This window comes from Xenopus tropicalis, chromosome 2, assembly GCF_000004195.4.
Source record: "Xenopus tropicalis strain Nigerian chromosome 2, UCB_Xtro_10.0, whole genome shotgun sequence".
Taxonomy (NCBI): Eukaryota; Metazoa; Chordata; class Amphibia; order Anura; family Pipidae; genus Xenopus; species Xenopus tropicalis.
In genome coordinates, this window is record NC_030678.2 from 129,463,077 (window position 1) to 129,535,165 (window position 72,089).

The 72,089-nt window shown below is 38.2% G+C and overlaps 1 protein-coding gene across 5 annotated transcripts; it reads right to left on the bottom strand.

Moving 5' to 3' along the window:
- Positions 1 to 13,497: 13,497 nt before the first annotated feature.
- mettl18 (methyltransferase like 18) lies at positions 13,498 to 26,319 on the bottom strand. Of its 5 annotated transcripts, XM_012956591.3 has the most exons (4): positions 25,237 to 25,365; positions 22,285 to 22,355; positions 17,152 to 17,196; positions 13,498 to 17,058 (listed from the first exon to the last, which is right to left on the bottom strand). In XM_012956591.3, the coding sequence occupies exon 4, from the start codon at positions 16,892 to 16,894 to the stop codon at positions 15,977 to 15,979; it is 918 nt and encodes a 305-aa protein (XP_012812045.1). In that variant the 5' UTR covers positions 16,895 to 17,058; positions 17,152 to 17,196; positions 22,285 to 22,355; positions 25,237 to 25,365; the 3' UTR covers positions 13,498 to 15,976. The 5 variants fall into 5 exon arrangements, with proteins under 5 accessions (XP_012812045.1, XP_012812043.1, XP_012812042.1 ...); XM_012956589.3 differs by lacking the exon at positions 25,237 to 25,365 and adding an exon at positions 26,148 to 26,319 and having other exon boundaries at positions 15,872 to 17,196; XM_012956588.3 differs by having other exon boundaries at positions 15,872 to 17,196.
- Between the last annotated feature and the right edge of the window lie 45,770 nt (positions 26,320 to 72,089).

The window sequence follows — 72,089 nt, forward strand, 5'->3', positions numbered from 1 at the left end:
CCTTTTAAATCCTTTCCCTTGAGCCGCCATTTAGTGATGGGCTGTGTGCTCCCTCAGAGATCTGCTGACAGGAAGTGATGCAGCTTTAACTGTAACAGGAAGTAGTGTGGGAGCAAAAGACAGAACTCTGTCCATTAATTGGCTGATGGGGCCTAGCATGCATGTGTGCCTTGGCTTGTTTGTGTGCACTGTGAATCCTATGATCCCAAGAGGTGACCCTTAATTCTTATAATGGCAATTGTCTCATTAGGATTACCCAATAGCACATACGACTAAATAGTATATTTTTATGAAAATGGTTTATTTAGATGAAGCAGGGTTTTACATATGAGCTTGTTTATGCAATATATTTTTATAGAGACCTACACTGTTTGGGGGTTTAGTTTGCCTTTAAAGGTGAACCACCCTTTTAAACTGACCATAACCTCAGAACATGTGGTGGCCTTGTCTGCACAACAAGAACATAGTGCAAGTACCAATCAGAACTACATTTTATCAGGAGGTTTATTCATTTAACCAATTATGCTTGTTTGTAGTACAAAATGAAGTCAACTATTCTATAACATATCAGAACTTTCTAGCTTCATCACAGCATAGTCAGAGAGACAGCTAGTGCATACAACTCAGAGCACTAAATGTAAGGGGCTTCTCTAATCTGGAGCTTTGCACAACATACATTGACGAAGATTTTTAAAGCCACTGACATTTTTCTTAATATAACTTAATAGAGTTTTTAGATGGTTATGAAAACTAACACAGTAATATCAGCTAAAGCCCCTTACTACAGTACTATGTATTTTTTAAAGACCTTATTATACTGATGATAAAGCTCACCTGAGTGTAGAGAGTCAGCATAGCCTTTCTTACAAAAGATCAACGCGTTTCAGCCATGTCAATCATATACAAGCAAGAAAACCCTGTTATTATTTTTCCTTTCTAAATTATTACTTTCTTTTCACTTGGAATGGCTAGGAAAATTGAAAACCTATTTTACATTTTAATATTCTTTATTTGAAATCTTTGAATAATTTATTATAGAACAAATTGACATGTATCATCTTTGTCAATCACAGCTAGTATATTACAGTAAAATATTCTATCTGTATGTAAATGAGATTAGTTTGCACATGCATTTTTCTGAAATAAAGGACCACCAGAATTGTGTTTTGTAATGTCTCATTCTGGATGTTTTATTCAATGTGTATTTGTTCACAGGGAGGTGAGCGGAGCAGCAACATGCGGAGAGACAGACAAAAGTAGGGCCAGGAGTGAATAACCATGCACAGATGGACACTTGGGTTCATTTTAAAAGAGTGTTTTATCTTTGTTTTTTCCTGTTATGCGATCAGCAAATAAAGCCAAAGATGCCATTTTACCTATATTTATTTCAAAATTATATTTACAGACACCCCTCAGCAAACTTGAGAACACTTTTTTTTGTTTTAGAAGACAGTGTAAGTCAGTAAAACTGGTATGGGAGCTGGTAACAAGAATGCTTGGGTCCTGGGGTTTTCCAGATAAGGGGTCTTTCCATAATTTAGATCAACATAATTTAACTCTAACATTTCTCATATTTTTAAAAATTTGACTAAACTCATTTCCACGAATGTCTGACATTTACTAAAAATTCCTAAGGGCTGTGGCACACGGGGAGACTAATCTCCCCGAAATGCCATCCCATCGGCAAGAATGTGTATCACCGGTGGAATGGCATACGAGGCGCCGCGATTTCCCTGAAAACGCGAAAGTTTCCCCTCAAGGCAACTTCCGCGATTTCGGGGAAATCACAGCGCCGCGTATGCCATCCCACCAGCGATTTACTTCCTCACCGGTGGGATGGCATTTCGGGGAAATTAGTCGCGGGCGACTAATGTCCCTGTGTGCCACAGCCCTAACTGGAAAAATCCACATGGGAAAAAGTTGCAGAAACTGTGACTTTTTCAAATTGTTGCATAAAAACCAGCATCAAAAATCCGAAAGCTCTAAAGTTTTGAGGCTAAAGAAGCATCTTCCAGGGAAGGGACATCTGCCATTGCCTTCTACATGATCTTGACAAATTTTAGCTGGTGAATTGTTGGTTTTGGATTTTTAGCCGTTTGGACACATAGTAAATCTTGAAAAAGTTGCAACTATTTTTTCTGCGACTTTTAGTGCTAAAAATCCAAATCGGGAGAAAAAACGGTTAGTAAATGGCCCCCTAAGTCTACTACCAAATCATTTAAACTATTTTATCATTATAGAGAAAAGGGGGAATCATTTTTAAAAATGTTAATTATTTGATTAAATGGAGTCTATGGGAGATGGCCTTCCAGTAATCTGGAGCTTGTATGTATTAATAATTTTTGATATTTTACCTGTTAATCTTAATCATTTGTTATATAAAGCCAGAAGAAAAGGGGGGACATTTGATCAATATGCTTATAAAGTTAGAACAGCAGTATATTCTTGAGTTCCATTCAATGAAACCTCATGGCTTGAATGAAAATATAGAGTTGGTGCCATTTTTAAAATTAATATTTTTAGTCCCATTTATATTGGAAGTGTTGGGTTACTTTCCCTTTAACAAAATATAGGGGAAGTAGAAGGTACTTAAGAATCTGTGTAACAGTGAGTAGTTTGCCTGATGAAGCTTTTATAAGTCAAACAGATAGCAAACAACAATCTGAAGACCACATTTATAGCAACAATAACGGTTACATTGTTTAATAACCTTTGGAACCATTTTGCCATTTTTACACAAAGGGCAAAATGCAAAACACAAACACACAGGTGGAACACAGCACCACCTTTGTAACCTCACAGGACAAGCAGAGGTGATCTTGACCAGTACGGAACATTGGGCAGCACAGCCAGACACAACACTTATGTGGATGCAGCGATAAGGGGTGAAGAGTGTGAGCGGTTGGTTCAGTAAAATCTTTCCACACTTACCTTTAAGGTAAGTATTTTTTTAGCTTTGAGGATGCCCCTAAGTAGCCTTGTAGTATACTTTATATTCATTTGGAAAATTCTCTCATATACAAATTGCATGCACTAAATCCTCTTTGAAACTGTGATAAATTGACAGAGTGCACATTTTTATCAATATTTTCTCACCTCTATAAATTGTTGCAACTATTATGTTATCACAAGTTGTGAGAAGTTGACTGCATTGGCACAAACTGTGGCTGTTGTTTGCATTGATTGTGACTGGCACTTTGAACAACACAGTGTGGAACTGTAGTAAATTGATAGAGTTTTTACTTTCCATCAGATTTTCTTTAATTATTGCCGCAATTAAGATTCCATGCAAGTAATGAAAGGTTGTGAACTGTAAATCACAGTTAGTGACAAATGGATCTGTTCCATTTCGCTTAACGGATTTGCGAAACTTCGGCAAAGCGAAAAGCGAAAAATATGCAAAACGTTTGACTTTTTTTATGCGACTGCAACATTTTTGAGACATCTGCAACTTTTTTTTTATGTGACCGCAACTTTTCTGAGGCAAAATTTTGCAGCTGTTTCACAAAAACATTAGCCAATGGCAAAATGCGGCATTTTTCTGCCAATACATACCTGGCGAAAAAATTCACTTATCACTACGCAAAGCTGCTTCAGTGTACTGGCATTTTTAAAAAAAAAGGCTGCTGTTTTCCCTGGTATTATAAATAATTGTGGCTGCTGACTGCACTAGAACTAACAACTGTGGCTGCTTATTGATATTCAGGAATTGTTTGAAGGCTTCATTTCTTGCTGAGGAATTCAGAAATTAATTTTAGTCGATATTTTTAAATTTTGAGTGGTCTTATGAATTATATCTTATATTTTTATAATGTGTATGAATTGGTAGACTGACCAGTTACCTATTAATTGTAATTTTTTGTTATATTGAATAAACAGTATTATTATTCCATTCAATCTATTTATATTTTATAATGTCTTGTTGAAATTGTGGTTGGTTGGAGCCACCAACTTGTGGAATTAAAACTATTTAACATTGGGTGTTGGTATCTAGAAACTGTTATGTAGGGGATATAAGCACATTTGCTGAGCAGCTGTGCTCCCCTGTTTCAGCCTGTGCAACAGAGGCACTGATCTGCTCATAGGGTTTATTGGGACTTAATTTTGATTGAAAACAAACTCCCTCTTTCAATGTACAAAATACAAATACAAAGGTACAGTATTTTAAAATACTGAGTATGTGCATTAGCATTTATTAACGGACTGTCATAGCATTTGATTGACTAGTTTTGCCTATAAAGGTACATAGAATTTATAACATAGAACTGCAATTCTGTGCTTATGATAAATTGTTGATAGGTCTGTTTTTTATAGTATTTTGGTACTTTTGTTTACTGTTAATTGGCAGTTATACTGTGCTATTTATGCTATGATTGATTACTTTATAATTACGATAACAAGGTTGGCTATAATTTAGCAAAAGTAAGATATGATGCTAGGGTTTAATGTTTGCTTAAGCTATGTAATAAACAAGAACATGCCTAAAAAATGTATTTTATATACATAATGTACAAGGTCATTTTTTTGCAAACCAGTGGCTCAGCACAGGTTCATTGTTTTCTGACCTGTTGCTAACAGCAGCACTGAGCATGGGCAGGGAATCAGCAGAAAAGAAGATGGGGAGCTACTGGGGCATCTTCAGAGACAGAGATCTTCCCTGCTTAAGGGCTGTGGTGGTCACTGGCTGGTACAGAAGCTAAAAACATTAATAATTCAAATTTGTTGAGCTTTAGCTAATTAAATTTCCCTTTAATTTATTTCAAACTATCCTAGTTTATACACAATGCATATTGATGGTATAACAATTTCCTTGGCTTTATTTATGCTTAAATGATTATTAAGGTATGGTGATCCAAACTATGGATCCCTTATCCGAAAAAGGTCAGGTCCCAAGCATTCCAGATATGATCATATATTTGTATATGGATCTTTAAAAGATGTGCTGCCAACCTTAAAATGGTATTTGTACTGCACCCAACCTTATTTGTGAGGAAATTTGAAGGTCGCAATGTGATTTTCACTAAATATCCTCATAATCCCTCTTTATTATGTTATTGTTCATGTGTGGTCTTAGCTTTTTCCTTTCAGCCAGTTGCTTAACTGGTAAACTTCTAGAGTTATAGCATCCTTTTAATTACTGCAGAGTTGCGGGCACCTCCAATCTTCTTGTACTCCGGCAATATTATGTTTTTATACAAAGGCTTCACAATCTTTTAAAATTCTGACAGCTTCAAACCCTGTAGCAAAGAGCAGGGGCAGCTACCAATATTATTAACGACAAAGAGTTGCAGTCAAAGTGTCCTTGTAATTAGTATTTCTTCCTTTTTTGGTATGCTGCACTCATGGTTATTTGTTAGGCTGGTTATTAAAACTCTGTCCTGTCTGTGAGTCAGTCCAAACTGAAATAAACTGGCATATTTTCTGCCAATTCTCCTTTTTGGGTAAATGGTCAATGAATGGAAAAGGCTTCAGATTGTAGGCAAAAAGATGCATTCACTATAAAACTTAACTTATATTCATGTGAGAAATAAAATAAATAGAATCAGAATAAGGAAAAAAAAACAAAAAAAAACCTTGCCTATAATCTGGAGTATTAATTAGAGACAAGATTGAGCCATGATGCATCAGCTACAGAAGTTATAAGATTGATGCTTCATTTAAACTAAAAAAGGTTCCTTTTCACTTCCACTCATTCAGGTCATTAGACTGAGCAAACAGGTCTATAGTATAAGTATAGTATAGTTCTCTGGTTCAGGGAATATAGCAGTAAAAATGCCAGGCGGAGAGCATGCCATTTGGAGAAAATGCTGTGTAATTAGAAGACCCAACTAAGTGAAAGAATAATATTTCTACTAAAGGACAGGTTTTGACAGTTTACAAAAATAAATAAATAAAAGTTATAAAAATAATAACCATTTTTTTTTTTTACATTTCAAAATGCCTTGTCCTGGAATCAGGAGGTTTCATTGCTTCTATAATGACATTTGCTGGGAATTACAAAGGAGTAATAATTTAGCTTGAAGTGTAGTCTGAATCAGCAATGATCTTCCTGGCTGTCAATGACCTATATGTGGCATTTTATATCTAATAAATTAGATGTCTTTCTTTTGAAAGAAATGGCGCCTCGTGCATAATAAGAAGGGCATGAAAGGTAGAGTCATTGGCTCATTAATCTAATGATGCTAGCCCATGGTACAAAACCATTTATATTCCTTGGAATGTTTGTATTGTTTTATGTGCAATTAACACTTTGCTTAACACTTGTCCTTTTTATAGTTCTCCTTCAGCTGCATAGGGAATTTCTAAAGGCTGTGACAAGGCAAAGTCAAAAGTAAAGCATTAAATAACCTGCAACTGAACAAACTAGTGGAAAGGGTGAGGTGAATGGTTACTTAACTCTCTAAAATATGTATTGAATATCATATTTATCCTATAAAATATGTTACAGGTCAATAAATCCTTGTTTAGGGTTGTATGAAGTCACCAGCCTGTTGACAGTCTAGTTGTCAGTTCATAATTTAGTTTATTCACTGGTGATAAAGATGTACTTATGGGTGGGAATGTATGCTGAAAATTGACCTCAAGCTGTGTTTTTTAGATGTGCAAATAAAGGTTGATCGATTTTAATACCAACTGTTGCGGCTGTTTATGCTAACCTGGAGTGCACTGCCAATGTGTGAAATTTTGTGACAAGATTTGTCCCCTGGCTACAGACTTGGGGTGGGAGCACCCGGGTCAACAGGACTGTCTGGTAAGCATAATGCTTTCTTGTTTGGAAGTGGGTTTTCCCTGGCCGTGAATTTTTTCACCTGAGTGCAGGGTCCGGGGCAGGTTGCACCTGGACCAGAGGATTTAAGCGGTGAGCAGTTTTTGTCTGGGGGAACCTGTATTGCTTTTTCCAGACAGGCACCTGTATTTTTTAAACTAGCCCTTAAACTGTGTGCTGTGGATATATAATTTTTTCGTGTTAATATTAGTATCTTATTATATAACCCTAATAAGGTTCAATTAGAACATACAATTCTGCATCTATTGGTGGAAGCTCACCAGCCATAGGTGGCCCCTATACAGATACAGTACAGCACATGTAAGTCTGCAAGTAAAGAATTAAAAAATCTTACTAAACTGGAATATATATATATATATACTAAAAAGGGAAGTTTGAGAACAAACTTCACGTTGGGTTAAAAAAGGTGAAGTCACTGAATGAAATCTGACCCTTGTTGGCTCTGCCCACTTTTTCTAACCTTGGACAACAGTTATATAGTAAAAATCACTGTGCAAAGTTTGGGGACCCTGGTTTTAATAGTATCTAAATGGCAGCAATTTAGTGATATATGATTGGTGGTTGATGGCTCCACCCACTTTTTCTAACCTGGAATTGCAGTTACCCAGTGACTATCTATGCAAAAGTTTAGGATTAATAGTTAAAGAATGCCAGCAGTTTAAATTTAAACCAATAAAAGTCAATAGGTAAATTGTGATTAGTGGTTGGTGGGTGTGCCCACTTTTTCTAACCTTGAGTCGAAGTCAGCCAGTGACAAACAGTGGGCACCCTGGCATAAATAGTGTGAGAATGGCAGCATTTTAAATTTAAATTTTAAATAAAATTCAATGGATGAAATCTGATTGGCTGTTAGTGGCCCAACCCACATTTCCTATTTTTGAACTGAAGTCCCCCAGTGCAAACTTTGCAAAGTTTGGGGACTCAGAGACTGACAGCATTTTACACTTCACCATTGAAAGTAATTAGGTGAAATGTGATTAGCTATTGGTGGCTCCACCCACTTTTTTTAACTTTGAACGGCAAATACCTAGTATCTAACTCTGGAAAGTTTAACAACGCTGGAATTAATATTTAAATAATGGCACTGGCTTAAATATAAACCAATGAAATTTAATAGGTGAAATGGATTGACTGTTGGTGGCTCTGCTTTGCAAAGTTTGGGGACCTTAGTATTAATATTTAAAGAATGGCAACAGTTTAAATTTAAACATATGAAGTCTATAGGTAAAATCTGATTGGCTGTTGTTGTCCCTGACGACTTTTCTAAACTTGAACATAGTCACCCAGTAACAAACTGTGCAAAGTTTGGGGATACTGACATTAAACATGTAAAAATGGCAGCAGTTAAAATTTCCCCACTGAAAACAATGAAAGAAATGTGACTGGCTCTTGGTGGCCCTGCCCACTTTTTCTAACCTTGTAGCCTCAAAGCTGTAAGATTGGCAGCAGTTTCAATTTCCCCATAAAAGTCAATTGGTGAAATTTGATTGCCTGTTGTTGGTCCCTCCCACTTTGGGGTTATCCAACAAATGTCGTTGTTTCATTCGGGGTGACCCCATTATTATGTTATTCAAGTTTGGGGGGTGCAGCTTCAAAGCTGTAAGTCTGGCAGCAGTTTGAAAACCTTCCCTGTCAAAGTCAATGGAAAAATTGGGGTGTTGAGAGTGGTGCCACAAAAAGACGGGGGGCGGGATCGCACAAGTAACCTGCTCCCTTATAGAGCAAAGAAGTGTGGAGGGTTTGGGAGTTGTACCCATAAAACTGTAGAAGGAGTAGCGTTTAAAAAATGGGGCTAAGAAGAAGAAGAAGAAAAAGCGGAAGAAAAAGCAGAAGAATAAGCCGAAGTCGAAGAACAGTAGGTCGGGTTTTTTAACCCAACATAATAAGTTAATATTGCCATTTTATCTTTTACCATGAGCCACCATTTAGTGATGGTCTGTGTGCTCCCTCAGAGATCATCTGACAGGAAATAATGCAGCTCATAATACAAAAAGGAATTCCTGAGGGATACTGCTGTATCAAAGTATAAGCAAAGGAGTGCAAACAAAGCCTTTTTCAAGCTTTCAAAAATATGTAGCACTCCAAATGCTTTATTAAACGAGCATTCCTAATCGTAACAGGAAGAAGTGTGGAGACAAAAAGCTTGGAGGCAAGTTTTGGAAGCACAAAGACACAGCTTTACTCCAAGCAGAGCCTCCTGCAGGCCAGAGGTCCACATGGGGCTACCAAATAGCCAATCATAGCCCTTATTTGACATCCCCAATGAACTTTTGTGTGTGGCTCATGAGTAAAAAAAAGTTGGGGGTCCCTGCAATAAATCCTTAAGACAATGAACCATTTAAGAGATATTGCTGTCAGAATTAACAGTTACTTTACCTAAAAAACTCTGTAGGGGTCAGTTAAGATCCCGGGGGGTACAACTACAAAAGCTCCCCCTTGACGCTGTGCTCTGCACTGAGCAACAGATTAACTTTGCACGCTACGTTTATGTTTGCAAATAAGCCCTTGTGTAGTACTTTGTAAGGCTAAACCTATTTTTTTACGCTTGCACTGAACAATGCCCAAGTCCAGTCACACCTTGGTTCCTAGATATGCACTCAGAACCAGTTTTCCACAAGAGAAAGCAATATGATTCACTCATTATTAAAAATGCTTATTACAGTAAATCCAAGTGAACTTTTTGTAGCCCTTTGTAGACTGCCAATTTATGTTTTTGGGTGAGCTTTACTGACACGCAGTCTGCATATAAATAAGGCATCATATAAAATCCCCACACGGTATAATAAGTTTCAATACGTGTAATATGCATTACTGGAAACTAGTTTCCTGTATATTTAATAATTCCTAATTACCCCTTTAACATGTGTGTTTTAATGAGGATAATATATTAAAGGGATGAGAATTAAACCTTAAACTTATAGCTAACAATAATCCTAATAAATAACCCTGCTAAGGTGTGCTGGAATCTATAGGGCTCATTTATTCATGCAATTTCCCTGCAGTCAGTTGTGCGTAACACCACTTTTATCAGGTACTGTATTTGCTGCAAAGTCTGCTTCTGACTTTTGTTTTGAATTGAGCACTGCTGCACTTATTGACTGAGGGTATCCCTGGATCTACCGCCACCTCCTGGGTTCCCTTCGCACACAGTGTTAATAAACACAGCACAAGTTAGACTAAAGAATCAGGCACAGACGTAATGCACATGGCAGACACTGGAAATGACGCCAGTAACTGGATCGCCCTCTTGCAACCAGAATGCCACTTGAAATCTTGGAAAAAATGTTGCTTTGTAGGAAAAAAACTTTAAAGTGAACTTTGCTCACTTTCGGACTTACATGTGCCGTTCTGTATCTGTATAGGGGCCACCTGTGGCAGGTGAGCTTCCACTACTAGATAGATGCAGAATTGCATGTTCTAATTGAACTTTATTAGGGTTATATAATAAGATACTAATAGAGTTAGTAATCAAAGGCACTAAGTTTGCCCAGGAGCAGGACCCACAGCAACCGATCAGCAGGAAAGTATTTTCTGAAACTTTAAATAGTCCGGATTTATAAAAAAAACACAATAACAAGCCTGAGAGTCAATAGGATGTTTCTCTAACTCCAATGATATGCCCGGTAGCACTGGATATTCCTTTTTGCTATTTCAGAGCTCAGGCTGGGCTGCTGTCAGTTACCTCTGCTTAAATGCAGGGCTCATTTATAAAATCTAGGCAAATCTGCATATTGGCAAGTAACCCATATCAACAAATCAGCAAATTTACAAAAATAGAATAATTACAGCAATCTTACTATTTTTTGTAAATTCACTGATTTGTTGCTATGGGTTACTTGCCAAGGTGCAAATTTGCCTAGTTTTAGTAAATGAGCTCCGCATTTAAGCTGAGGTAACTGACAGCAGCCCAGCCTGAGCTTTAAATTAGCAAAAAGGAAGATGAGGAGCTACTGGGCATATCATTGGAGGAACAGATCTTCCCTGTTGTAGAATGGTGGTGGCCTTGAGCTGCTAAAGAAATTCAGAACACAAGGCAAATGATTTCAAGCCTAATTATTTTTCGAGTTTTAAGTCTTCTTTTAGCGTACTGCCACACAAAGATGGGCAGTAATTCATATGCAATGGTCTATCCTTAGAGCTGAAGATACAGCTTGGTCTCTATATGTATAAGACAGACAGGCAGGCAGATTGGTCTATAAAGTATTTCAGCTATTCGTGAAATACTAACTAAAAAGCTTACAAAATACATTTTTAGGGGATAATGTTCAATAGTTTGAGATTCTCAAAAATGGAGAACTATATAATCTAAGAAATACCCATAGTGTAGCAGTGTTGTATGCAGCCAGAACAGATTGTATGCCTTTTCCAGATAAACATATTCACCTATTATTCATCATTCCCTATTTATATCTTATTATGATGTACTAGACCGCAGATACATTGAGTTCACTGATAAACAGTATTGTATTTGTGCAGCTATGTTTAATAATACTCAGCATAAACATGCACAAACACCCACAGGAAGATATACCATGTCTGCTTAGGTCATTATATAATGGGCCAGATTCATCAAAGTCCGAATTTCGGATCATTAAAAGTACGAGTGCAAAAAATTCAGATTAAATACAAAAATTTCCGACGTGCTTTAACACAGGCCAAGAATCAGCCCCTCCACTGGCATCAGCCTTCTTCCTTGCCTGCCCCTGAAAGCATTGTGTTGGGCTGGGTGCAGGAACATGCAGCAGATGTTTGTGCGGAAATGCATACTACCATGATTCCATGACACCCGTATTCCGCTACATGTGTCTGTACCCAGGCCAATGCAGGGGTTTTGGATACAGGCAAGGAAGAAGGCTAATGCCAGTGTAGGGGCTGATTATCTGTCTGCATTTTACTGCAGGCCGAAAATCAGCTCTATGTGGCACTGACCTAAAGGTTGCAAGAATGTTTTAATATTTGTATCTAATCCAACAGTAATATTAGCAAAAGCAGATATTTACCTTAAAAACTAAAAATAATTCTAAATGGTTGTATGTGACATGATGGTTTCACTCCCCACCGTGTTTCACAGTAAAGATGAGAACCAGCCCAGGGTCTGAAATAGCGATCTCTTGGTAGTGCCACCCAAACCCCACCCCAATTTAGTAATTATCCCTTTTTTCTTCTTAAAGAAGAATGCAAGTCAAAATTTAAAAAGCATACTGCCCAATAGTCCTCCTATTGTTTAGTAAAAACGCCACACTTTTGGCTCATCTAATCAAATATTTACTCTTCACACTTACTTCGCATTTTCTAGAACAGGCAGCCATCTCTAAAAAGGTATTCTCCCCTCCTTGCTCCATACTGCACATGTGTTTCATTCCCTCCCCCCACTCCCAGATCCGCTTCTGATTGGCTGGTGGGCATGTGTTGCTCAGAACAGGAGACAGGATCAAGTTACACACATGCTCAGAGAACAGGAAGGCTGTTGGCAGCCTGCAGGAAGGGGAGAGAGATTTCAGTGATGTCACTGTAGGCTTCACACTGCTGTAGGCTGCCAGCACCATATCTCAGAGAGGCAAGCAGGGATCTGGGAATTTAGATATGCAGTAATTACTTAAAAAGAATGCCTTTAGACTTACTTTTAATTTATATTAAAGTGGACCTGTCACCCAGACATAAAAAGCTGAATAATAAAAGCCCTTTTTAAGTTAAACATGAAACCCAAATTCCTTTTTTTAAATAACACATCCATACCCTTTATAAGGACATTTAAAAATCCCAGCTGTCAATCATATATTGCCTGCCCCGCCTCTATGCCTTAGGCATAGAGGTGGGGCAGACAAAAGCTTTAGCTTTCCATTCAGCACTTCCTAGATGTCACTGCACTTCACACTTTTCCCCTCCCTCCCCATCACCTAATTATGTAGCCAGTGCATGGGTATGGGCATCTGGTCCTTTAACAAGATTTTGGTGTGATGCAAAGCTTGCCTTACTAACAGTGCCCACAAAATGGCAGCTGCCTGCTTGCTGTGATTGAATAGTTCCAAGACTGAAGGCAACAAGATTTATACTATCTGTATAGTGTAAATAAGGTTTACTTTGCTCGACTAGCATGATAGAAAAGAATTTGGAGTTTTTTCTCAGGGTGACAGGTCCCCTTTAACCTTTCATTGTCCTTTAAAGATAGGACTGCTTGAGCCCTTTTTATACAATAAGATATTTCTGATGTATAAATAGCTATTAAAATGGAGGCATAAAATGAACACCGGGTTCGGGGGGAAAAAAACACTGATTTGATTTACTGGGAGGTGCCTAACAATTGACATCAGCAGAAAATTGAGGTTTCCTTGCCCTTTACTTAGAAATTAATATGGCATGCATTGATGACACATACAGCTTGAAAAGGATGCAATTCTCAAATATAGTGTAATTCATGTGCCCTACTCGAACAGCCAACAGCATTCCACCTGTATATCATACTAGTAACATTGCACAAACAATGCATTTAATGAAGTTTCATTTACCCATTTAGCAAACTTCAGATACGCATAACTTTTTCCTTGCTGCAGCCATTTGAACTTCTGAATCTTTTATGAGCACCATAATACATGTGCTAAAGCATTTAATGTAAAGGAAGCCCTTACAGTAACCAGAGAATAAGTGTGCAGCATGATCTAAATTAATTTTGCAAAAATAGTAACAAAAAAATAAGAGATGATAGACATGAGTAAAGCTGTCTTATTTTGTTTTATTAAACATATCATAACAAAATATTAACAAAGATAACACCATAATACACCAGCACCACCCTGTGGCTTACGGACTCATTTGTGTGATTTGGATTTTAAAATTCATGAATATACGGGTTTCCTTCAGAATGAAATTGATAACAACTCAGAACAGCGGCTGCTCGCTTATATTCTCTTTCTGCTTTATCCCAGTTCGTCTCATGTCAGTTTAAACAATAATCTTTTGTTTAAAAACAATAGTTCAGTAAGAGTCAATTTCCTTGCAGACGTCTGAAGCCAGAGATATACAATACCGAAAACTATATTTATCAACGAATGTAAGGAATGATAAGGTTCCAGTTAGACAACTGGGTTCTTGACTGTCTCTGAGATGCTTTAGCTATCACTTACTTGCTAATACTTTGCAAAATTGGTCAACTAAGTAAACACTATGGGGGTTCCGTCATTTTGTGGGCGAGTGCTAGAAATGACACCATGATGGCAATTTTCAGCACAACTGAATCAGATTTGTGTTTATATACAAGCGCAACTGCACAAAAAGACATTAGCACATTATTCTTTAGGTGTACATGTTGGCTGCATGTATTGATGCAGCCTATAGTGGGGCACACCCTGAGATCAGCACCACCTTTGGAAAGGAGAATATTGTGTCAAGCACAGGCAAGTTCATGCAGTTCATCTAAATAGACAGGGAGGGCTCAATGGCTTTGGCTGCCAATATGTGTAATGCAGGGATTGTGTTTAGGGGAAAGTACCTTTAATGAATAGCATCAATACTTGCAACAACTGTGTCCATTTTTGAGAAACTGTATGAATATGTGGAACAATTCCATCGTAAACTGACATCTGCTATGGATTGTTCATGTTTTGTTTGCTTGCCATCATGCCATACATACTGAATCTACCAAACTAAATACAAATAACATGTTGGGATTGCTATATAGTTACGATGCCTGCTGTAAACAGGATCTCTTAGTACCAGAGAAAGTAGCACTCCTTCAACTTTTGCCCAAAGCTGTTGAGGTGAGGTACCGTACAGATTACAAGCTGGCATCTTGAAGTTTTTCAGTAGTACTGCCCTTTTTATGGCTTAAGTGGAGACAGACAAATAAGATAAAGAAGGGCAAAGGGGGTCATAAACCACTGCAGCAGATCAAACCAGTATGTCATGGTCCGGATGACAAGTACTTTGGGAGCTGAGTATCTTGATGCAAATGAATTATAGATGAAATGTTTCTATGGAAAATAAAGAGCTGACTTGCAAGAACTTGTATACCAAATAAAGTACAGGTATAGGACCTGTTATCCAGAATGCTCGGGACCTTGGGCTTTTCTGATAAGGGATCTTTCCGTAATTTGGATAAGAGATCCTATACCTGTATGTTGTTTTCACTAAACTCCAAAGTTATTTGAGAACTGTAAAGGTAGATGCATGATGAAACTAAAGGGACACAAACCTGCAATTCTGAAGACACCCTCCTATGTTGCATCTAAGCTCTACACTCATGTCACATACATGAGTGAGACCAGATTTTTTTTTTAAAGTGCACACGTGATTTTTTTAAGTGCACACCAATTAAATTTTTTACACCCAAAACCAAGAAGAAAATAGAGGGAACATTGCCTCTTCCCTTATTTGACATATTTTAAGAAAAAACGTTGTCACCTCACCCCTTTTTATCTGCATGGAGCATGCACATCGGTCTTCAGTTACAAATAGTGGGCAAATTTGTCCTAGCGCAGTAACTCATGGCAACCAATAACATTTTATTCCATTCTTGATGAAGTTGGCTAAGCATAACTAATCACAAGCTCTTGCTACGGGTTACTACCCAGGTGCAGATTTCCCTTTGTTAGTAAATTCGTTTGTTTACTTGGCTGAAGTGCCAAAAAGTATGTTAGTGATAAAGAGACTGGCGTAATTTTAAAATGATACTGACACATTCCCACAATTAATAGGAACATAGTATCAAATGCCACTTCCAGATACGGCCAAACTCCATCATCACTGTGCAGAGGGAGAACATTTTGTCAGTCATGTTGGGCTGGAGTGATACATTTTTATAGGCTGGAGTTCAAATGTAAAAGATATGCCAGGCTACTACAAAGATCATGGGGGCTGGCGGGGGCATACTTGGCCTTCCTTTACTTGTGATACTGACAAAGCTCTACATTATAGGAATATGTTAGTAACCCCTTAAAGAAGCCTGATGTAAGTCAAGGTATTACTTGCCCTTCTCCTACTGACTTCTCCAGATTTCTTCTGTACTTAAACGACGTATAGGGATAGTTATACCGCCACCCCAGCCCTATCTACATTTCACCATCAAACAAACACTACTGATAACGCTCATATGCTGCCACATATGTTTAATATTAGATATAACAAGTAAAAAGCACACTGACAGCAAGATATCAGACTTCGTTCTTTGAAAGCTAAAATGCATTTTCTTAATGCTTAAGAAGCGTTCTTGAATGACAGACGAATAAGCATTCTCTGAAGTCCCTCCTCACACACTTGAAGAGTTTTAGTACAGAACACGTTCCTCTCTGTGATAAATGTCTCAAACAGATGCACACCCCCACCGACACCGAAATAATGGGACTTGGAAGCCAGATATACAATCCCATTTTTTGCCAATAAATGTTGAAATATATCATGCAATGCACCATAATAGGCAGGATTATATACGGTCTCCGACGTAAGTATAGTGTCATATTTCACTGGAGACATTTTATTTTGCATTAACTTACTAAACTGTGACCATTCCCCTGAGAAGAACCGGCATTTGGATAAGAGCCCAGGTTTGATTTCTGACTTTTTATGTCTTTTTCGACCAGGTTCTTCCATAATGTATTCATTGGAATCATCTCTCTCACAGTTCACAAGTGCATTGGGCATGGTTATTTCTTCTATCACAGTACTGTTGTAGTCTTGGAAATGCACTTCTTTGGCTTTTCGTTTGAGAGCTAATATTCCCAATAAACCAGCTCCACAGCCAAGATCTAAAACCCTCTTTCCTTGAAAATCCACATCCTCATCTTCAAGGTATCTTACTAAATCAAAAGTACATTCCCAAATCTTCATTCCACCTTCATAAACGCCAGAGATGAGATCAGAGTTAGACTCAACAGTTTTACTAATTATGTTTTCTCTGTTAGATTCTTCTCCGGATAATGTCATTTCTACCATGGATACATTAACAAACTGCAGCCCTGAAATGCTTTCAACTATTTTATTTTCTAGTACTCTACTGACATCTTCTGGAATTTTGTGCTCAATGGCAAATGTACTGCCTGCTGCTTTTTGTCCAGCTAAGCCGTCACAATTTGTGTTGCTACAGCTAAATGTATTGTTTTCACCAGCCAATGTCATTAGTCCCGTTTCCTTAACTTCATCTGTTGTCTCTGGATGTGCTTCACTGTCGCCTAATAGCAATTTATTATTCTCAGGATTTTCTACTGTTCTTACACGCTCTGATGAACCAAGGTGAGTTCCTGTACTTAATTCACATTCAGTGAGGCTGCCTTCTGTCTCATCTATGGTGAAATTAAATTGAAATGACATGTTCAATGTGAAAAACGGAAATTCAGAATATATGAATATATGAAATAGATTTTTCAAAATGTAACTCGATTATTTTGTCTCGTCGTTCCCCAAAGTCAATTGCAGATGTCCTAGAAAGGAGAAATAAAATAAAAGGATAGTTTACAATCATAATAGCAACAGAGACCCAATATGTTACTGGCATGTAGCTGGTTTTACAGAAAACTGTCAGCATCACATTTTAAAACCTTCCTTACACAACATTTAAAAAACTTTGCCTCCACCAGCTACTGCTCTTTAATTTTCCAAAGCAGATCTTTTTAGCCACGGCTGCAGCTGCCATGATGCTGGGCTTAGGGCAGGACAAAGGCCCAGTAGGCTGGATACACTGTTTATATCTGTCCTCCACCTTAATTGGTTCTGCCTTTACCACCCACACTCCTCATACACGCCAAGCCTGACATCACTAATGTAGCAAAATGAAGCAAAACTGTTTTAAAGCAATACTAACACTTATCTTTAAAAAAAATAAAAAAACACAAAAAATAAAAAACACAGGTATTCAGAATGAATACCTAACCAACAGATAGTTTTTAACATATTAAGTGGCCTATTGAAAAATTTTACCTACTTGCATATTTTTATCAAATTGGTTCTTTTACATGAAACAGGGCTTTACATCTGAGCTGTTTTATACTGTATGTTTTTATAGAGACCTACACTATTTGGGGTATAGTTTTACTGCACATGGAGTACCAGAGATGAGAGCAGACTAATGGGTAACAAAGAATCTATAATCTATCTGTATCTGCAGCTGCCCAAGTCCTACATCACCACCAGCAACCTACAGATTGATCTCTTGTCTGGGATTGGACAGAAATTCTAAAATAGTCTGTAGAGGAAAGAGACATGGAGTTACAAACATGGTACATCAAGGCAGGCTAATTAGCAGCCTCCAGCAATTCTTGAACTACAAATGCCAGTATCCCCTGAGAGCTAAAGACTTTGGGGGGGGTTTGTGGAAGTTGAAGTTCATAAACAGTAGTCAGCTGCAGGTTGTAGTGTAACTATGAATGCCCCACGTAGAGTTCACCAGGCCCAATAACCAATAAATACTGTTCTACTAAGACAGTTTTGTCAGTACACAAAAACAAGTTAAAAAACCTGTGCGTATCTAAGCCTACTGTATTCCACCTTGCCAGTAATATCACATCATTATAAAAATGAACTGGCCAAAGGTTCTGAATATTTCTGCAAGTATATCCCACAAATAGTGCAATGATTTCCCTAGACTGCAGAGAGTATTAGTATCTAGGCCATATCTGCAGAACCCCACCCAAATTGTAGTGACGGATCAATAACTCAGAGTATAAATGTTTTTCTTTCATAAAGTTGTTGAAATAAGAAATTGTTTATCAGAAATTACTTACAGGAACACAACAGGCCAGAAGGCCTTGTCCCTGAGAGCTCCCTGGCTACATGATTAACGATAAACTGTAACACCTTTCCACTTACTCCTATTTTAAGGGAAAACTTAAGTATTTTGACACAAAACCTGCTGTGTGTGCTCATTTTAGTTAAAAATACAGTAACAATTAATGCTCATTAATGTCCATGACATTTTACTTTGCAGTCTCTATGGTACCAAAAATCTAGTTCAATAATGGAAAGATACAGGTTCACTGCCTCTCATAATTAATAGCTCTTCTATTTCTAACCTTCCGGGAAAAAGAAAAGGGCCAACACAAAAATAATGATTAACTTGCACTGCACTCAATATTGTTCTGCACCTAATTGAAAACCTACAGGTTTTACACAGTTTGAAACATGAACTCAATCGGCTATGCAACGAAATACGTCTGTTTGCTGCATGTCCAGTTACATATGTCTGACAAATCAATTTTCAATTTAACACCTACAGTAAAAGACATGCATTCTTAATAAAACCCAATCCACAAACAAAAATACTCTGTTTCAACCAGAAATTAACATTTCTTTAGCAATCTCACAACATAATGATTTCTATAGTTTTATCTGAAACTGTACTTTATAGTTTTGCTGCAATGTTTCAACAATCAAAAGCAAAAAAACAAAAAGTAATACACAATTACTGCTTTTCTTATAGGGATTCAGTAACAAGAAAACATATTTCAAAACAAATTAGTTAACAAAATCCTGTACTGAAATTAATTTTTTTAAAAGAGCAAACTGATTTTTATATTTATAATAAAAACTGACATAAGGCTAGGCATTACCTTACTTTCTCAAGTACTCCCAGTCATGTGACTTGTGATCTAACTTCAGTAACTCTTTACTGCTGCACTGCAAGTTGGAGTCATGTCACTTCCCCAGCAGCCGACAGAACAAAGGGCAGTTGACAAGATAACAGCTCCTTGATACCATTGCTCTGCTTTAGGGCTCTGGCACACGGGGAGATTAGTCGCCCCGACAAATCTCCCTTGTCACGGGCGACTAATCTCCCCATGTGCCAGAGCCCTTAGACTAATAGCACTGCTGGTAGAGAAACTGTCCCATGAATCTATTTACAATAGGAAGTGGCATTGATTGCTTCAGGCATTTTGCTAGCAGCTAAGAAACTGTGTTAAAACTTCTCCATAAGTCATTAACCTGAATAAGCTTGCACGGGATAAGATGGCTATGGAGATATATATATTTAAATATTACAAGAAAGACAAGCAAATACAATAGCGTATATTTAAAACAACCTGTATGGTGTATAATTGTATGGTGGTCTATTTACACTTAGGGGCATATTCAGGCTGATAGTACTAAATAAACTCAGCTTTGTGGTTACCAAGCCACTTAATCTTCTATAATTTTTAGGCAAACTGACAATGTGGTGCTGTATAGGACTGTTAGTATGACATCTGAGATAGGAAAGTTCTTGGAGCCTGTGCTGGCTTCCTGTAATTAAGAACTTTCTGGATACTGGTTTCCAGATAATGGATCCCATAACTGTACAAACAGTAAGTATTTCTAAGCCCAACAGACTGTAGTTTAGAAAGCAATTTTTTACATCATCATAAAAAGCTATTTAAATTATTTGATACAATATCCCTTAAAAATAGCCATAGTGATTATAACTTTTAATGCCATTGTCCAGAACATAATCCTGAATATTGTGATCCCTTAACAAATCTTAAGTCAGATGGTATTATAGGCAAATAGCAGAGAATCTTTTTTTTTTTTTTTTTTTTTTTAAAAAAACAAAAACAAAAAAGTGCCATTTATTTAAATGTTATTAATGTATCCATCCCCGAGTTTTGACACCACATTTTTAACTCCAGGATTAAATATGAATAAGACATTTGTCTCAAGGTTCTGATATTCTTGAACCATTAATCATTCAGCCTTAACATAAAGGGCAATATACAAGGCAATTTAATGATCCCCCTCTCAAAAAATCTGGCTCTCTATTTGTAGTTTTTTTTGGCCGTGAGTCACATTCATATGTTGGAGAACAACACAAGCATGCGGGAAGTTCCTGGGGGTGCCAAATAAGGGCTGTGATTGGCTGTTGGTAGACCCTGTGTAGCCTGCCAGCCTACAGGAGGCTGTTTTTTGCAGTACACATTTATTATTTTTGCAACTGAAGCTTGCCTCAAGCCAGGATTTAAAAATATAAGTACCTGCATTGAGGCCGGGAGCAACATTAAATAGGTTGGTGAGCAACATGGTGTTTGCAAGCTACTGGTTGGGGGGCACTGGTTTAGACAAAAAGTCAAAGAATTCAATTCAAGAGTAACTTGATTGTTTCAGAGTTTATATTTGATTATATATTGGGAGTTTTCATGAGGAGGGGCTTATATCAGATAATTTTTAATGTTAGTGCCCCTAACTATGTTAAATAAAAAAAAATATTTTTAAATAAAAGAAAATATTAAAAATATGTTATGTTGCAAAGACATGTGTCAATATAACAGTCTCTTGTGTATTGTTGCTGACAATAACCTCTTTTAGGTAAATTAGTAAATATAACAATTGGTTATTGCGTGTTGTGAGAGCACACCTTCCTGTTTAGTAGTTGCAAATATACTGTATATAGCAAAAAACAGATATAGAGCTTATAGTAAAATCATTTAATCTGTGAATTTATGTGCTAAAGTCAGCTGAGACAATGGGCATTTAAGCTACAACTGTCATTACTTTATCTTTATTCTATATCCATCCCTCTGCCTTGCTGTTTCCCTTCACATGGAGCTTACACCAACCCCACCAATGACCAACTTCCAATCCCTCCCTAGAACACTCAGGCCCCCACAACACCTGAATCATTAAGACTAGCCATGCTTACAATGAGAATACCCTGTAGCTGTGGCTGTGAATATATTGCATACATGCAGTATATGCTATGTTTAGCCACTATCTGATGAATAGCTTAGTTTATCCCCAAGCCAGTAAAAAAAATGTACAATAACAATTTGAATTTCATCAACCAGTTTATTTTCTATTACAGCTTTCACATTCACATATACCTACTGTTAACATCTCCCCAACACCAACTTTCTAAATAATACAAACCCCAAACTGCACTCAAGAAAATGCATTCATTCTGTCTTTAGAAAAATGTAATAATGTGGTTGAATTCCATTTTAAATGAAATCCAGCAATAATTATGGGAGTACATTTGCAGTCACCAGTTTTACACAAATAGCTACTACTAGGAGCCACAAAATGCACCTGAATCTGTTCAAATTATTACGTCTGCGAAACTGAGGCACCGCTGAGTGACAGAGCAGTTTCACTCACTGCCTGGATCCTCCCTATTCCCAGACTCTGCTTTAGAATAAAGTAAAGCTGTAAGTTTATGAAATGGGATGACAGTGTTCTGTTATCTGTTCAATACTATCATGTATTCATTATGTTTGGTCACAAGCGCTGCCTCTTTACTTTGGCTGAATATGTGCCTGCAATTCTAATAACTGGAAAAAAAATACTTCTAAACTATGCTTTAAGCAATATTTTCACCATTCTGTTTTTATGATCAAAACAGCTGGTGCCGTTATTACTCCACAGTGGATACATGGAATATGCATTGATGTGTGTTTTGATTGCATTTTTATAACAACAGTTAGAGGCCTGGCACATGCTAATGCTGCTGCCTGCCAAAACACAAAGTATAAATGCAAATATCACACACTTAACAACACACTTAACATTGGAAATAAAATGTTTAAAAAATAAAATCAACTACTTACATATTTTATTTTTCTAGGAAGTTTCATGAGGTTTCATATTGCTTGGTCAAGTTTTACCAACCAGGTGATTACTTGGAAGAAAAAAAAAAGTACAAGAATTGATAATAAGGCAAATTTAAGCTTTCTTTTATCTAATAATTTGGAAATTATTTTCTGTGTTTAGTTTATACTTTTACCTGCACACCTAATAAGACATTTCTATTCAGTATGGTCGGTGGAACCTGATTGGTTACCTGACTAAGTCTGATTTGTACTGCATTTATAAAACTCTATAGAGTAATGCTAAAGATATAACTTTCTGTAACCACTGCACATTGCAGCATGATGGCTAGGACCCAGTAATAACATATAGAGCATCACTATCAACTACAATAAAAACATAAAATCACAAAGACAGCAAAGCTTTTTCACAGTATTACACGCAAATTGCAAAACTAATGCCAACCTATACAAATCTTGGGTTTGTGAAATAAGCTGAGCCTTGTAGGGTCTACAATGAACCGCTCCAAATTTTAGTGATAAGCTGCCATAATTAGTGCTATCATCCATAGTCCTGAAAGCCTTACAAAACATGCATACTAGAGGGCTGAACATAAAATATAACACAGCTGTCCAATTGGATGTAGCACTCCTAAACAATTGTGTGGCCACCAGATGGCTCATGAATTCTACTGACCTCAATGGATGACATAATCATTTTATTGATATATGGTCCTGCTGAACATATAGTATATTTAATAACTGACCCACTGTATGAAAACAGATGGACAGCAATTAAATAACCGTGGGCTTAGACTGCACAATTCCTATAGGGTGGAATTAGAAATGTAACTATCATATTCACCTGTTGTAAATGCTTCTAATGCTGTTCTGATAAATTATATAAAACTGTACACAGGAAACCACAAGAAATATTTAGAAATGCATGATACATTACTCCACCTGTATGTGTGGTTCACTTAAAAAACAAACTATTGCTTGCAAAGCTACAATATTATTGTTACTTATTATTTATTGCTAGTTATTACTTATCTTTCTACTCATTTTCTAGGCTGTTGTTCTAACCACTGCCTGATTGCTAGGGTAAACTGGACCCCAGCAACCACAGAGCAGCTTAAATTGCAAATTGCAGAGTTACTGCACAAAAAGCTAAATAATTACAAAGCCACAGAAAATAAACACCAATTGCAAATTGTCTCAGACTATAATGGTCATTTTAAAACTTAATTTAAAGATAAATTACCACCTTTAAATCTTCTAGATTGTATTACAGCTTTACTTAGATAGTTGTAAACTTAAGTGGCTATTTCCAACACTATGCATTGTTACTGGAAATGCACTTGTGGTTAGACCTGCAGAGCCATATTTACCAAAATGGCTATATACATTTTGCAACATCTGTATAAAAAGTTTTTTTTATTAATGTCTCACCAAAGAAGCACCACATAAAACTGTAATGTGTGCCCCACTAAGGCAACCAAACGTACATGCACACCTAGCCTGCATTAATTGGCAATTATAGTCCTGAGTTAGCACATAGTTTTTATCATTCATGTTGGGCATATGGCTGGATGATAATACACAAACTTGACAGCTTTTTGATAAGCACAGCACCCCAGTCAAGCTTAACTTACTTGTTGGGATTCACAGCTTTTAGTTTTTTTAATATATGCAGCATGTTGGCCTGCCCCACTAAGACGTTACTGAGCCTTCTTGTATGAACACCACATAAAACAAAACTAAGAAACAAAACAGCCTGTGTAAGTACAGTGATGCCACTAATATATATATATATATATATATATATATATATATATAAATAAATAAAACTCTACGGGGCAGGGACCTCTTCCTACTGTGTCTCATAGCACATGGCACTTACTCCCTGTGTATTTATCCATGTTTATTGTATTTATTATAACACTTGTCCTCTGTGTGTGTGTGTGTGTGTGTGTGTGTGTGTGTATGTATGTATGTGTTTTTTAAAAAGGCTACTGAGGTAGCCGAAACGTTAGTCTTCTCAATAAACACCAGATTAATTCTATAAGTCCTGTGAGTGTGGATCTCCTCACTGCTGTATATAAAGGCCAGCACTCACGGGACTTTTAGCAACAGTAAAAAATAAAAGATTTTACCAAAGCAAAGCGTCACAGCATGGTTTCTTTATTCATCCGACGTTTCAGTTCCAGCAGGAACTTTCATCAGGGGATGAAAGTTCCTGCTGGAACTGAAACGTAGGATGAATAAAGAAACCATGCTGTGACGCTTTGCTTTGGTAAAATCTTTTATTTTTTACTGTTGCTAAAAGTCCCGTGAGTGCTGGCCTTTCCATGCACATTATATATATATATATATATATATATATATATATATATATATATATATATAATTGTCCATATTGGATACTCTAGCCATGAGAGCTGTAGTTCAGAACAACAAAATGCCCCTCCAGTTGCAGAATGGTCACTTTCAGAAATCACTTACAGCTTAGAGAGCTGAAGTGCTTTATACTCAGTTACTTGTATTCGTTTTGCCCATTCACTCTTGGCTATAGATATAACTGTAACCCTGCTGCCTGCTTCCACTGCAGAAATTTGAGTCCCTTCCTTTGCCTTTGGACTAAGCTCACTTTGTCACTAGAGGGAGGGAGAATGAAAGCAGATGGGTCTCCTCTTATGACTGCTTGAGTGTAATGCTTTCTTATCTTACACTGGAGTAGCTTTGTGCTCTTTTATTCATATGGGGATCTCTGCCCAGACTCCTGTAGAACAGGAAGTATTGTATATACTTTGTGTTTTGACAGTAGTTTGGGCAGAGATCCCTATATTAAACAAGGCTCCCTAGGCATAGGACCTGTGGGTATCCAGTGGGAAACAAATAAGCTTCTGATACTGGGATTCGGAAATAGTATATTAGACAAATCCACTAACAAGATAAAATTAACGACAGTACCTTGTTTAACTATTCCCCTCAGCCATGTGCATGCACACTACTTCCTATCGTCACGTAAAGAAAGGTCTTCAACCACGGGGGAGTGGAATTCTCTCCAAACCAACCAGCTGCTCCGCTCAGCAATGACTAGGTGGGATCATGTGCTGGGATTGGCAGCCTTCTTTTGAAGCAATGTTTAATGGGAAATGTAGTTTTTCTGACATTTTAAGCTCTGTATTAGTACCTGAGAAGACTGCGCTGAAAGAACTACATTTCCCTAAAGCCCATACAGCGTAGTGTAAAATGACTTTTCAGTAATAGAACTAGTAAAAACTATAATGTCAACTAATTGTTTAGGTGTTCTTTACAATGACCTTGGCCACAAGTACGAGACCAAAGTAAACTTGTATATTCAAGAAGTGCTTGCAGCCTGAATGATGCTGTGCTGTAAAGCTGACATCTCTGGCGATGAACCAGCTCTTTTCATCCCCCCTGCCATAGCACAGGTGCCAACGCTCCTGCCCTATTAATCCTGCGTATCTGTATGTAGGCAGTGTTATGTGCATGCAGAAAGTAAACAGCAAAGTTGAAAAATTAGCAAAATGCATTGAAGCAAATAGGTTTTTTTTTTCACACTGCGTGACTTTTCTTACGCATGCAACTTTTTTTTCCCACTTCAAATACATTAGTCAATTGCCTTGTTTTCTCACAACAAAGGCTTTCAAATAAATGGGAGTCTATTCTCACTCCTACCATGTGATTTTATTTTTTTTTACGCACAACTTTTTTCTCAGTCTATCTACATTAAAGTCAGTCTGTGTTTTCTCTCTGCAAATTTTTTGTTGCAACAAACTTTGTTGCAGTTTTGTGAAATGTGTAACATCACCTCAAATCCATGCCTGAGGAAAAATTCACTTATCACTACTGCTCACCCATGGGCAGGGTGCAACGTGTGTGTAAAGCACTTAAACACCAGGCTATTGGTAGAACATGGGGTACATGTGTCAGGAACTGCAGGAAATCAAACCCTGGACTTGGTGCTGGACTGCTGGTACTCTAGCTTAATGGGCCACAGGAGGTTCCTTGAGCGCCATGGGATCAGTTGCCCTTATGTGCCTTCTGCATTTCCACCAGTTTTCCTTATGTCGCAACCTATATTGTTAATCACATGTGTGCATGGGCGTCCACAGAAGGGGGCAAGAGGGGGCACTTGCCCCCCCCTGGAAAAGTAGCAAAAAAAACCTTACTTTCTGCACTGTCTCCTCAAGCCCGTTTTTGCTGTGCTCCGATTGGATCTTTCTTCTTGTGGATTCTCCAATCAGAGCACAGCTTCCTTGACAGACAGTAAAATTGACCAATCAGAGCACAGATGCACACAGGGATCGGGAGATTTTGCAAACTGGAAACAAATGAAGACTGAAAAGAAGAATCTGCAGCTGTAACTTTACCTGAGAACCAACTCTCAACTTTTGCTGCAGATTTCATCCCACAGGCACTATACACAGGTACTATACACAGGCACTATACCCAGGTACTATACCCAGGCACTATACCCAGGCACTATACCCAGGCACTATACCCAGGTACTATACCCAGGCACTATACCCAGGCACTATACGCAGGCACTATACGCAGGCACTATACCCAGGCACTATACCCAGGCACTATACGCAGGCACTATACGCAGGCACTATACCCAGGCACTATACGCAGGTACTATACGCAGGTACTATACCCAGGCACTATACACAGGCACTATACACAGGCACTATACACAGGTACTATACCCAGGTACTATACCCAGGTACTATACCCAGGCACTATACGTAGGCACTATAAACAGGTACTATACCCAGGTACTATACACAGGCACTATACACAGGTACTATACACAGGCACTATACACAGGCACTATACACAGGCACTATACACAGGTACTATACCCAGGTACTATACACAGGCCTCTGTTCTGCCTCTATACAGATTTCAAATGGGGGCCAAAAATATTGCTCTGTGAGGCTACAATTTTATTATTATTATAATTTTGTATTACTTATTTTTCCAAGTAGGCCCCTTAACTATTCATATTCCCATCTCTTGTTTAAACCACTACCTGGTTGCTAGGGTAAATAAGACCCTAGCAACCAGATAGCTGCTGAAATACCAAATGGAGAGCTGCTGAACAAAAAGCTAAATAACTGAAAAACCATTAAAAATAAAAGTGAATTTGAATGCGAACTAGCCCTGATCACAAACACAAATGTTTGCAGATCCCCTCACAGAAATGCGCGTATAAATACTTTAACATACTAAACATTTTAGGGTAAAAACAAAAAAGCCCCCCCCGCACTTTTGTACAGTATCCCTGGGAGTCAGTGGGAACGGCAAGAGGTAGTTGGGAGGTTAACTTTTTACGCCAGCAGCGAATCCACTAAGTGTCACATTAGCTGTAGGTCAGTCTGTGTATGGGCCATCTTTAGCCTCCCCTAGTATCATCCTGCAAAAAAAATATATATATTTATATATATATATATATATTTGTCTGTTGCAGGATGATACTAGCTTACTTGCCCCCCCTTGGAAAATGTTCTGCGGACGCCCATGCATGTGTGGCTGCTTTACTAATTACCTGCCTATATAAACCCACTCCGGGCAACACCCAGTTGCTCGATCATTGTTCCTGCTGAGCCTGGTCTTGCCACTTCGGATTCCGTGTTCCCTGCCTGGTCCCTGTTTGGTTTCCCTGATTTGACTTCTGCCTGACTTCTGATTTGCTTGAACCCTGCCTGGACTGACCTCTGCCTGATTATTGGATCTGCTTGAACTCTGCCTGCTTACAGATTTGCCTATTGCCGGACTCTGTATCTTACCTTACCACAGACTTTACTTTTATTTTTGTTTTGTTTTCATTAAAACTACCTTTTTTCATCTCACTTGGCTGTCTGGCCCTTTAAAGGAGTTCTGGGGGTTATCTGTACAAAGGCTCCTACCTGCTGGTCTCTCGCCAGAGGCCACGCCTGACAACATGTGACTCTCTTTCTAAGGATGGGCCTTTGCTTAGGTGGAAGAGACCTGGATGGAGCTAAGGATGTGGTTGAACTACAACTCACAACAGGCTGTATAATGTAGGTGCATATAACTAGGACGCCATAGAGGTTCTGTAGTTGAACTATAATACAAGTTTATTGTCCAAGACCGATGTTATAGGTGCAGAGATGGTTAAATACTCACATGAACAACATAGAAGTAGCAGAACCCACTGAGGATAACAAAGGAGGATGCCGCCGGTTTATCCCACCTCTTTTGGAGTATGGGCAGGGAAAAGCACCTGTCAGCTGGCACCACTTTGGAAGCAGTCTGGTTGTTATTTCAATCCCCAGGTTGATAACCTTTAACTCTTGTGGGTCCTACGGCTAGGCAAAGATCAGGGTTTATACTAACCTGTATCCTGTCACTAGTCCGTGACCCTGAGCTAAGGCAACATTGCCTGGTGAAAGAAATACTTCCGACTATCTTCTAGTTTGGGCCTGAGCTGCCCTTGCTATCTTGATCTTACTAATCTCACTCCTCCTAGAGGGTGCTATAACAAATTCTGCTAATCTATATAAACCTCGTTCACGGGGCCCTATCCCCGACTTCTCCAGAGTAGGTATTAAAGGAAAAGTAACACTAAAAATTTTTAACTAAAAAATCTATTCTACCATCCCCCAATAATTGCCCTATCCTGAAAACCATTTGTTATTTTGAATGCTTTAGAAGAAAATACCTGTTAAACTTGGCTTCCTGTCATTTGAACAAAGGCGATACAGCGATGGCAGGGAAAGTATCAGGGGATGCATCAACTATGCGGGGATCGATTGATCGAGCCTAGCCTGACTTCTGTATAGGAAGGAGTCAGGCTAGGCTCGATTAATCGATCGCCGCATAGTTGATACTTTCTCCGGCATTGCCGTATTGCCTTTGTTCAAATGATATTGATGGAAAACCATTATAGCAGAAGTCACAGGACAGAGACCACATGAACAGTTTAGGTTTAGTCAGATATAGGAATAGCTTTGTCAGAGTGTGTTCTAGGAACATAAGATAGTGAGACATAGCTATAGCAATGAGCAGCCTTGTGCTCCATGTAAGCATTGATAGCTGGAGGTAGCTCTCCCCTAGGCATAACTGGCCTAAGGGACCTCCTCCACTTAGGTTGGGCCCATCTGAGAAGAGGAGTCCAATTTAACACATGTTCTACCATCACTAACTGGTAAAGTACAATTTGGGCCATATACATAAAATAAGACAACATATTGTACTGCATACATAACATTTTGTTTGAAAACATTCACTTCACACCTTCCTCTACACAAGATCATATCTGAGCACAGCATGAAATAAGAGACAACACTGGGCCTATGGAGACCCCTTGGACATACCATGTACAGCATCTGAAAAGCCAGGGAGCAAGGGCTTATCAAGGAGCAATAAGCCATTCTGGCATATTTTTACAGGTACCTGGGGCCTTCTTCAGCAGCCCAATGACAGTAGTACATTACAAAATGTCGGGGCTTTAGCTTTACATTCATATATTTGTATATATAATTATTAAGGTTGCTGTTACCAGTTCTTGTCAGCTATTACTGCAAAATATTTGTCTTATATTTGTCTTCTCTTTTTAAGGTGGCCATAAAAAGACTTGCTATCCATTGCTGACCAACCACCCAAGGGTTAAATGGGCCGATACCATATTACTGTCCATGCATGCGGTGATGTGGTGCATAGGCACATGAAATGTACAGTTTGGACAGATTATCAGCAGTACTAAAGCATGTTCTGTTTACCTGACCCCTGAGCTGACATACATGCCCAAAACAGTCAAACCGCCCTAAATGTGTAAGAACTATCTAACATCTATTAAGATGGTGGTGTGGAGCTCATGATGGATGCAATATAATTTAAATACCTGGATTTTTTTCCATGTTCGTACAAGCAATTAAAATGTTCCAGAGTTCTAAATATCCTTAACTTGTACCATTCACAGCTGAAAGTACTATGACAGAATTTTGGCAAACTTGGACTGTATATTTTCTTCCATTTTAGTATTTCAGGAAGTAAAAACTTGGATTTCACCTCATGTACATGATTTTATTGCACATATCTAATAGACTTTTATTACTTTAATACATTTTTTAAGACCATTTTCTAGTAGCCAATTATAAATGTACTTTACTTGTCACATTTTAAACCTCTAATTTGCAAGTCCAAAATCATTTCGACTCGTTCTACTAAAGCTGCCTCCACGATAATAGCTCAACTTCTCTGACAGCGCTTATGTTTATTGGATCTTTGCCCATATACTCTCCATTTCTAAAGACTTCAAATCCAAAGCATATTATGACACCAATGATGAATTTAAAGAAGATGGCTTCAGCACCACTCTGGTCAAGAGCAGCCTAAAAGGGATTCTGTTTTTTAACTTCTTTATGTAGTCTATTGTAATAATATTAAAATCTGGTATTTTAAGAGCATTCTGTTTTCACTTTTACCGCTAAAGAATGAAAGTGTTATGTATTCACTTATAGTGCACTTTTGAAAAATAATCTGAATAATATCCCTCTCTATAAAATGGCCACATATTTCCTAGCCAACACTATCATTAAGAGCAATTATAAGAATTAATGACACCCACTAAATAAGTGTTAATGCAATTATGGGTCGATCACCATGTTTAAGAGCAAGCTAAATAATATTGTATTGATGAAATCCCATACTTTTTCCAAAAGTAATGATATCTGGATGTAGAATGAAGGGTGAAGGACTACATAACTTTGTTCCATTGTACAGGAGGCCAGGTTTTGTGCTCTTTAAATGGATAATGAAACATTCCTATAATTGTTTCATTAAAGGAAGAACATGGTATTCTTTTTTTTAATCCCCCCAGTTCAGATGTACTCCAGCCTATGGAAGGATCTCACTGTCCCCAGCACACTATAACAGATAGAAACTTCTCTCTCTGTCTCTATTCAATGCTGTAGGAGTATCAGTGTTAGTAAGCAATACATTTAAGGTAAGATTTAAAAAGGCACATGGCAGTTGTCCCTTACTATTGTACTTTTGTTTTTAGGAAATTATCAATCAATATAAACATGGACATTAGCACCCAAGAAATGGACCTAATGAATTTCATGCGTCCTGAATTTATCATTCATTAGTGAATTGTCAATACATGTATGTATATATATCTTTATTTCTATAGCGCTACTTATGTATGCAGTGCTGTACAGCAGAACAGGAAAGTAATACAACAAACTGGGTTATTACAGTAATGGATAAATAGAAAGTATGATAATAAATGCAAATATACACAAGGTATGGTTGCAATGTTAAAGGAGAAGGAAAGGCTAATAAAGAGTTAATCTCAAGCTGCAGGCATACCTTCAGTTGTCTCAATAGTGCCCTTAAGTCTCCCCATACTTCACCCGTTCAGAAGATCAGAAGACAAACGGGAAAAAAACGCTGAGCAGTGTAGAGAAGATTCCCATAATGCATTGCTCCTTCAAGACTTGGCGACTTGTTACTGCAGGCGGCGATACTGCAGGCGGCGATACAGCATCGGCGAACTCTGTGACAAGCAGGTGGGGGGAGCGGGGGGGGCAGGTGCGGCGAGCGGCAGAGGGTTTGTGGCAGGAGCGGGGGGGTTTGTGGAGCTTGAGGGGGTTTGTGGCAGGAGCCGGGAGCGGCGGAGGCTTTGTGGCAGGAGCAGGGAGCGGAGGGGGGGCTGGCTTGTGCTTTTCAGCCCATATAGACACGCGTGACAAGATGGCGGCGCCGTTCATTGAAACAAGTATGTAGGTTCTAGTAAGTGTACTGTATCTCTGTAAATCTTTCATTAGGCAAGCCAGGAGTATAGCGTTTTTACACAGCAATAGTAGTACTATTTAATAGTGTGGTTAATAGATTTTGACTTTCCTTCTCCTTTAAGAACCAAAGAGACTGGAGAGAGGATGGAGGTCCCTGGTCCCAGCCCACTACTCTCCATTATACAGTGTTTTGATATGAGCAGGCAGCTGTTTGTTTTGGTATGTTTGATACTTTTTCCCCTCCAAAATGCCTCATATCTACTATGCTCAACTCACTAAGGAGTACTGGAAGTTGGTCCATTCCCACGTTCCCTTATGCATCAATGCAGCAACTGGACTTTGACCTGATAATGTAAGAGTGTACATATCGCTTATAATTTTTGGGTAAATTTAAGAAATCTTTTTTACAGTCTTGTTTATTTGCCTACATATTTGGGTTAATACTGTATAAGTGGAAGCTACCATACTGTTCCTTGTCCAAGGAAGCTGTTGAATATTATCCATAAGCTCCAGGAAAATTATGTTCATGGTGGAAAATTAGTATGAGAAATGGTTTCCCTAAATTAATACCCATTGGCTCATAGTTAAAATGTGAACTATATGTTTGTGTAAGCATTCCTCCTTGCAATATATGTTAAGATGCTTTTTTGTGAGTCTATTCAAGCATACTGTATATGCTGACTATGTAGCTTCCCACCACAAACACATTATTCAGTCAGTTAAACCACAGTTCTGCATAGTGTAAATGGCTGTTGTTATACACGCTATGCTGATTAAAAATACATACATATTTAAAAATCAGTTTTATGAAACCCACAATGATTATACATTCACAATATACTTAAAAGAGAAACAAAGAATTTGGAGAAACAAAAAGCTTTATATAAAGGGGTACTTTTTCTGTAGGTTAAACCAATATGTGCTGAATGTGATGAAAATCCTTTACTATTAAGGAGGATGTACAGTGAGCAAGCACAGCATGACGAAAAAGCAATTGGGAACGACAATATATATTATATGTACAGATGGTAAATAGGCCTGGCTAAATCTAAATAAACATAGAGTATTATGCAAATATAACGCCCCTGCTGTGAACTGAAATTGTGTTCTCCAAATTTAACTTCTTATAAAGTGCTCTCTTTTTTTCTCTTCATTGTGTTATGTGTTCCTCCAGAGTCCCAAAATGTAATCGAATTCACCATTTAATATTCAGGGCACCTTCACAAGGAGAGGAAGGAGATGTACAGTAACAGTGGCAGGCTTATTTTTCACTTCATAATTTCTCACACATGCTGCATGTCAGATTATATATATATCTGTCAAGCAGTTAATGCTTTCTACTTTTGATCCCTCAATGTTGTCACATTTCAGGAGATAGCATTCAGATGTTTCTAGGAAGTGAGTGTGAATGTGACATAAATAATTCTAATGCGCTGAATTATGGATATTATATTTGCACATCATTATTTCAAAGCAAATCATGTTTAAACCTATAAGCCAATGACATCTATTTTTTCCCTAGCATTACACTTGGTTTTCCTGATTTGAGAATAGAATGGAAAGAATAAAAAGGCTAAAAATATACCACACCAAACTCACCATTGTGTACAGCCAACCTTGGCTCCTCAGAGGGTGGTAGACTACAACTCTCAGCATTCTTCCACGTATCTTTCATATGCTGGTTTTTGTAATCCACCTACATTTGGAGACTCCAGGTTAAGAATTTTGAGGTCTGCCTGTAGATACTGGTGTTTTAGATTTATGCTATATATTATTATGCTATATGCTATATATTATATATACTTATATATTAGTAATTATCAAAGAACAAAGATTTAGAACAGGACACAGGAACAGAACTGCAATTGTAGGATGATTTTATACATCAAGACCAAAGGTCATTCTATTGGGTGGGTCTTAGAATGTTTACATAGAACAAGGAATCCATCTGTTGTCTCCTGTCAACATGCCCCAGACCTTCAGCGCAGGAATACACAGTTTGAGGCTAGCACCAATCCCGACAAGCAGTTGAAACCAGCAGCCATACGTTTGTGTTTAAAAGACTTTGGTTTGTTTGTTTCACAAATTATTATTTTTGGAGTTTAACATCGTAGATTATACTAAATACATGAAAACTCTAAATATTTTTGATTTATTAAGCAACAAAAAAACATGAAAAAAATACAAAACTGTGCCATCTCAAAGCTGTCAAGGTCATGTAGAAGTCAATGGGACCTATCCTAGGCAAACTGTAACAATCTTTATTTAATTTTTGGTTTTAGAGGTTTTGAGTGGTTTGGGGTTTTTTTCGTTAAGAAACCAAACATAATCATTTTGTGATTACACTCACACTGCAATAAATATTTTCATCCCTCCAAAACTTCTTACAGACCTGGCAGTGCTGGATAAACACTTTCTCACAAGAGAAAATAGAAAACAGACAAGAGAAAGGGAAGACCTGATGAAGGTGAAAGAGCCCCTCTGTCTTATGTTGGAGGAAGATTGGATTTGTTTCAGACCAAAAGATGCTTCAAAAGCCCTCTTTCTCATTCACCAAGACCTTTTACAAAAGTCACCATGGAAGTCAGGACTTCAGGGAAATTTTAAATCTCAAGCTAATCAACAGTTGTTTAAGACATTCAAAATGGAAACCATCAGAGCTCTAACTCATGTGATCAGCAAGGGAGATTGGATGGCGAAGACTGATTTACAGGATACTTACATACGCATACCATCTGGGGTCGTCACATGAAATTTTTAGGATTTTTTATCCTGTGGAGATATTTTCAATACATAGCTCTGCCGTTTGGCCAGGCTTAAGTCCTGAGGGCTTTTTACAAAGATTCTTGCTCCCTTGCTAGTAAAACTAAGAATCCAGGAGATTTAAGTGTTTGCCCTTCTGTACAACCTTTTGATCAAGGCTGGTCTGAAGGAAACACTATGGGGGTTGGGCGAGTTAGAATTATCACCTTCCCAAAGAGTGATCTATTTAGAAACAGTGCACAGTGAATTAACATCTCCAGAGAAGATTACATATATACAAAGTGCAGTTCAACAACTTTACTCCACCCCATTAATACAGCAAAGATATGCCAGAGGTTGATCAAATACAGATTCTGTCATATGGGCAAGAATTCATGTGAGACTCCTACAAAGAGATTTTCTGTCACAGTGGAACAGAGATGACTCAAGGGATTTCCAAGTAACTTCCCTTTCAGAAGAGACCAATTGAAATGGTGGCTAATTACAGAACATCTGCTCCAACCTGTTTGTCTGGAACTTCAAACATGGGAGATCATTGTTACAGATGCCAGCAAGATTGGATGGGGTGCAGACCTTCAAGAACACAGGATACAAGGATCATGGTCAGCAAAAGAAAGAAGAAGTCCTCAAATTTGAGAGATCTCAATGCAGTCTAAAGAAGTCTTCTAGCTTATAAACATGCCATCAAGAACAAAGCAGTCCTCATCAAATCAGACAACACCATTATGGTAAATTATATTAACAAGCAAGGAGAAATGAGATCTGCAATGTTACTGAACATACCTATAACTATTCTGACCTGGGCAAAAGAAATGTCTTGTGGACCTGAAAGCTATGCATATTCCAGGGCTACAGAACTTGCGGGCGGATCAGGTAAGCAGATCCCTTCCCCCCAACAGAGAATGAGAACTGGGTCAGCATGTGTTCAACAAAATATCTCAAAAGTGGGGACCTTTCTCAATAAATTCAATGGCCTCTTTCTCCAACAGGAAATGGGTGACAGAGCAGAAAGGATGACAGAGCAGAATTCACAGATGCTTTCACAGTGAAGTGGGATTTTCCAGTTGCTTACATCTTCCCTCCTACAGTGATAATTTTGAGAATGCTGAATAAGATAAAGCAGAGGTTTATCTCCTAGTTCCTTGGTGGCCTCGGAGAGTGTGGTTTCTTCTATTGTGTCAGACAACTGTGGACAGGCCATTTAGACTCCCAGTCATTTCAGATCTTCTTTCCCAGGGGGACCTAATCTATCCAAACCCTCACCTGTGGAACGTGACGGCCTGGAGGTTGAAAGGATCAGGTTGATCAAAGAAGAAGGATTTTCTGGAAATTCCATTAAAACCTTAAAGGAACAGTAACACCAAAAATTGTTTTAAAGTAATTATAATATAATGTAGTGTTGCCCTGCTCTGGAAAAAGTTTTCTGTTTGCTTTAGTAACCTGACCAGACCAGGGCTTGCACTGTCATGGCCTATAAACAAAAGACAGCACCAGTTCCTTAGTTCCTAAATCTATCAGCAGACTCTACCAGGACTATGGCAGAGCCTTGGGCCTTCCATGTTCATGTTTCAGCAGAAGACATCTGTCAGGCAGCTGTTTGGTCTTCTTTTCATATGCTCATCAAGCACTATAAGCAGGGCCTCCATCAGGGGGGGCACAGGGGGGACAGCCATCCTGGGCCAGGGGCATTTTGGGTCTTAATGGGGGCCTGGTCATGTGTACTCACTATTGGGCTGAGCCCCCACTGCTATCAGTCAGCAGCAGAATGGGATAGGGAGCCCGGAGCAGAAGTACAGCTGGCTGACCAATCAGCTTCTTCCATTAATAGAAAGTAGGCGGGCATTACATTTTCAGCTCCAGGAAGAGCAGGGAAAAGTGATGCAGCCACTGACTGTACTCTGAACACTGTGCTTCCCAAGGGCAGCTCTGAGTTATGCAGCTGATGGCTAAAGGTCAGTGATTAGCTTTGTAGCCAACTAGAAAAATAAATCTACGTGCACTAAATTGTGCTCTGAATGGCCTTATCTTACCATCTCTTGTTTTATTCTTTTGTATCTGAAGGCAGTGGCAGGGATGTAGGAAACATTTCTCAGGGCAGGAAATTCTGCCTGTGGTACCAGTCCAAATATGAAATTGTACAGTGTATGTGTCTGTGAGAAGTTTTATATTTAGTCTTATTTCTTTTTTGTTTGCACATGTGTGTTTGGGGGGTTAATAATTTAAAAGACAACAGGCTGCTGGCCATATAATTTTCTCTTAGTCATAAAGCAGTTTTCACACAAAGGAGGCAGTAAATCTGTAAATGAATATTCAGCCATGCCTGTATCTTCTTTGCCCTACAAAGCTTTTTATACTACTGATTTTCTAATGAAGTTTAAGATCAGGTAAAGCTGCATGGGGATTGGATAGGCTGGGAATAGGCTCCTGCCTGTCCCATTCCTGTGTGGCTCTACCCTGACCTAAACTTTGAAGAGAAAAGGAACAGTATAAAAAGCTGTGTAGGGCAAAGATGCAGGCACTTATGTCAGTGTAACAGTGCAAGTAAAGGGTGGGGATTGGGGAATAAGGCACTAAATAGAGAGAATGGTATATGATTTTTAAGGTATCTTGAAATATCAAAAGTTTAAATGCAGAAGAGACTGGAGTAAATGACATGGAATAGAGGAGGGCTGGTGCATTTACATGCTTACAGGAGTACATTTTAGTTTTCCCATCTGTACTATCCTTTAACCATTATAGTCCCTATCCACTAATGTGTGTTTTTTTCATTTACCGTTAGGGGAGCACAGATAATTACCGTATGTTGTAAACAATTATGATGATTTGTGATGGCGGATGGTGGCCAGTCTGTTTTGATGGTAGCTACATTAAACAAAAGTGATTTGCATTATCCCACCTTCTAATCTTTTTTTTTTTTTATCCCTTTAGTGCCCACTGTCTTGTGGAAAGAACAGGAAAAATTGAAAATCATAACATATGTACCGTGATTTTTGTTTCTTGGACTGGACATTGCTGTGGGCATTGCTGTGGAACATTGCTTCCCAACACTCTAGGTGCGAACAGTCAGTGCGGAAAGAGGAGGTCTTTTATAACTTGGTATATCCTGTCCTTTCCGCATGGTGGGGGATTAACTGCTCACTGCTATGTTCCAGTCAAGGAAACAAAATCACGTAAGTATAATAAGAATTTCAGTTTTCCTTTGTGATTTCTCGAGCCCGAAGGTTTGAGGAATCATAAATCTGGCCCCTAGTCTAGTTCAGAGTGCCTATATTATAACTATGGCCCTGCCTACAAATGAGCACAGTGCTTCTTACAAGAAAGTTAGTATGGACAGGTAAAAAAAAAAAAAAAAAAAATTATAATTCTTCCTTTTAACTCATACACACATGCAATACCTATAAGTGGCTGTTTACAGGTTTAAAGGTTGGTACTTACTGTTTTATGAAGGTTTTTTTATGTATTTATTACCTGTGTAATTTATTTATTAATTATTATTTTTTCTTAGATAACTGTGAGCACCTGTAACCGAGCATAAGCAATTTCCCTTTGGGATTAATAAAGTCATTTGAATCTTGAATCTTTGAAGGGGGTAAAGCAAGAAGCCAAGTAATTGTATCAGCCTGATCATCCAGCTAACCATCTGGGTAGTCAAATTGGGTAAAGATCTGCTCATTTGGTGTCCATGCCAAACAACAAATAAGCAATTGATAAATGTATGGGCAGATTACATACAGTCCAGGCCCACCAACATTCTTATATTCTTTTATCTTTTAAAATCATACTGTACCCAGGACCCTGCTAGCACCACTAGCGCAGCTCTGTATTAGACAAAGTTTTACATAAAAAATACTGTTTTCATCATTTATTTATATAGTACCAGCAAGTTACACAGCACTTCGCATTAATTGTTTTTTAAATAAACTGGGGTTTGATAATAATTTAACAAACAATCATTACAGAATAAGTCTAGGATAAGAGGGCCCTGATTACAAGAGCTTACAATCTAAAACTGCCATTGTTTTAAAAAAAGAAATGTTAACTTTTGATTTATGCTGCATAATAATCATTTTATTGTTAAAACGCATATCAGCATTGGGTATGTATACTGACTGGTAAGTGAAATATTAACCAATGTTTGATTTCAGCTGCTGAAATAATAATAAAATGTTATTTTCAGAAAGAATATCATTTAAAACTGTTCTGTGCTTCAATGCAACTGCCACTAGATGGCGAGATTGACTCTGCAAACAAATGAATAACTATTGAACCATTCCAATATACATGCAATACGTGGTCAGTATATTCTACTATACACCACTGGCTAACAAGGACTTAAATGTTACTGCCAACAATAAACTAGATGTATTTGTTTGCATTTCTAAAGGTCGCACAAAATATCTTTTAACAATAGAGCTTATATGACAAGCAATTAACAAAGGGATTTGCTAGTTTTATTTTATACTTAACATAGAGTATTCCTGGTGTTTGTATCTTTTTCTCTGCTCTATATCTTCTTAATGAGGTGATGCAATAACCATAAAATTATTGTTTCCTTGGGAGAAAACGAGCAATTTTTACATAATCAAGTAAATATTATTTCAATGAGTGCCTATATACTCATGGCCTAGGGGTTAACTGAATAACCGGGTAGGAAGGGAGAAAACCTAGTCTTTGACCATACTGAGAGTTCAACATTGAACCGATACCCTTATTAATTTAAAAAAGTGTTTCTTAACCTGTTCTTATTTTATCATGTCTTTGCTAATTGTCTCTAGACAGTATAGAATGGAACACATTTACCAGCGTAAAACTGGCCTTCTGTTCCCAAAGCTAATTAAACCTTAATTATTTGTCAGAGAAAGCTGACTTTGGGAACACAGGATATGAAACACTGCCCTAAAAGGCTATGGCTATTTTGCCTTAAAACTTTAAAACAGTAAACACTCAGGGGTTCTGGATAAAATCTGGATAAAAATAGGTACAGGTGATTTTCTACTAGAAATCCACCAGCACAGATCTTATTAGAGTTTATTTTGAGTAACTAAAACATCCTTATTGGAGGCCTTAACATTTGCTTTAAAAGGTTTAAAAGGCTTATTAAGTTTGTTCGCTAATAAAAATAAAATACAACTTGCGCTTAATATAACAGGGCAGCAACATGCATTCACTATTTCCTCATAAAGGGGTATTAGTACGCACTCTCCCTCCTTCACTGTATATACCCATGCACATAATTATTGCTTCTTGTCATTACTGCCCATAGGACACCTTGTGCTTTTGCACTATGCTGTGTTACTGTGATGATTATTATGATTGTTGTCTCAGAAGCTGCAACCAATAGTCAAACCTGAAATTTATTTCATATTTTCCCACATTCTACACAGTTATTTATAGTCCCATGAATTACAATGGGCCTTTTTTTATCACATTTTTCTGTTACAATTTTGTTTTCTAAAACTCTACCACCCAAACTGCCATAACAATTTCCCAATTTTTCTACTTTTCTGTATATTTTATATAAGTTATTTTTACTGCGGCCGCCATCAGTGTATGTTAAGAACTTGTTCTTGCCACCCACTGTTTGCTGCCCATCACCATAGAAATGGACGCGTATTACAGTTTTGCGTGTGAAAGGAAAGAGAGCAGGTATAGTGATGATTTCTGTCCTGAAGGAGAGTAAAAAATAAGTGGATTTAGTGCATTGGAAATAGAGCTGCTTGGATGTCTGGTGTAGGGGATCAGAGAACCCTGTCCCCTGTTTCTGTGATCTCATCCAGCCTAGCTACAGCCTGGGGAGGGATCCGGTTGGCTGGCTGCCCCAGTGCATGTCTGGGAGAGGTGTGCCTAAGCTTTGGAGCCAAAAATCTAGGGGCGGGCCCAGCAGCTTATAAAGGGAGCCCCTGCTGTTGTTTGCCAGAGTTCAAAGAGATACAGAGTGAGCAGCCAGACAAAGTATTGTGTGTTAGACTTGAAAGGATAAAAGTCTCCTGGGCTGCCAGGAAGGAATCAGTCCTGCTGTGGTACCTCTTAGTGTGTATCCCCTGAGGAACAGGTATTGCTCGGTTACCTGCTACGTGGGAGCAGCCACCCTTTTCAACGGGGAAGGTACTCTGGGGCAGGTAGCGCTACCTGGGGGGAATTAAGAGCTCTTTGGAAAGGGACTGAACTGATTAAAGGGTTGGGGTTATATCCGGATCAAAGTTGGGGCTGGGCAAGTACAGAGACTGTGCCAGCCATGGATAGCCCACACAAGTTCCCCAGGATAAGAGTATCAGTCATTCCTAAAACTGTTCTACTTCTATTCCAAAGTTATATAAAGTTTGATATTGCTGCAAACCGTGTGTTATTATTTCCTAGTGGAAATCCCCTAGAGGTGTGTTCCTCAGTGTCCACTAGGTGGAGGCACTGCGCTGTTCCCAGTTCCCAGTATCAATATTCTTTGAGAACACACATCTCCTGAAAAATACAGCCCATATTAAGTGAATGTGCCAAGAAAGGGTTACACTGGCATGCAGTGTTAGTGGAGAAACATAGTCACATGTTGTTTGTTAAGATTCTCATTTATCCAGGTCATGGTATATCTTTAGTAATAAGTCAGATCAACTGGGCCTGCTGTGTTTTTCTTGAAGACATTTTGCCAGTCATCAGTCATTCAGAATTCTGAATTAAGAAAGCCAACTGGTTGACTTACACACTATAATAAATATGCCACTATGTAGTGTATACACATATGACCATAGGGAGAGTTGAAAAAACACAATATGGGACATTAGCCTTACTGCTGCTTGGGGATACCTGTGCTGGTTTAATAGTGAGACTAACAGAGTTAAAGAAATAGGAAAGGTAAAATCACTGGGGAATGCCAAATACTAGGCAAATGTAATTGAATTTACTTACCTGATACCCCAGGTGGGTGCTCTAATTAGCAGAAAACTGCCCTGGCCTGGGCTACTCCTCAGTAAGTGACATTGAGTGATTCTCTACTTCCACTTTGTCTTTCTTCACTACCCCAGGGCCAACGCAAGCACAGTAAAGTTAAAAAGTTGGCTTTTATGTAAAAGTTCAACTTTTCACTTTACTTTTTTGTGCAAAAAAAGAAGAAGCAGGAAGAGGATCACTCCGTGGTGTTGGAGAAGAACCCCAGGCAGTGGAACATTGGTCTGGGATATCAGGTTTATTATCAGCAATTTCAACTTTTTGTTCTCATTTAAGAAAATTAGCTGAGACAGTGTAAACAGAAGTCATTGGAGCTTTGACACACCACACATAAAAGGGCCCAAATCAATTCCATGAGAAAACTTTGTTTTATGGTTTATCATGTGAAAACTTACGATATCCATTTTAAGGAGAGAAAACTTTTCTCCTAATTCAGTTCTATTTTTGCCCCTAGACAGTAATTGAGTTTTCATGTGATAAAACAGTGAATCATTTTTTTTCTCATTAAATTGCATCTGGCTGTAGGGGAAATTGAATTAGGAGAAAAGCTTTTCTCAGCAAATTGAATCTGGCCTTTAAGGGTAGTGGCACACGGGTAGATTCGTCGTCCTCCATAAATCTTCACTACTGGGGGCATCTAATCTCCCCGACATACCATTCCGCCAGCAAGAATTTAAATCGCTGGTGGGATGGTATACGCATCGCTTCGGTTTTCCGAAGTCACCCGAAGTTTCCTTGCGAGGCAACTTCGGGCGACCGAAGCGATGCGTATACCATCCCACCGAAGATTTGCATTCTTCCTGGTGGGATGGCATGTTGGTGAGATGTCGCCCGCAATAGTGAAGAGTTATGATGGGCAACTAAGCTCCCCGTGTGCCACTGCCCTTAAGGGGCAGTTTATACCCTTTTTCAACAAAAGTTCAATGAAAAAGCCTTGTCCTTAACATACTTTTTGTCTGTTGTTTTAGTTAAACAACATCACCATGCCAAAGAGCAGCCATTTGTATAGCTGATAACCTATTAAACATATTAGTGGGCAATAAAAATACTTAAGATGTTTGTATTTAAAATACTTATGACTAAATTCTGTAAACTGTAACATTTTATATATGGAATACAAATGGAAATTATATCTTTCTCATGCTGTAAAAAGCAGACAATGGATCAATCAAAATGGTAAAAGATACTACATGAGATGGTTTTCATACAATCCCTGAACTACTTTGGGAATATTTCTTTCCCAGCATGTCATGTTTTTAGAATGTTACCGTCAGCTCTTTTGTTTAAATACACACTATCATAAACTGTTTGTAGAAATGTATAAAATAATTGTGCTCTGAATAATCAGCAGTTATAATAATACTGTGGATTACATTTATTTTTAGCATCCTTTGAAGTTGAGAATGTTAAATAGGAAAGCACGGTTTAATGTAATTGGTTCTTTTTTTCTAAATCAGCTTTTCTCTATTTGGGTAGATGTGGGGAAGAGTATTGTATTAATGTTTTTGTGTCCATTGAGGGCATCATTAATGTTTATGATGTTTTCTCCAGATATTCTTGTTATAGAGGACATGCAGTTCAAAGGCTATTATCTTATCTTATATTAGGAGCATAGCCACATACCTTATTTCTTGCAAGATGTTCAGTAATAAGAATATAACATGTAAACATGACTAGATTTATCCTATGACTGATTTGTTCATTATATATTTTATCAGCATAGACAGCTGTACCCCGTAAGGTAGACATGCGCAAGCTGATAAAAGTTGCCAACTTGGCCCTTCCAAAACAAGCCAGCTGCTTATTGGCCTATGTAGCAGCCCCACAGGCTGGCCTGGTAGGTTTGATTTTCTCTTCGATGAGGAATACATCAGCATGTTGGTGTAGTTCTCATCTTTATATGATTCCATTGTTGGCCCAGGCTAAAGATCTGATCAGCCCACTTTGGCCCATTGGTCGCACCCAAGTAGCCAAACAAGCAGACTGCCAAAGAGCGAATCTGGCAGTGTATGGCCAGCTTAAAGGAACAGTAGCATCAAAATATAAAAGCATATTAAAGTAATTAAAATATAATGCACTGTAACATTGCACTGGTGTAATTGGTGTGTTTGCCTCAGAAAGACTATTATAGTTTATATAAGTAAAGCTGCTGTGTAGCCATGGGGACAGCCATTCGAATGAGAAAAGGCACAGGTTACTTAGCAGATAACAGATAAAATGCCATTGTATTCTACAGAGTTTATTTGTTATCTGCTATGTAACCTGTGCCTTTTCACCTTTTTTCCAGCTTGAATGGCTGACCCAATGGCTACACAGCAGCTTATTTATATAAACTATGGGAGCATTCTGTAGCAAATACACCAGTTTTACCAGTGCAGGGCAACAGTACATTACATTTTAATTACTTTAAAACACTTTCATATTTTGGTGTTACTGTTCCTTTAAGACTAATTTGTTCCACATGACAAGTAGCAATAGATAAATGTCATTTTCATCTGCTGGGCTTTAATGATAAAGCATTAATATTTGAATCTTGCATCTATTGGATTTTAGAATAATCATAATTTCATCTGAAAAAAACAAATGAACTTGCTTTTTTTTTGGTATTTATATAGTGGTGACACATTTAGGGGCTGATTTACTAACCCACGAATCTGAATGGGAAAAATTCCGATTGGAAAACGAACATTTTGCGACTTTTTCGTATTTTTGCGATTTTTTTCGTCGCCGTTACAACTTTTTCGTAAATTGTCGCAACTTTTTCGTAACCATTACGACTTGCGCAAATTGTCGCGACTTTTTCGTAGCCGTTACGATTTGCTCGTATTTTGTCGCGACTTTTTCGTATTGAGCGCTCGTAAACTGCGGGCGAATCTTTCAGACTTAGCATGATTTTGGAAGCCTCCCATAGGACTCAATGGCACTCTGCAGCTCCAACCTGGCCCAAGAAAAGTCACGATACTGAAGCTTGAATGAATCCGAAACTTTCGTACTCGGCACGAAGGCTACGAAAAAGTTGCGACAATTCGCGCAAGTCGTAACGCTATGAAAAAGTCGCGACATTTTGCAAAACAGTCGTAACGGCTACGAAAAAGTTGCGACAATTTCCGAAAAAATCGCAAAATACCGATCATTATGAAAAACGCATTCGGACGCCTTCGGACTGTTCGTGGATTAGTAAATCAGCCCCTTAGTGTATTACAGCAATTATACATCATTCACCTCAGTCCTGGCCCCAGTGCTTTAGTTTGTGCATATTTTTTTTTTCATGCGTTTTCAATTCCGATCTTTTAATAAATCACTAGAAATTAGTGATTTTAGTGGAAATTAATTTACTTGGGTGTAAGAGTTTAAAAACTCTAAAACCACAAAAATCCTAATGTTAATAAATCTGCCTCAAATGTATTTTAGGGGTATCAATACACTAACTAATAATCATATAGTTTGGATGAACTATTTCTCGTACCTGGTTTCGAGTTTTATACAGGCAAGTGGTGTCTCTTTTTTCCTATGATTTTACTATACCTGGACTGTTTTGATGCCATTCCCTGGGAAACAAAAAATTGGGGTTCTACTGTATTAGGTACAGCTGGAGATGGGAATTCCTAAACTGGAAGGAATTCAAAACAGAAACAAACTCAGCTGCCCTGGAAACTCAGCCCCTCTATTTTGGAGGTGTATTGACATGGATATTTAAGTTTAAGATGGTTTCCATGTCCATGTCATACATCATAGGTACTGGGGTAATAAAAAAAACCATAAAGCAGTTATATTTGTGAAATATGTGTGCTTTAATCAGTAGTGTTTAAGAAACAAAACCACAGTCACTCTTCCCAGTAGTGTGGCACAAAAGATGAAACAAATGTAACATAAGACCACTTGTCCAATTTTTATTTTATGATGCTAGAGAGCAGCCTGTGTGAGAGACACATTCCTATTTTTAGTATGTCTGTGCTTCTCTTTTTGTTCTACTACATGAAAGTTTACACTATAAAAAAGAGGAGAAACTTCACAAAGGCCCATGTGAATTAAACATGAATTTTTAAATCTTCTCAGTTCAGTAACTGTATTTTCTGCACAGAGAAAACATGGTCAAATCCAGCATTGTTGTCATTTAAAAATATGTTCACTTTTATAAGCTTTGACAGTTGAAACTGGAAATGGAAATACATTTGGTCATATCCAGAAGTGGTCTGGTTGCATTAAACAGACTTAATAACAAATGCACTTTGATGCATTTTCTCATAAGGTGTTTACCTTATGAAGAACATTTTGTATATAGGGGCTAATATGTGCTCTAATATAAATATTATATAAACCAATAATCTAATATCACTGCCATACAACTCACTTTCACTAGAGTCAATTTCTTTAGGAGCCATTTAAACTGTCTGTAAGTTTTTAACATTTTTTAACAAACTGGAGCACCCTAAGAAAAACAACACAAGCATTGGGGTAAACATACATTCCTTGTCAAATTATGACTTGGTCAAAACTGAATTTAAGACAATAATTTGTAATACTTTATGTCTTCATCCAACAACTTGTGTGGCCAGTCTATATGGGAATTTTAAATTATGACAAACTTAAAGCAACAAAAAATACCCTAGGGTATATGCTTTAAAGGAGAAGGAAAGGTAAAAACTAAGTAAGCTTTATCAGAAAGGTCTATGTAAATACAGCCATAAGCACTCACAGAAATGCTGCCCTGAGACCTTGTCACGATCGGTATCCCTAAACTCAGAACAGACTCCAAGAGTCTGGCCGCCTTTCACGTCGGGAGGAGCCCTTCGCTACTCGGATGCCGCAAGGACTTATTGTGAGAGACCCAGGGAGAGAGTTCTGAGCAGGCACGGGAACCAATCGAATAACAGGCAGGCGGGGAACACTTAGGGGCACATTTACTAACCCACGAACGGGCCGAATGTGTCCAATTGCGTTTTTTTCGTAATGATCGGTAATTTTGTGATTTTTTTCGGCGTCTTTACGACTTTTTCGTATTTTTTGCGATTTTTTCGGCGTCTTTACGATTTTTGCGTAAAAACGTAAGTTTTTCGTAGACATTACGAAAGTTGCGCAAAGTCGCGATTTTTTCGTAGCGTTAAAACTTGCGCGAAACGTCACGCCTTTTAAGTTTTAACGCTACGAAAAAGGCGCGACTTTGCGCACAAGTGTTAACGCTACGAAAAAATCGCAACTTTCGTAAAGACGCGTTTTTATGCAAAAATCGTAAAGACGCCGAAAAAATCACAAAAAAATACGAAAAAGTCGCGAAATGTTCGTTTCCAATCGGAATTTTTCCAATTTGGATTCGAAATCGTGTCTTAGTAAATCAGCCCCTTAGAGTAGTCAGGACAGGCCGAGGTCAGCAACGATCGGGAAAAGCAGTACAGAGGCAGGATCCAATAGAATAGTCAATCAGGCAATGGTCGGTCCAGGCAGCAGGCAAGAAAAGTCAGGAACAGGCAAGATCAGTACAGGCAGCAAACAGGAGAAGATCAGGTACAGGCTAAGGTCAAACACGGCAAAAACACAAGAGAAACACACCCAGGAACTTACAGGAAGCAGAACCTACGTTGGGCAAGGATTTCAAGTTAGAAGCGCCTTAAATATTTGAATTTGGCGCCATAGTGACGTCATATGCGCGCGCCGAACATAGACGCGAGTGCGCATGCGCCGAGCGCGCATGCGCCCGAAGCAAGTTTAAAGGGCCGCATGTCGGGTGCGCATGCGCCTATGAAGAGCCGGCGGGCGTCCCCGCCGCCCCGCTAGACCACCAGGTATCTTTACAGTCCTCTATTAAAAGAAACACAGTATTTCTTGTCTTCTTTTTGTAAACATGTTCTTTGGGTATCTGACTTCCTCTCTTAGAAAAAAACTTTATTCCCGGGAACAGAGTCTGGGCAGTTCTCTGCTCTCTCCCCTCTCCTGCTCCCTCCTCCCATAAGAATTCATAAAACTCACTCCCCCCACCCTTAGGAATGTGTAATCTGAGATATAATGACTAGAGCTGCATCAGGAATCTATGAAGATCGAGCTAAAAAGACAGCTGCAATCAGAGAAAGCTTTGAGAGCTCTTTGTAAGGCTTTCTGCAGAATACATAGTGTTCTAGGTGGCACTAATGTGGCAGTAAAATTTCAAAATGACTTTCCATCTCCTTTAAAATATAAAGATATTTGTTACCTTGAAGTAAGATTTGTTCTATTTCTAAGAACTATATAATATATGAGCCAAGAATAACCTATAAAATATATCTTTTTAAACAGTGTTTAGCATAGTCACTTGTGTGACATGACTCATTAAGATGTGTATTATGACAAACACTCAACCTAAGTTAAATTATGAGGCGTTTGAGGACCTTTATAAAAGTACTTGTCCTGTGCCCTCATGCCGTTTTATGTATTCATGGGGCTCCTTTTTGTTATTGTATTATAGATTGGGGGTACATGGTTCCAAATATAATATATATACAAATCACACAGACATTTGTTATGAATATTTTATCTAATTTGCAATCTAAATTTCTATTTATCTATTTATAAGTGTTAGTCCTCACAATTTCAGAACATTTTAATGGACTTCCTAAGACACGCACAGTAAAATCAGCACCAGTAAATATATTTTAATTTTGAAAGCGTCATGTTTAATAAATGGGATTGCAGAATTTAGAGAATCATTAAGTTCATATTTTTGCCAAGTATATCAAAAAGTTAGTCCTTTTAGAAGGCTACAAACTTCTTTTTATTTATCCATTGTATTTTGCTCTTTACAAAATGAAGATTGATGTCTAATTATCTTTTTTTTTCAATACACATTCTTAGCTTCTATAAAGCTTTTGCTGACTGTTTTCAGATTCCGTTTTATCATATCTCGACCAATTTATTCTTTCATTGCTTCAATATAAGGCCTTTTTTTCAGAAACACCCTGCAATAGCCTGCTGGTTAAGAGATGTATGATAAACACCAAGCTAAGCAGCAAGAACAAACCCCAAAATTTGCTCATAACCTCCACAACAGTGATCACCAACCAGTAGGTGTCCATTTTCTAAAATCTCTGGCTTGGAAGTTTCGGAAGCACAGAGACACAGTTTCACTCCAAACAGAGCCTTCTGCAGGCCAGCAGTCCACATGGGGCTAAAAAGAAGCCAATCACAGTCCTTATTTGACATGCTCAAAGAACTTTTTTTATGCTTGTGTTGCTCACCAACACTTTTTATATCTGCATGTGGCTCACTTGTAAAAAAAGTTGGGGATCGCTGCTTTACAGAGATATCATAATATTATCCAGAAGTTAACATGTACATCTTCAACTGCATTTGCTATCCCCACAAATTTCCTACAGTCAGGTACCGCTTTCATTAAAAGCATCTAAAGGCACTCCCATATAGTTGCACTCGCTGCTGCTCAGTCCTTCCTGCCTACTGTTCCAAACTGATTTCTGCTGCACATATTGACGCAAGGGAACCCTGGACTACCGCCGCCTCCAGACCAGGTGCTGGCAGTGCCCTGCGTTAATCTGTGCAGTTCTATTGGGTGCGCAAAAAAATAGGACTTACATGTCACTTGCAAGCCAAACACAAAAAATTATGCCAAGCAGACTTCAGAAATATTTGGCACAGTTGCACCTGATTTGTACTCAAGTGCACCACAGTTGCGTTAATTTTGGCAAATCAGACACAACCACAGTAGGTGCAGTGCAATTGCATTTAGTAACAGCAATGATGCTGGAATGTAGGAAAAAATGCTTCATTGTGGGAAAAAAACATGGTTTGAAAGACCCCCTAACTTGGATGGAGCAATACTTACTATGGATCAATTGCATCAAAATGGATTCAATTATGCTTGCATTTTAATCCAAATTGGGTGCAAGTTGCATCTAGCATTTCTAAAGTGGGTGTTGCTCAGAATAGCATTTGCATCGGAATCACTGGGTGCAAGTCTGGTGCACCGATTGATGCAATCCATCAAAAGAGACAGGATGGACACATTGGCAACCAAAGTGCAAGAGCAGGTTTGGATAGAAGTTTCCATGTTCCTTAGCATTGATATATGCTTTTCATTATGTCACAAAAAAACCCTGTTATCTTTTGTGCACACCTTAAAAAATATGTGTGCAAAAAAAATGGTGGGTCTGAATATGTACTAAATTATGTGTTTATGTAAAAATCTGTGCCCTCACCAAAAAGTCAATGAAAACTGTCCTAGATTAATTGTTGAAAATAATGAAAAATATGAAGTTTTCATATTTTTTCAATTTTCATTCCACATTTGTTTGTGCTTTTTCAATTTGGATCTTGACATAATGACATAATGGCATCACATGGTGGTGCAGCACCACACTGCAGCCCTGGGTACTTTAAGAACTTCCTTTTATCTTCTAACAGTGCAGCCCTGGGTACTTTGTAACTTCCTTATATCTTCTAACAGTAAGTTTAGTAAAAATACTGCATCAAGCCAATTTGTAGTGCTGTATTGGTGAGAGGTGGGGGTGGCACTTAGGTTACCCTACCCCTTGTGCAGAACACAAGGGGGTCCAGTCCTTACCTTCTGCCATAGGGTAGGGGGTAGAGAAAGGGCTCGGCTACACCTCCTGATGTAGTGATCTGCTGCTCACAAGCTGATCCTAGTGCAAGGTACAGAGAGCAGCTTACTGGGGGTGGGGGGGACCACAAATGCTTATTTAATAAGCACTTTCCCCCTTATCGTTCTACCACTTTTGTCCTGGGTTAAAGTAAACAACCCCTATAATGTCTATGTTTGTACGTGTATATTAAAAGACTTACAAATAAGGTAATACAATGGGTTCACGTCTGCTTTTTCTCTTTAAATTTAGTCTAAGGATCTTAAAAAAAAGTTTCCAAACAAATATATGAAAATATTTCAAATACATTTTTTTGCAGGGTGTAAATACCACAGACAGAGTTTCAATTATCGACAATGTAGAATAACTAATGATGAATTATTAGCACAAGATAAAAAGAAAAGGCCCACCAACAGAGTTTTGAAGAATTTCCCCACACAGTGGAATTGATGGATTTATTGGCACAAGAAAATACATGTTTTTCTATGAATTACAAGTGTGTCTATCTAATAAACTTGCAGGTGAAGGTGATTCAGTGAAGTGGTTCAGGGCCTGGATGTACAGTATTTTTAATCTTATAATGAGATACAATTAGGCTGTTGGGTTTCATCATTTCTCAGGTTTTTATGACTAGAGAATGTAGCAGGGACTTAAAGGAGAATGTTCAACAATGAATGTTCTGCTAGAAATGCTACACATTAGGGCTCATTTATAATGCATCTCTAGTTGTGTTTGTGCAAAGTTGGAGTGGTTGCTGAGCAAACTAACACAATTTATTAGAGGTACTTGCACCAAGACATTCCTTGCATTCCTGGATACTTGAGCTCGGTGTCAGCGCATCTGTCCTGTATCTTGCATGCAAGCGTACATACTGATGCCGAGGAAACCTGGAGCCACCTTCCAGCTGGTGGTAATTCCAGTATTCTCACTGCGGTCATTGTCAATACACTGAGCAAACTTGCATCCAAAAATGAATTGCATTCTAGCATTATAATGTTGGACAGACGTCCCCTTGTGTCTTCAGTCTGCAAATTGTGCTCAAAAGTGCACTTTGCATTTGAGTAAGCAAATGGCTCTTTTTATATTTTGGGTTTCTGTACCACAGAATAAGCAGAGCTGTGAAAATCTGTGCCTTAAAATATGCCCTCATTAGCTACTAGGTTTCTTTTCTGCACATGCTGCTTTCACTTATCCAGGCTTAGGGACCGACTCACAATACAAGACTAATTAGTAATTAATTTTGAATCACATTACATCGTAGTAGGTCAGAAAGCAGTGCATGCTGGCTGAAATTTTAATTAGTCCTGTAGCAACAGATACTATGACAGATAAACCTAATTTTATGCTAGAAAATTTCTGACAACCCCTAAGCACACTGAGCATGTGCAGCGTCACTGCCACATTAATGGTGGCCAGCACCTGTGGACAGCTTTGATGGCCTGGTTCATTAAAGGAAAACAAAATCCTAAAATTAATTACGGCTCAAAATGCAATATTTTATATACTGTACTTACTGCACCAGCCTAAAGTTTTAGCATCTCAATACCAGCAATGATCCAGGACTTCAAACCTGTAACAGGAGCTCCCCATCATGGAAAGTGTCAGTGACACTGACATGCTCAGTGAGCTCTGAGCAGCTGTTGGGAAGCTAAGCTTCGGGGTCATGGCAAATGTTCACACAGAAAATGAGGTTTGCTATAAGCTGATGCTACAGGGCCAATTATTACATTTTGATGTACTGATTTCTCAGCTGCCATTTAGTAATTATCTGTATTAATTGCTAGTCAGCATTATATTGTGATATTTATGTTCTGTATATACAGTATATTTTTAGTCCATCCCTAAGCTCAGTAAGTGCCAGTAGCACAGAGCATGTGCAGGGAATCAGCAGGAAAGAAGATGGGGAGCTGCTGGGGCATCTTTGGAGGCACAGATCTTCCCCTCCTAAAGGGCTGTGGTTGCCTTGGGCTTGTACACAAGCCCAAAACACAATGAACAACATTTCTAGCCTAATTCTTAAGGTTATAGGGCTGCTGAATAGTGATGAGCGAATATGTCCTGTTTCACCGATAAATTTCACAAGATTTGTGAAAAAAATTGTGTAGCAGCGAAAATGTTGTGCGTCAAAAAATAAATTGTCTTTTTTTATTCTTGCGATGTGCGATAATTCTTTTGAAACCCGCGACAATTCTTGCGATGTGCCGCAATTCTTTTTGATGCCAGAAACAATTCTTTTGACATGCGACAATTCTTTTGATGCGGGCAACATGGTGAATCCATGCCTGGCAAAATATTTCGCCCATCACTACTGCTGAACCTTTCTAACAGGTCCCCTGCACTCACATTATCAATATATATAGGACATTAAGGCATGAAGCTACTAATAAATTCCCACCCCTTTAAACAAAACAGGGATTGATTGTTTGTATATATATTGCAATATATTCAACCCGGCCATCTTCATCAAAGTCACCCCTGTATAATGGGTTTTCCGGATTATAGAAGGGAACTCTGTGTATGAAGATATACACTGCTGAAGGTTTATAACTCTCAGCAAAAGAGAAAAAAAGGTGATTGAGTAAGTGGGTATTTGAAGCAAAATAAAAATAAAAATGATTGCTTCCATATCATTCTGGTATGGTAATGTTTGAAGCAGTGTTTGCTGCCAGTGTTAGTGGCTGTCTTAGGAAAGCGTTGATTTAAAATAAAAAAAAAAAAAATAGAATATATATGCGGCTTAGCTTAGACTGAAATCCAAATGCTCTTTTATTTCATGACATTGCTGTACTACTCATGCAAAGCTTATTATCGGCAGATCATTTCCCATCTTTTCTGCCAGACATAAGAAGAGAGTCGTCAAAAAGGCTTTAAGTGCACTATATTTACTCTCAGTGGCACTTCTCCAACTTAAAACTTGAAGAAAAATAAATGTTTTGCCAGTAGAAAAGATTATATATTTTCCTCCTATATCTGCCGTGTTTGTACGGTGAATGTGATGCCCTTTAAAGTTCCATTCTCAAAGACCTTTGGAAAACTATTTTTCCCACTAGTAGAAAATTATAGACATGTCGTATTTAGAATTGTATCCAACCGAGTCAATTTCTTTTTTGTTCCGTCGGTACATTTGATGCGTACAACCTTGCCCCGAAGCATCAGCATTCTTTATGGCAATTATCATGAAATCATTTGCTATTTACCCTTCAGCAAAGGGTGTAATTATTTAAGTAGGTGTAGCTTAAATCTCCTAGACATATCCATGCAAAATCCATTTCTCTGTTGCATTTACAGCATTTATTCAGCATATCCTTGATATTTTATTCAGGCGGCATCTGTTTTGCATCATTTGGGGCTTTACATATTTTTGTACATCAGCTGACAGTACATAAGTTCTGCATTATTATAATCAAACATCCTATACTTGCACAAAATACTTTTAACTTGGAGTTGGAGAATTTAGAAAAACAAATGAAATACGTAACACTGCTCTCACTCAAAAGGAAGGAAAGGGCAACATGTCCAAACACAGTGTTATCCAGAAGTACTGTGCTGTGCGTTATATGTACTTAAAGGAACAGTAACACCAAAAAATAAAAGAGCTTTAAAGTAATAAAAATATAATGCACTGTTGCCCTGCACTGGTAAAACGGGTGTGTTTGCTACAGTAACACTACTATAATTTATATAATAAGCTGCTGTGTAGCCCTGGGGGCAGCCATTCAAGCTGGAAAAAAGGAGAAAAGGCACAGGTTACATAGCAGATAATGGATAAGCTCTGTAGAATACAATAGTGTTTTATCTGTTATCTGCTATGTGCCTGTGCCTTTTCTCCTTTGAATGGCTGCCCCCATGGCTACACAGCAGCTTATTGATATAAATTATAGTAGACTTTCTGAAGTAAACACACAACTTTTACCAGTGCAGGGCAGCAGCACATTATATTTTAGTTACTTTTATACACTTTAATTTTTTGGTGTTACTGTTCCTTTAATGATAGGACTAAAGCTTGAATAGAGCAACCTTATACCACCAATTTTCAATTTCCCCTTAATCAGTTACAACTCTCACACAAAGCCATTGGGTGGATACTGGAAATGTTAACAGTTCTGTAGTATCTATAGACATCCTTGTCACAGAAATGGAGTACATGGTTTGTTTTGAAACCCTGTGCCATTTATTCCCCTAAGTGAAGTTTAGAAAAGCAGACTGGACATTATTGACAACTGAATTTGGAACTGGGATTGAATGCGTATCAAAGAAATATAACAACCTGAGGAGAAGAGGTTAATTTTGACCGAAGCTATCCTACCCATTCGTGAAATGGATCCATGCCATGTTCTCAAATACTGTTTCAGAGTATGTAGTAAAGGGAGGGTAATATAATCTGAATTTTAGGAGTTTCATTTGGGGTTATTGAATCAGGATGGGAAGAGCTTCCAATTTGTTACTATTTATTTTGTAACATGAGATTTGTTCATATTTTATAAGCAAATTATATAAATTAGGGAGGGTAGTTAACAGATACATTACTGTCATTATCGGATACATTGCTGTTAATAAAATGTCATCCGTGCACCAGTTTATAGGTCATTCCCCTACGCTCTCTAGACCATTAATATTGGGACATTGTTGTATTGCTGATGCCTTGGGCTTTATACTAATGGCAAAGAGTAAAGGTGATGGGGGCAACCCTGCCCGGTGCTACTGAGTATCAAGGAGTACCCAGCAATTTGATTTGGGACCTAGAAGAGAAGCAAAGAGGACAAAGGATGATTCTTAAAATATGTAATCCCATCAAAGGCAGACGTTTAAGTGTCTAGACTTTAAAGTAATGTTGTACTTTTAGTCTATTTGCCAAAAGCTTTGAAAATATTTTCAGGGTGAAATAGGGAGATAATTAGCAGACATTAGGGTTGATTCACTAAAGTGCGATAAAACGAGCGCTATTTATAGCATGCCTTAAAAATTTTGTTGCTTCTTATTTTTCGCGACTTAACACACGATTCACTAAAAGGATACTTGCGTTAATTTAGACGCGATGTTGTTTGCGTTATTTAACTCGCAATGAGCGGTTTAGTCGCGATAATATCGTATTGGCGATCTGAAAATCACAACATTTTCGTATTTAATGATCTTGGATTCTGACTTTGATCCTTCAGTGCATGATTTTGGAAGCCTCCCATAGGACTAAATGGCACTCTGCAGCTCCAACCTGGCCCAAGGAAAGTCTCCCATAGGACTAAGTGGCACTCTGCAGCTCCAACCTGGCCCAAGGAAAGTCTCCCATATGGCTCAATGGCACTCTGCAGCTCCAACCTGGCCCAAGGAAAGTCTCCCATAGGGCTCAATGGCACTCTGCAGCTCCAACCTGGCCCAAGGAAAGTCTCCCATAGGGCTCAATGGCACTCTGCAGCTCCAACCTGGCCCAAGGAAAGTCTCCCATAGGGCTCAATGGCACTCTGCAGCTCCAACCTGGCCAAAGGAAAGTCTCCCATAGGACTCAATGGCACTCTGCAGCTCCAACCTGGCCCAAGGAAAGTCTCCCATAGGGCTCAATGGCACTCTGCAGCTCCAACCTGGCCCAAGGAAAGTCATGATACCGAAGCTTTAATGAATCCAAAACATTCGTACTCGGCGCAACAATACGATTTTTTCTCACAGATTTTGTCGCAAAGTACGAAAAATCACAGAAAATACGCAAGGAGCGTTCATATATTAATAATTGTCCCCCATACTTGAAAAAATCCCACTGCCAAGTCCATGTTGTGTTGCCAAAAGCTCACAAACCACAATTTTCTATAATTACCGCCTGCCCCAAGTAGGTGTTAATTTTCGCACAGACTAATGCAATATTTAGCGCGTCTATGTGTTTGTGAATCATGCGTTAGTATTATTTCTGCGCGAGAATTAACGCAATGCGTTAAAATTAACGCCTTGCAATCATGCATTATTTAGCGCATGCGATATGCAACTTAACGCATGCGATAATACTTTAGCGAATTGTGCGTTTTTCGCTGCAATTTTAACGCAAAAAAACATGCAATAACGCTTATCGGACTTTAGTGAATCAACCCTATTGTGTGGTTTTTACCCTCCTTAGGGTGAAGATACATGGAGCTACTTAGTAGCAGCTACTTGTCATGGCTACTAAATGCCAGAAAATACCTGTTCAGTAAATGATCAGCACTGTCTATTTTAGTAGCCATAGCAATTAGCTGCTACTAGTAGCTCTGTGTGTCTTTACCCTTAGTAAACAAAAAAGAAAAAGTCTTAGAAATATAAGCACCTGTTATCCAGAATACTTGGTACCTGGGGTTTTAAGAATAAGGGCTCTTTCCAGAACTTGGATTCTCATACCTCAAATCTAACAAAAAAAGCATTATCCATCAAATAAACTCAGTATATATGTTTCGTCTTCACTAAAGATGAATTATATGTTAGTTGTGATCAAATGCAAGGTACCGCTCTATTTTTATAGAGAATAAGAAAATATTTTGAATTATTTGGATCTTTCTGGATAACAAGTTTCCAGATAGTGGATCCCATACCTATATATTGTTTATAAAAAAAAACCTGAATGCGAAAAGTTCGTTAAAATTCCACAAGTTTTTTGTGGTTTTCATTAAATATCCACGAAAAAATCGTACTTTGCGCAAAGGAAATGAACATTTCGGAATTAATTAACGCTTTGGTAACCCTTTCCTCAGGACTATCTGTTCTCCAGGTTTGATCTGTCGAATACCATTGAGTCCTATGGAAGGCTTCCAAAGCTAGACATGGAAGGCATCAAAGCCAGAAAGGTTTTTATGGCATAACAAACCCTCTCCCGAACGCTCCTGCCCCGGCGCGTCAAATTTATGCGTTCGGGGAGGACGTCATGTGGGGGCCCTGCAAGGGGGGTTAAGGGGGCCCCTACGGGGGGGGATTTGAGGACACACCTGGCTGAGTGCACCTGCAGGGCCCCTGGGACGGGAAACCCGGTGGGCACTTCACAGCCCAGTCCGACCCTGTTCCTTGGAAATGTCACAGTGACATTGTGGGGTGAAGACAAGGCTTTCTAGGCTGGGCCATTGTCAGCCAAACAGTAAAGAAGAGAATTCTGGGAGCAAGATGATCAAAATATATTATACACAGTAAAATATGAAAAGCACAGAATTTGATGGAAATAATGAAAATAAAAAGCACTAGCCATAGTGCCTTAACTTGCATCATATAATAGGGAAATAGGCTGTGGCCCTTCTTTCTTTTAAAGATGTAAAACCTTTACCAAGCTGTTTTTTACCATTTACTTCTATATGATCCATCTTGTTTTTCATATTTATAATTAAATAAACATGAACATAAAAATATTTCTCAGAAATGTTTTTCTCAAAGCTGCCATGAATAACATCAAGTAAAATTGATATATGAAATGAAGCATGTTATCCCTTCAATAGCATGGAATTTCAGTTGAAATCACAGCGCTTAGCCGATTTTACGATGAATGCCTTTGCTTGACTACAAGCTATTACTAAAATGTAAGGCAACCAAGGTTCATTTAATATAAAAGTTCAATTTTAAATAAAAGAGAAATATTATAAACAACCAACTGAAGAAGCATTTGCATTAGTGCTTGGCAATTCTTCCTACGGGTTCCCCAAATGCTTCTGGCATGATATTCTAAATTGGTAATTGGAGTGCAAGCAGTGTCAAGATCAAGGACATACAATACCACAGTAAACTTCCTAAAAGAAAGGAATATGTGTGAAATATACCATCCACTTTGTTTCATGGCCAAGCGAAATGATAATGAACCCGTTTAGAAATGTTATTATGCAGCAAATGTATAAGCACTGAAAATGACAGCAAATTAAGTGCCATACACTCTTCAAATAAAGGTTTTACTTCATTACGAAAAAATGTATCTGCACATGTGACTGTATTAATATGAGAGAAGAAAAAAAATAATATTAAATAACAACTAAAGGCTATCCCAGGTGGCCAAATAAAAGTAAAAAGAGTGCATTGGTTTTACTAAACAATAATGGTTTCATGTGGGTATTTGGCAGGCATGTTTTCTGTTTGTCTGTATGTATGTATGCCTGTACTGTATGTATGTATATTTTTGTCTGCATGTATATATGTATTATTTATGTAGCATTACATATGTATTCAGCACTGTACAGTAGAAAAATAAATACAATAAACAAAGTTTATTACAATAATAAATGCAAAGTACTGTTACATATAGTTACAGAGACAAGAGGAAGCAGATCCCTGGCCCGTAGAATTTACAATCTACGTGGGTGGGTGGGTAATTTACAGATACAAATCGGAAGATTTTAAATGCTGCAAGTTACAGTGGCTTACACTGCAATATAAGCACCAGAACTGGGTCAGGTGTTCTGTAAGTGCTCCAAAAGGTAGCCTTTGGGTTTCTTTCTAAAGAGTTTCTCTCCGGAGGAATTCAGGGGTGGCATTGCAAACATAAGGAGCAGCAAGGCAGAAAGGTTTAAGGCAAGAAAAGGACTTCAGTAGCAAAGATGCCTCTTCCCTCTTGGATGAGAGAAGAAGAATTCTGGAAGCAGTATTTAATACAGATTGTAGTGGAAAGAGATGGGAGTTTGGCAGGTAAGTTAGGTTAAGTTAAGCAGGTTACAGTGGACATAGGTCATATCAAGATAAACTCAAGATAAAGGGCAGATTTGTCAAAAATTCAATATTGTTTTCCTGAAAGATTTTGGTAAAGTTTCCCACTTTCCTAGAACATTTATATTTTTTCATATTCATGTTCCGGCAACACTCTACATCACAGTTTTACTACCAGTTAATAGTTAAATAAATCAATCTAGGTATTGATAGATTTTAAAGAATAAAACCTGTTCTATGGGCTAAACCGGTCTTTAACCATTTTATCCTACAGCCCAGATACATGTTTACTTCCATATTGTATTACCGTAATTGATTGGTTCAAAATCAAATAGGTATGAAAAATAATGGTCACCACACAGACATAAGAGATGCTAAATGGACATTTTTGTGACTTTTCTGCAACTTAATAGCATAATTGGTAAATTAAGTAGCCTTTGTTTGATTTAAAACATTTGTCTGTGCTTTTGTTCCAACCATCAATAAATAATACAGGTATAGGACCCATTATCCAGAATGCTCGGGACCAAGGGTATTCTGGATAAGGGGTCTTTCTGTAATTTGGATCTCCTACCAAAAATCAATAAAACATTAATTACAAGGTACTGTTTTATTATTACAGAGAAAAAGCAAATCAGTTTTAAAATTCTGAATTATTTGATTAAAATGGAGTCTATGGGAGACAGGCTTTCCGTAATTCGGAGCTTTCTGGATAACGGGTTTCCGGATAAGGGATTTTAACATACCCCTGACAAATGCATTTTTTATATGGGGACTACTTTCTTGTGTACAGTTGCCAATTAATTGCTTCATATATATCTTCTAAATATGCTATATAATCTACAGTTAATTGCATTTTAATACAGAAGACATTTTAGTTTAGAACGGATGATCATTTTTCTGTATCGTGCCATTAAAAAGAACATTTGATTTTTATTTGAACATAGTACTAATTTTATTTGGTGAAATAGATTAGACACAATAAATCAGTCAAAGAAAATTAAAATTCAGATATGTGTATGATTCTACCCTCGAGCTGTTGTACAAAGATTGTGGCTTTTGTGGAACCTGAGTGTCTAGAATAAATATTTTCTGCTTTCAACATGTACAAGAAGGAATTTTTGTAATTATTTATGGATGCATCTTTCATAAAAAAAAAAGTAAATATTTTTCCTAAGCATGGTTATTTTTCCAGTGCAGATTCCCTCTAACAATCTTAGAAAAACAAACTAGGTTTCTAAAGTTCTCTTATGTTTGGAACCTTATTTCTTCCATCTATTTACCAACCACTGTGATCTGGGCAGATTTGTTTTTACCAAGAATGCTCTGAAATATCGTCACTTGTGGCCTGTATTAGCTGAGGCTTACTGAAGGTTACCAGAGCATTGGAAAAATCAGATACACTTCTAATACATGCAAGTTGTTGCTCTGATTGCCAACTGATTGCTTCTAAATGAAAAACGACCAAAGCAGATCTTCTAGTTGGATTTTTTAAAAGTGTCCTTGATTTTTTACATGATTAGTAACCTCAACCTAACCTCAATAAAAATAATTTCCTTCTGTACAAGTTAACATTCAGATAAAATGTGTGGTGTATATATATATATATATATATTTACAGGTATGGGACCCGTTATCCAGAATGCGCGGGACCTGGGGTTTTCCAGATAAGGGGTCTTTCCGTAATTTGGATCTCCTACCTAAAGTATGCTAATAAAATCATTTAAACAGTAATTAAACCCAATAGGATTGTTTTGGCTCCAATAAGGATTAATTATATCTTAGTTGGGATCAAGTACAAGGTACTGTTTTATTACTAGAGAGAAAAAGAATGAGAATTATTTGATTAAAATGGAGTCTATAATTCGGAACTTTCTGGATAATGGGTTTCCGGATAAGGGGTCTGATACCTGTATATATATATATATATATATAGGGTCTTGATAATGGTCTTAGGAGGCGACCGAAACGTTGGCCTGTTTTAACAGCATGTTTAAATAAAAGTAACGTTTTAATTTTTAAAATATATCCTGGTGTGCACCCAATTCTTGGACTTCTGGATAATTAGACACATGGAGGTAGCACCCAGGTGATTTATATTACGGGTTTGGTGTGCTGAAAATTTTGTGGACTGTATATATATATATAGAGAGAGAGAGAGAGAGAGAGAGAGAGAGAGAGAGAGAGAGAGAGAAAGAAAGAGTACCGCACACATTTAGGGAAAATAAAAGTTTATTGAAATTGGAGTGTGCGGTACACTTTCTCTGTATTTGTGCAATTTTTTTCTCGTTTACAACTTTTCTTAAATTCCCTCACAAGATATTGTGTGCATTCAGCTACCAAGAAATGTCCCCCCTTTAAACAAAACAGGGATTGTTGTCCATATATTGCAATATATCAAGCTGGCCAACTAGGTCAATGTCATCCCCTGATTCATTAACGGAGAACCAAAGCTTAACTAAAGAAGAAGGGCAGAAATGCTGCACATTATGTTTTGGGTTTCTGTACCAGCCCAAGGCAACCACAGCCCTTTAGTAGGGAAGATCTGTGCCTCCAAATATGCCCCTGTAGCTCCCCATCTTCTTTTCTGCTGATTCCCTGCACATTATCTGTGCTGTTGTCACTTACCTTAGCTACAAAGACCAATACACAACATACTGTATATACAGGATATAAATATCACAATACAAGACTTATTAGTAATTAATACAGACAATTACTACATGGCAGCTCTGAAACCAGTGCAGCTAGCAACAGAATTTAATAATTCGTCCTGTAGCATCAGCTTACTTGACAGACCAACCTCATTTTCTGCTTGAAAATTTACGACAACCCCTAAGTTCAGCTTCCCAACAGCTGCTCAAAGCGCACTGAGCATGTGGGTGTTGCAGACACTTTCCAAGATGGGGAGCTCCTGTGACAACTGTAAAGACCTATAGTAGATCATTGCTGCTATTGAAATGCTAAAAGTTCAGTATATAAAATATGGCATTTTAGCCATATTCATGTTAAGGGTTTAGTTCTCCTTTAAGAATTCTACTATTTCATTATGCATTTACCAAAGGATTGAGTTTTATCTGCAACTTGCTTGCTTTCAATGTAAAAACCCCCTCTATTGGTTCCACTGTGGTAAGGGTTGGAGCTACAACATGGAACTGGCCACTGCTTCTGTATAAAGAATCTCGTATCTCCATTTATATGAATTTAATGTGGTCACAGCCTTATTGAACTTCCATTTAATGGTTTCAAATGTAGTTTTTAACATCTTGAGTGTACGTACATTACCCCTTTAGCCTTTATTATTTTAATTTTACTGTTGTTTATGTAATGAGTACCTTAGTATTATTTTTTTCTTTCCAGCTGAAGACAATCCACACTTGCTGTGCATCACTAACAAATACTATGTAATCTAACTGACTCCAGCAAGACCAACACAATTGGTCTTATAAACAGCATGTTTGAGCTATTGCAGTAAAAAAAACAAATGTGACACATACAAATATAGCATTTATATCTCAAACACTACAAAAATATTAAAACATATATTATATATAATATAAATATATTATAATAAATAAAAAAATATATTATAGTGATGCACTAAATCCTGATTTTGTTTTTTATTTGGCAGAATACTGTTTCTTTCATAAAAAGAATACCAAACAATCCAAATCCTAATTTGCACAAACAAAATAGCTAAATCACAAGAAAAAAAGATTCAGCTAACTAAAATTTGGCACCTTCTGTCATAGGGCGTCTAATATCACGTATGCTTAAGGGTCCAAATTATTATACATCTACTACAGCTTGGGTGAATATTTATCTCAATATAAAATGGGTATTAAAAAGAGTTTCTGGAGTGCATCAACCTGCTTATCTATCTATCTATCTATCTATCTATCTATCTATCTATCTGTCTGTCTGTCTGTCTGTCTGTCTATTGATCAATCTAATCTCTTGCATACTCTACACACTTATATGAAACTTGATTGCTTGCCAGTAATTTGTAAGTAAGATGTAAGGAGTATTTTGTTTGCTATGTTCTTTGATTGCCTGTAAATGAAAAGCATTTTGAAAAAAACACCCTGCCACCTTTTTTAATAAGTTTACCACACACATGCAGCTTTAGTATTGGCAGGAGGGGGGGGGGAATTATATACTTATTATCAAGCAGAGACCTGAATATGACGTTTACTGTTCTTTAGGGTATTTTAACTCACTTAAAGAAATTACATTTCTTTCTTGCCTCTTTTAATTAGACATGATTACAAACCTTTTTTTCATTTTGAAATTCACCAAAAGATAAAAAGAATACCATTTTAACATATGATACTGTATGCCCAGGAGATGTACTTCATGCTTCAGACTTCTCCCTATCAAAGGATAAGAGGCTTTATCATTAGAAGAGAACAAGGGCATCTGTCAGAGGCAGCCACCTGTGCTACACTAACACAGGTCTACAGACTTTAAATCAACAATTGGACTTCAAATGTTACCCAAGAGAAATGTACTAAATCTGAAATCCAAATTAAAGCAGTCCGCAAGCCAAAGTAGAAGTTATGTTCCCTGCATTTAAACACCTATATAAAGGGAGGTAGCAGAGCAGCAGAAATGTTTCTGTCATGACAGTTTAAATAATATACATCTGTCAGACCTTGAATTTAGGTTAAAAAATAAACTATTACATTTTAGGAAATACATATTTGTATGTATGTATATCTTTATATATAAAGCGCTACTTATGTACGCAGCGCTCTGTACAGTAGAATACATTAATACAAACTGGGTTATTAAGATAATAATAGATAAATACAAAGTATAACAATAAATACAAATAAATACAAGATACAGTTGCAATAAGTTGCAATAAGAGTCAAAGACACAAGAGGATGGAGGTCCCTGCCCCGTAGAGCTTACAATATATATAATCTATATATTTTAACAGAAAGGTAAATGTTTCATCCTGTTACAAAATAATGGTATATAATTATTATGTATGGAATGCTGTGTAACGTTAGCTGCCACTAAAGTGCTAATACATGGGATATGGAAACTTATATTTTAATAGAAATGGATTTCTAAGAGATGTACAGTCAGTTCCAGATCAACACTAAATGGGCCCCTCAGAACTGCAGTGTTTTGGGGCCCACATCTTCCTCCAACACATTTACACAGTTCCTCTGGCTTAATATCCCTTTGTGAATAAACTGCTCTTTGATTGGAAGAATATAGAAGCATAGATCCCTCTGTCCAATCTGACAGATATACGATTTTTGCATTGTCATCGATTTTTACATCCCCACCATTTTTGGGCCCCCTCACATCAGGCAGGACCTATGGTGCCTTGTTTGCCTAATGGGCAATCTGGTGCTTGGTGCAATTGCTGTATATATTTAAAAGCAACTATGCACTGTGGCAACATTTTATCACTACCTCATGGTCCCAAACTTTTTGATTTGAACATGAACATGTACGGCTTAAAAACAAACTTTGTGTGAAAGCACAAAACAATTTTTCTGGTGCTGAATTTCTTCCTAGCACAGCAATGGTAGCATCCGTATCAATCAACCCACCGTGTAGTCACAGGAGAGAACCTCCTTTTTTCCTCTTCTAAATTTATCTTGGCAGTAATCTGGCAAGGTCCTACCTTTGCTGTGACAAATAAAACTTTATCAAATATACACTGTTTTGATCCAGAGGAAAGCAAAAAAAAACAGCCTGAAGCCTGTGCCAATTATGCCTCCAGAGGGAAAAAATTCCTTCCTGACCCCAAAGGAGATCGGAAAGATTCGCTGCATCAAGCATTCAGAATTAACATAAAATGCTGACTCTCACATTTATACTGTATAAAGATACAGAAACCCCAATACAATAGTGCATTCAGGAAAACATCCACATTTAGTTATTAATAGATAGTATGAGAACGTAAAGAAGAAATTACATTTTTGCAAAAAGGTGGAGGGTGGGTGATAGGGTTCTACCTGCTCAGAAGCAAGTGAACTGTTTCTTCCCTTGACATCACATCTCTCCCTTTCTCCGTCCCCGTACCAGCTTTCTCCTGCCTTACCTCTTTCCTTCTCATTCAATCACAGCTACATCTGATTCTGCCAATCTCTAGAGATAAACTGGCTGCTGGTTATTTGAATCCCTTGTTATGCAGCCCCTGCACTTATAGCTCCAGTGCATTTCTATTCTTCCATAGTTGTATTTGTATGTGATCCACAGATTCCCACGTTAGGGGTAACTGCACATGTCCAACACACCAGAGTGAAGTCTATGCAATCAGTAAGAAGATGTGACTATGGAAAATTTAAAAAGTTAAATTAAGTAGTGATGAGCGAATCTGTCCCGTTTCGCTTTGCCATAAAATTCCAAGAAATTTGCAATTTGCAAGAAAATTCGCGAAAACAACGAAAAAATCTGTGAAATGCCTTTGTCACCCACGTCTTTTTTTGTCACCTGCACCCATTTTTGACGCGATCACGACTTTTTTTGACATGTGATAAATTTTTCTGCACAATTTTTCACGGAAGTTTCGCGAAACAATTTGCCAATGGCGAAATAAGGAAATGCACTGCAAAACCATGCCTGGTGAAAAAATTTGCTCATCACTAAAATCAAGCAATCTTGCACAGCAGTACTTCAGATGTCAGGGCATCTTTCCATTCTTCTGCCAACTTTTGGTACATCCTAAGTCCATTTGAAATACAACCTGTTGGCACGGTTTTATTTTTGTCTACAAAACAATGTATAGAAAAGTGGTACAAAGGTATCATTCTAGCATAGTTTTCTGTGCAGGTTATACTGAGAATGGGTTATTAAAGGAGAAGGAAAGGCTAAGTCACTTGGGGGTGCTAAAATTTTAAGCACCCCCAAGTGACTTTAATCGCTTACCTCGTACCCCAGGCTGGTGCCCCTGTTAGGCGAAAACAGCACCAGCCCGGGGTACCTGGAGCGATGCGCTTCCTCCTTCCGCCTGTGTTTTGCTAAGACTAACACATAGGCACATGTGCAGTAAAGTGAAAAGCCGACTTCTGTGTTAAAGTTCGGCTTTTTACTCTACTGCACATGCGCGCGCTCGCAAAGCAGGAAGGAGGAAGCGCTGCAGGTACCCCGGGCTGGTGCTGTTCTCTCCTAACAGGGGCACCAGCCCGGGGTAAAAGGTAAGCGATTCAAGTGACTTGGGGGTGCCTAACATTTTGGCACCCCCAAGTGACTTTGCCTTTCCTTCTCCTAAAGAGCATATAAAGGGGGAGTCTATTATCCTCCTTAAGGATTTGGAATGTTTTGAGATCTCCTTCAACAACAATGTCTTTTTATTTTAAAGCCTGTCCAATGCTCACATCTGGTATAGTGAGAAACTGATAGAAATGTTTGTTTCCCCAGAGTGGTGTAAGAGGGAACTGGGAGTTTACCAAGTGCATGAACCAGAATGTAAAGTTTATTCTAAAAGGGAATGAGAGATGCAGTTTAGCCAAGGTAGTTGCCTTCTTCTTTATCTCCTGAACCAGTGGACCGAGCTTGAGGTCTATAAATATTGGGAAATCCTTATGTATAATACAACATAGGTATTAAGGGGAATATAACCTTTATAACCATTTATTTTATTTTACATTACACCTTTACATATACATTCTAAAATCTTAACCTCTACATAACAAAACACTTTAAAAGTTTGTGTGAAAAAATAAACGGTATATTATTAAGGGCGTAATGGTGCAACGGTGGTTTCTCTGCATAAGATTAAAGGCCCTATTTATAAACTATCAAAGTAATATTTTTTTACTACTTCAACACACTTTAAAGAGTTTCTATTGTTGTTGCTGCTGATTTATAAAACTTTAAAAAGTGTCTGTCAAAATTGGAGGGATTTTATAATTCTTAGTTACATAATTAAGTCAAGTTGAAAAAATGGCAAAGACCATCAAGTACAACCTCTGAAAACAAAACACAGTGCGCATATACACACATACTTAAAGGAGAATGCAAGTCAAAATTTAAAAAGCATACTGCCCAATAGTCCTCCTATTGTTTAGTAAAAACGCCACACTTTTGGCTCACCTAATCAAATATTTACTCAGTCACACTTACTTCATATTTTCTAGAACAGGCAGCCATCTCTAAAAAGATATTCTCCCTTCCTTTCCCTCCTTGCTTCATACTGCACATGTGTTTCATTCCCTCCCCCCCTCCCCTCTGCCAGATCCGCTTCTGATTGGCTGGGGGGCATGTGTAGCTCAGAACAGGAGACAGGATCAAGTTACACACATGCTCAGAGAATAGGAAGGCTGCCGCTGGCAGCCTACAGGAAGGGGAGAGAGATTTCAGTGATGTCACTGTAGGCTTCACACTGCTGTAGGCTGCCAGCACCATATCTCAGAGAAGCAAGCAGGGATCTGGGAATTTAGATATGCAGTAAGTATTTAAAAAGAATGCCTTTAGACTTACTTTTCATTTATATTAACCTTTCATTGTCCTTTAATCATATACTGTATATCCTGCTCTGCCTCTATGCCTCAATCATAGAGGTGGGGCAAGCAATATATGATTGACAGATCAGATTTTAACATACATTTATTCTAAGTATAGATGATTTAATAATTAAAGAATTTGGGCTTCAAGTTTAATTTGCAAAGGATTTTTATTATACAGCTTTTTATGGGTGACAGATCCCCTTTAAGAAAAACTATACTGCAGAACATTGCAGCTCAGCCACATGCCATTGAATAATACTATACCGAACAACTGCCATTTTAAAATCCAAATCTAAAGTCCCTGTGCTCACACAGAAACCAAGGGGACATGTACAATCTTTTCACAGAGAAGTCAGTGCTGTGTTTCTGTGAGTGCTTATGGCTGTATTTACATAGACCTTTCTGATAAAGCTTACTTAGTTTTTATCTTTCCTTCTCCTTTAAGGGCTCTGGCACACGGGGGAGATTAGTCACCCGCGACAAAACTCCCTGTTCGCGGGTGACTAATCCCCCGAGTTGCCTACCCCTTGCCTACCCTCGCGAGTCTTTTTCGGCGATTTCCTGAAATCGCCCCGCCGCGTGTGCCATCCCGCCGGCGACTTACATGTTCGCCGGTGGGATGGCGGGTCATGGCAACTCGGGGAGATTAGTCGCCCGCGAACAGGGAGTTTTGTCGCGGGCGACTAATCTCCCCCGTGTGCCAGAGCCCTAAGACTGATAATTGAGAGGGTTACCTTTTTCTTCTTTGTGTATTCTTTTCCCAATGGAGTTCTTTGCTGACTACATCAAGTACCAAAATTGTAATTTCTGCTCACTGTGGCTCAGATTGATGTTCCTGTACCTTTTCATTTAATGACCAACCCAAAATGCACAAAGTAGGAGATTATTTTGTGGCATTTTATGTTTGAAAGAAAACTGTATGTACTGTATAAAAAAATGATCTTTTGTTGACTGTGTATTTAGATCTTTCCCTCTTTGGATAAAATCGCAAATGAATTCAAATTGCATTGGGAGAGAATTACTGAATGTGCTTTTAAATTAATGTTATTGTTGAAAAAACATCATTTTAATAAATTAGAAAAAAATGTCAGATAAAGAGTTTAGACAGAAAGCTATAGGTTTGAATACCTTGAGATATTGAAAATTTGTGAAGCACATTGAAGTCAAAGGGGGTTTTTGGTGGTGACTTTTTCATGCACACGATACATTGGAGTCTATGGGCGTTTTGTTTGTGGTGAAACCTGACAAAAATGTCGCTCATAACTAAGTTTAAATATTGCATTGAGGTAGCTGGATATGTTTCCAAAACATTATATAGTAAAACGACGGCTATAGTTCCTGCTCAATTGCATTCTTACGTGGTGCTCCTCTATAATTATTGTTTGAGTGACCTATAGCTTAATTAGCTATAGCCCATTAACTTCTAAGCCGGAAGTTTCCTGTTAAACTGAAATGAAAAGACTCTTTGTAGCTGAAGAAAAAAGGGTCTGAAGGCTGAGTGGAAAGAGGGACCGGCTGACTAAGCCTAAAATGTAAAGAAAACTTTAGTGCACTATACCAGCTGAAGGTCACAGAGATACTAGCCTTAGTGGCCTGTAATTCATAGACTCTCATATACTCTACAGCATTTCACATTATGCTACTGCTATATTCTACGATTTCTACATGTCAAGCCTTTATTAATGCTCAGAGCACAGTTCGCTGATGAATTACATTTTTAACGTTGATTAAGGATAATCAGACTAATTGCTCTATTACCCTTAACTGCATGATGTTTAAAAAGAATAATTTAACACATTATCACTGTTAGGAAATCAATTTTATCTTTGAAGATACTGACGTATGTGTCTGTACACCTACATGCCAAATGTTTATAAGAAGAATATTTTCATAATGTTAGCTAATACGAGTTTGCCGTTAATATTGAAAATATATTCACAAGCAGTTTATCTTATCCCTACAGAAAGAACATTGTAGAAGTGACGCTGTAATTGACATTTATTTAGTTGTTTCGGGCATTCACGTAGTTTCAATCAGCATCAAACCTAGGGGCTACACTGCTACACAGTTACACAAGCCAGCATGAAACATGGATATATAATCTAATACAAATGCAAAGACCACACAAATATATAAAGTTATCCCAGTTAGATTTAGGTACATGCTTAGTTACTATGATTTTACATTTCTGATAGGGTGGGCAAAGTATAGTGCCACTGGATTCTTTTAACTTATTAGCAGCCAGTCTTTCACTTGCACTATCCTTAAATGAGAAGGAAAGTCAAAACCTATTAAGCACACTATTAAATAGTACTACTATTGCTGTGTAAAAACGCTATATTTCTGGCTTGCCTAATGAAAGATTTACAGAGATACACCTGCTATATTCTACATACTTGTTTCTTTAATAAGGCATGCCCACTCCCTTTCCCTCACTGCGCGTGCGTCCCCCAACATCCTTCCTGCGCCCCCCCGCGTCCTTCTGTGTCTCCCACCCCCAGCAGCTGTGTACTTATATGTATCAAGATATCTGTATCCATAACATACATCCTCGTCTGCACAACCCCCCCCGCCGCCCCCCCCTCTTGTCACACACCACCCCCTCGGTCCGCTCGCTTCCTTTTGTCAGTAACACGCTCCCCCCCACCAGCCCCCCCCCGCCGCTCAGAACTCTCCCCCCTTGCCTCTCCCCCCACCAGCAGCCACCGCTCCCCTGCCACTCGGAACTCTCCCCCCTTGCCTCTCCCCCCACCAGCAAACCCCCCCCCGCCGCCACTCGGAACTTTCCCCCCTTGCCTCTCTCCCCACCAGCACCCGCTGCCGCTCCCCTGCCACTCGGAACTCTCCCCCCTTGCCTCTCCCCCCACCAGCAACCCCACCCCCCCCCCCCCGCCGCCGCCGCTTGGAACTCTTCCCCCTTGCCTCTCCCCCACCAGCTCAGAGGGTGCTGAATGGAGATTCACTGATTATGACCCACTGATTATCAACAATGCGCCGCCTCTGTTCACAAGTCCTCAAGTCTGGGAAGGAGAGAGGCATCATGGGAAGTTTATTCACACAGCTCTGCGTTTCTTTGTCCGGTTTGGCTTCAGAACCTGTAAACCATCACTATATGGGGAGACTTAAGGGCACCTTTGAGACAATGGATGGTAAGCCTTCAGCTTGAGATTAACTCTTTTGTAGCCTTTCCTTCTCCTTTAAACACTGTATGAAATCTGGGGAAGCAATGGGGCCGCAACGGGGCCCATGGGAGTAGTGAGGACCCCTGGGGCGGCAGCATCAGTGGGCCCTGCACACCCCAGTCAGACCATGTCCATAAATAAAGCACTGTCATTTTGCTGAGTTTTACTAATTTTACTGAAAATATATAACACTGGTTATTATTAATTTAAGTATGAGGAAATCTGTACAAATGACGATTTGTAAAAAAATTAAATTTCTATAGTTGGTCCTTAAATGCAGAACAAGTTTCATAATATGGACAGGACACTGAATTACTCAGAAGTGAGCAGCACTTAAGGATTAAGCATTTGTAACCAGGAATACCTAATATTGAAGGAATGTGCCACCCATCTGTTCCGTTTCCTGCTGCCTTCTCTCCTAGGCTGTGCATGGGTACTGGTGGCGCTCAGCCCAGTGCACTGTGGGATAGGAACCAATCAGTAGCTAGGCTGACCTAGCTGACCTTGCACAATAACATTTTTTTAGTGGTGCATAATACAGTAAATATTTGGGGGGGTAAAAATATAAAAAGCTGGTATGAAAGTCAGAAAATCTGGTTGTCAGAAACCTTATTAGACCTCAGGATACAGATTAGACCTTTATTAATGTGCCCCATGCACAATCTCATTATCTATCATTGTGAAAAATAATGTTTATTGTAATATGATAACATGCCATTGCTTGGGGTTGGTACCAGCAGGCAGCACAGATAAAGTGGTTCACGTCATGTGGTTAGATTTAACCACATTTATGACCGCAAGTGCAATTGCTGTTGCACAAATTTCTCTGCTTTTTTTTTGTGCATGAAAAATACAAATAGTGATGTAAATGGAAAGTTTACCACTGCCCCAAGGTGGTTTGTGCCTGTTTTCTTCACTTGCCCCTGTCCCATGCTTTGTCAGGTCTGGGATAACATTAATTTGCACTCTTTAAGTAAATTAACCTTCATCAATATGACACAGATGTTAAAGCAACTGTGCATTTAGCAGTTGTTGCACCTTTTATAAATGTAAGTAGGCCAGGAAAAATATGCCAGTGCAGCACCAGAAAATGTGCTAGAACCAATTTCTGAACTGGCTCACAATGACATAACTTGCATCATAAATAATCTATTGCTAATCAAAGGCTACATGTGGTTTGCATTTAAGTAGATCTTTATTTTGAAGCAACCATCCTAATAGGAATGCAGCATTCTAAATAATAAACAATAATATCCATTTGGATAATTGTAACATTTATTTTGGCAAATCTCGGAAAAATATAATTTCTATATTTTTATACTTTTAGAGCTCCATTATGTTTATGAGCACTGGAAAATAAACAGAATTAGCTATTTTGCCATGCATTTTGACTCTACTATCTTATCTTTAGAGATGGTAATTGAAGGACAGATGTGTTGTCTGGGACAGTGTCCAATTGTATATTAA

Bases quoted from the DNA above. Each gene is read 5' to 3' on its own strand.
- mettl18 (XM_012956589.3), bottom strand. From the start codon at position 17,086: ATGTCATTTCAATTTAATTTCACCATAGATGAGACAGAAGGCAGCCTC.